The sequence below is a fragment of the Cynocephalus volans genome, chromosome 12 (genome assembly GCF_027409185.1).
Source record: "Cynocephalus volans isolate mCynVol1 chromosome 12, mCynVol1.pri, whole genome shotgun sequence".
In the NCBI taxonomy this organism is placed as follows: domain Eukaryota; kingdom Metazoa; phylum Chordata; class Mammalia; order Dermoptera; family Cynocephalidae; genus Cynocephalus; species Cynocephalus volans.
The window spans coordinates 107754912-107827000 of NC_084471.1; the positions used below are offsets into that span (position 1 = coordinate 107754912).

General features: G+C 40.9%; 2 pseudogenes; both read left to right on the forward strand.

Moving 5' to 3' along the window:
- The first annotated feature begins 21577 nt into the window (after positions 1 to 21577).
- Positions 21578 to 58212, forward strand: LOC134391864 (death-inducer obliterator 1-like; annotated as a pseudogene).
- Positions 58213 to 69048: 10836 nt separating this feature from the next.
- Positions 69049 to 70002, forward strand: LOC134391865 (melanocortin receptor 5-like; annotated as a pseudogene).
- Positions 70003 to 72089: the final 2087 nt, after the last annotated feature.

Sequence of the window (72089 nt, forward strand, 5' to 3'; positions counted from 1 at the left end):
AGTAGCAAACAGGTTTATGAAAAGGTTCTGCTTGGCATCACTAACCATCAGGGAAATGCAAATCAAACCACAGTGAGATATTGCCTCACACCCTTAAGATAGCTTTTATCATAAAGTCAAGATAACAAATGTTGTTGAGGGTGTGGAAAAAGAAACCCTCCTACACCACTGGTAGGGATGTAAATTGATCCAGTCAATATGAAAACAATATAGAGGCTTCTCAAAAAATTAAAAATTGAACTGCCTTCCAATCATTTAATTCCACATCTGGGCATATACACAAAGAAAATAAAATCAGTATGTCAAAGAAATATCTGTACCCCCTTGTTCACAGCACATTATTCATAATAGCCAAGATGTAAAAACAACCTAAAGGTCCATTGATGGAAGAATGGATAAATAATATGGGGTATATACGAGGATACATCAAGAAGGTCTTGGAAAAACAGAATGAAAATAATCTGACTCTTGCCATTAACTTTTTCAAGTACCTTTATACATATTATTCAACCATAAAGAAAAAGGTCATCCTCTCACTTGTGACATGGATGAACCTGATGGACATTATGGTATTTGAAATAAGCCAAAAAGTACAAATACTTTGATATGTTACATGTAAAATCTAAAAAAAAAAAAACAAGGTAAGAGTTAAAACAGAATGGTGGGTGCTAACAGGTAGGGGTAGTGAAATGGAAAGATGTGGATCAAAGGGTATAAACTTTCAGTTACAAGATAAATTTGGGGGATCTAATGTAGATGTTGTGACTCTAGTTAACTATGTATTGTACACTTGGGATTTTTTAAGAAAGCACATCGTGTTTTCACCACAAAAAAATATGGTAACTGTGTGAGATGATGTGTTAGTTAACATGATTATGCTGATTGTTACACAACGTATACTTACATCAAATCATCACGATGTACACCTTAAATATATACAATATATATTTGCAGAAAAAAATGCACATGTCACAAAGAAAGGTGGGGAAAGGAAGAAGAAAGGGAGGAGAAAGGCAAACAAGAAAGAACAAAGGACACATTCTCAGTAAGCTTCATACTAAATCAGACAAAATTATACACCAATAAGATATAAGGCAACAATCAGAACTTTACTATATGTTAGCCAATGTTCTAAGCTCCCATGGAGACTAGTTAAGAATTATCTATAGTAAGAAATACACTAAATTACTTCACAGTGGCAGAGTTTGTTTAAATTTCTCTTAGTTTAGGCTAGAGAAAAAGAAAACATTGAGGTGAAATATAGGGTTAGATTTTCCTCTATTTAGGGAGATGCTTTGTGCTAAGATGAAATTACTGAGTCTGAATTTCTGTAGAACTGCCTTTGAAACCTTCATAGGATTGGAAATATGCGACATCTGTCGACACTGTTACTAGGATTTTTGCACCAAATCCCAATATGTTCACCACACCTGTCACACACTTCTGCCATGTGACAAAAAAGAACTTAAAATGACTTAACGTAGAGGTCCTCAGACATAGGCTCAGATTTACCCAGGTCTGTCTGCATAATCAATAGAAGAGCAGTCAAGATTGTGAGACCACAAAGAAAGCTTTGGCCCTCACTATCAATTTGAAAGAAGATAACTGAAGGGGAAGGAAATTAACCAGAAAATGTAAGAGCACTAAATAGAAGATGTACCTCTGATGAGAAGAAGAGAAATAAACCTAAGCTTCCCCAAAATAATATTCACTGGAGCAGATCTTCCCAATTCACGCTTTAAGGTATGGTTTCTTCTTTGACCTTTGGACCTTGCCTGACCTGTGTTATCTGCTCATGTATTCTCACCTACCTGGGTGTTTGGCTACAGTCAATTTTTCTCTGTATATTCCTGGATTCTTTCCTTTGTTCCAAAAAGATGACCAGATCCGGCTTAAAGACAGGAAGACCTGTTTTATTAGGAAAAGTCACATGACTCTTGAGGAGAATTTTTTAATCCATCTAATTCTGTGCTCAGCAGAGAACAGGGAACACTTTGAAACAGATTGTAAGATACTGTATCCCAAAATACTTTCGTGGCACACCCATTAGAATATTTTGAAAGCATTTCAAATTTGTGGATCTTGACCTCCACTTCCAATTACTACTAAATCAAATACTAAATGGGGAAATGCATTTTAAGGTGTGGGCAACAATACTGTATGCCACTGAATTTCTAGAATTGTTACTAAATTAGAGTGAAGGATAAAGATCACCTCAAAAAGGGGAAGACTGATGTCAAGATGAAATATCGTGAAGGCTTTCTTTTCCACAAACAAACCCCAACTTTGTTTTTCTTGAAAACAGGAATCTAAAATGCATATATGAAAAGCACAATCTCTCAAGAGACATTCTACACAGAAAGGAAATGAAAACCTTGGCGTGTATAGGGAATTCCGAATGGGAGTTATCTTCACCCAGGGAGACCAGGTTTCTGTAGTTCTCTAACATCACATCTCTGTACAAAATTCCACTGAGCAGGGTCCAGGCATTCCCATTTCTCTGGAGATAATTCTACAGCCGCATCTCCAAACATTGACAGTCCCTGAAATGAAAGTAAATAAACAAATAACACAACGACCATGTGACCATGGGCAGAGTTCTTCATTTGACCCAAGGCAAAATTACAGAGTTAGGAAAACATGTTCTGACTCATAGGAGTGACCTGAATTATCCAATAAGATACTTGTCAACATCGTAATATTCTCTAATGTACGTTCTAACTCTGTGCAAAAATAATGATGTAAAATTTACTTAACCAGTGTAGACACTGTGGTTTCATGGGATATAAAACATAAAATCAAAACATCGGTATAGGAATATATATTTTGGAGTTTCGTATTTATATCATCTAGAATAAGTTGTGCATATTTCTTAGAAGAAAAAGTCATGGTGAATAAGAAGCATACTTCTCAAAATTTCACGTGCGCAACAATGAACTGGAAATCTTGTTAGAATGCAAATTCTGATTTAAAGAGGTCTGGGGCTGGGACTGAGTGTCAGCATTTCTAACAAGTTCAAGTGATACCAATGCCTTTAGTCCAAATGCCACACTTTTGAGTAGCACTGAGGTAGAATACTGAGGAAAGGATTCACAGATGACTTTGAATTGAATGGATTGCATGTGATATGCAGGCTTCAATATAATAGTAACAATAGCAACAACACTTCTCTTTGAACACTGACTATACACAGGATGTCATTCTAGCAGTTTTTAAAAAAAATGTTAATGCCTAAAACCACAAAAATAATCTGAGAGCAAATGCATAAATCTTGCTTTTTTTATGGAAATGTTTTGTCAAATATCCAGTAAACGATAGAGCATGGGTTTAATCCTAGTTAATATGTCCTAGAATTTATCTCAAAGTAACGTACATGCCAGTATGCAAGATGACCTTAAAGGAATGCTCAGAGCAGATTTCAAAACTGATAAGAGTAATAGAAATAAATTAAGAATAAATCGGCAACACAGAATTAATCAAATAACATTTCCATATTATGCATGCACGTACATACAAGTGGTAAGTATAGAGGCATCAATCATGATAAATCAGAAAAATTGTGTGTAAACAAAATACGAAAACATTCTTAATCCTTTTGCCACAGCTTCGTATGCTCTGTTATGGGAGGCCCAGGTGGCTGCACCACAGCCTCTGTTACCTGCAGGTATTGGGAAATCTGCATGGATGATTCAGGACACTCCAGCAGCTGGTAAATGATTCATCTATCACCCATGGAATGAGTGAATCGTTGAGTGTCCCTGCAGATGTGCAGGCAAAGACAGCAGGACAGCACCTGTGAATATTAACAGAATGGATGTCATACATTTGAAAGGAGATCCTGGGACCCCAGGATAGACAAAGCCTCTGAAGTCAGGGTTGAGATGTGTACATTGAAATTTGTAAAAACAAACAAATAACTGACCACACTCCAGATGAAGGGAAGAACCCCACCCCCACCCATGCAGGAAGCAGGAAAAGCATAGGTGCCATGACAGGGAGGCCCAAAGCAGGGAAATGCCCAACCCCAATCAACCCCTGCCCTCACAGAAGGCAAGAAGACCTTTGCCACAGGGACAGAGAGGACACATACCACTTCCGTGCACATGGACCACAACAGCAGCCACATCTTCCACCTCCGTAAAGGTGGCTTGCCACCGCAGATCAGCCATGATCATCGTTCAGGAGGCCCACCACGTATTCAAGTGCATCGACACAAGGAGAGTCACCAGAGGAGCCTGGAAAAGGAAGAGGGTGTCTTTCTCCTCAAAGTCCACTCTGGACTCCAGAGTAATAAAAGCAGCAAGTGATCTATCAGATGCCCAGAAATCAAGGTGAGAGACTAAACATATGTAAAAAACCAAAGAAACAAAAGGAAATATGACACTGAAAAAGGAATATAGTAATTCTCAAGTGCCAGACCCTATAGAACAGGAAACCCTTGAAATGACTGAAAAGGGATTCTGAGCAACAATCTTCAGGCAACTCAATGAGCTACAAGAAGACTCGATTAGACAACACACCAAAATGAGAAAAGGTATCCAGGATCTGGAGGAGAAAACATATAAAGAGATTAATGTCCTAAAAAAGGATTTAGCTGGGTTCATGGAACCGAAAGGTTCATTTGATGAAAGAAAAAACAAAACTGCGAGTTTATACAGTGAGCTAGAACAAGCAGAAAAAAGGAAGACGGTCTTCTCGAAATAACCCAGGTGGGCAAAAAAAGAAAAAAAGAATTTAAAAAATGAATAAAAATCTAAGAGGGCTACCAGACAACTTGAAGTGCACGAACGTCTGCATCATAGATGTTCCCGAAGGAAAGGAAAAAGGAAAAGGCATTAAAAACACATTCAATGAAATGGTAGTGAAAAACTTCCCAGGTATAGGGAAAGTCATACCTTCAGACCCAGGAGGCTCAAAGATCCCCAAGCAGATTCAATCCAAAAAGGTCCTCCGTGAGACACATTATGTTCAAATTGGCACAGCTCAAAAACAGAGAGAGAATTTTAAAAGCATCAAGAGAAAAGCATCAAGTCACCTATAAGGGAACGCCCATCAGACTAACATCAGGCTTCTCATCAGAAAAGCTAAAGGCCAGAAGAAAATGGAATGACATTATTAAAAATACTAAAAGAAAAAAAAATTGCCACCAAGAATACTTATACCCACCAAGGTGATCTTCTAGAAAAGAGGAAGAAATACTATATTTCCCAGGCAAACAAAAATTGTGAGAATTCACACCACACAACCAGATATAGGGATATATCCAGCAAGACATAAAAGTCATAAATAGATATGTACCCAACATCAGAGCACCCAGATATATAAAGCAAGCACTATTAGATCTAAAGAAAGTGATAAACCCAAATACCAGAATGGTGGAAGGCTCGAACCACCCTCTGTCAATATTGATCGGATCATCTAGGCAAAAAAAAAAAAAAAAAAAAAATCAATGGAGCAATTCAGGATTTAAACCACACTTTAGACCAATTGGATTTGGCAGATATCTGCAGAACATTTTATCCAACAACCACAGAATATACATTCTTCTCACCAGCACCTCGAACATCCTCCAGGATAGACCACATGTTCAGTCACAAATCAAATCTCAATAATTTTTTAAAAATTGAAATATTGGAAGTATCTTCCCAGACAACAACAGATTAACATTAGAAATAAATAATAAGTGAAACTCTGAAAATTATATGTGGAAACTAAACAACATGCTCCCAAACATATGGGTACAAGAAATTAAACAGGAAATCAAAAATTGACTTGGAACCAATAAAAATAAAGAAACATCATACCAAACCTGTGGGATACTGAAAAGGCACTATTGACAGAGAAGTGTGTCACAATAAATGCTTATATCAGAACAGAAAGACTTCAAATAACCTAACACTCAGTAGACACTCAAAGTGACACTGAGTAGACACTCAAAGAACTAGAAAAACAAGAATGATCCAATCCCAAAGTTAGCAGACGAAAATAAATATAAGATCAGAGAAGAACTTACTTAGAGACCCAAAATGAAACAAAAGATTGGATTTTTGGAAAGATTTAAACAAAATAGACAAAGTTTTAGCTAGACTAATTAAAAAAAAAGAAGAAACGGCTCACCAAAAATGAGAAATGAAGAAGATATTACAAATCATACCAAAGAAATACAAAGAATCATTAGAGACTATGAAATGGATACATTTCGGGACACATACAAGTGACCAAGACTGAACCAAGAAAACATAGACAACCTGAACAGTCCAATAACAAGCAACAAAATTGAAGCAGTGATCAGCAGTCTCTCAACAAAGAAAAGCCCAGGACCAGATGGCTTTACTAATGAAGTCCAGTAAACCTTTAAAAAGGAAATAACACCAATTCTCTTCAGACTATTCCAAAAACTGAAATGGAGGCTATTCTCAAAACCTCATTCTATGACTCCAGCATCACTTTGATACCAAAACCAGACAACGATACAACAACGACAAAAAGAAAATAACAGGCCAATATCTCTGAAGAACATAGCCTCAAAAATTCTCCACAAATTACTATCAATCAGAATACAGCAATGCATCAAAGAAAATTATATATCATGATCCAGTAGGATTCATCGCAGGGAGACAAGGATGGTTCAACATACACAAGTCAATAAATGTGATAAGCCACATCGACAAAAACAAGGACAAAAACTGTTAGACTGTATCAATAGACACAGAAAAAACATTTGACAAAATTCAACATCCCTTCATGGTAAAGTCTCTCGGTAAGTTACATATAGAAGAAAATATTCAATAGAACAATCCTACCACCCAAAAGTAATATATATACAAAAAATCCACTGGAACTAATATCATTCTGAACAGGGAAAAGCTGAAACATTTTCCCTTAAAAACAAAACAGGGACAAGAAAAGGATGCCCCCTCTCACCATTCCTATTTAGCAGAATATTGGAATTACTAACCAGGGCAATCAAGCAAGAGAAAGAAAGAAAGGGCAACCAAATTGGAAACTTTGAAGTCAAATTGTCCCTGTTTGCAGATGACATGATCCTATATACAGAAAAACCTAATTCCTTACCAAAAAACACTTGAAGCTGATTAACAATTTCAGTGATGTGGCAGGATACAAAATCAATACCGAAAACTCAGTAGCATTTTTATTCTCTAATAACGAACTAACAGAAAACTAAATCAAAGCAAGCCCATTCCCAATAGCCACCCAAAAAATAAAATAGCAAGGAATCAATTTTTTTTTTACTTTAAATTCTTTACTATGCAGATAATACATTGAATAATATTACATAGTTACATATGTAAATGTAATATACACATGTGATTATGTAATTATATAATATATATTACATTAGTGTAATGTATTACCTATTTTTATTTTTATTTATTTATTTTTTTAAAAAATTTATTTTGTCGATATACATTGTGGTTGATTATTGTAGCCACTTACCAAAACCTCCCGCCCTCCTCCCTCTCCTCCCTCCCCCACAACAATGTCCTTTCTGTTTGCTTGTCGTATCAAATTCAAGTAATTGTGGTTGTTATATCTTCTTCCCCCCCAGTTGTTTTTGTGTGTGTGTGTGTGTGTGAATTTATATATTAATTTTTAGCTCCCACCAATGAGAACATGTGGTATTTCTCTTTCTGTGCCTGACTCATTTCACTTAATATAATTCTCTCAAGGTCCATCCATGTTGTTGCAAATGGCAGTATTTCATTCGTTTTTATAGCTGAGTAGTATTCCATTGTGTAGATGTACCACATTTTCCGTATCCACTCATCTGATGATGGGCATTTGGGCTGGTTCCAACTCTTGGCTATTGTAAAGAGTGCTGCGATGAACATTGGGGAACAGGTATACCTTCGACTTGATGATTTCCATTCCTCTGGGTATATTCTCAGCAGAGGGATAGCTGGGTCATATGGTAGATCTATCTGCAATTGTTTGAGGAACCTCCATACCATTTTACATAGAGGCTGCACCACTTTGCAGTCCCACCAACAATGTATGAAAGTTCCTTTTTCTCTGCAACCTCGCCAGCATTTATCGTTCAGAGTCTTTTGGATTTTAGCCATCCTAACTGGGGTTAGATGGTATCTCAGTGTGGTTTTAATTTGCATTTCCCAGATGCTGAGTAATGTTGAGCATTTTTTCATATGTCTGTTGGCCATTTGTATATCTTCCTTAGAGAAATGCCTACTTAGCTATTTTGCCCATTTTTTAATTGGGTTGCTTGTTTTTTTCTTGTAAAGTTGTTTGAGTTCCTTATATATTCTGGATATTAATCCTTTGTCAGATGTATATTTTGCAAATATTTTCTCCCACTCTGTTGGTTGTCTTTTAACTCTGTTAATTGTTTCTTTTGCTGTGCAGAAGCTTTTTAGTTTGATATAATCCCATTTGTTTATTTTTCCTTTGGTTGCCTGTGCTTTTGACGTCGTATTCATGAAGACTGTGTCCAGTCCTATTTCCTGAAGTGTTTCTCCTATGTTTTCTTTAAGAAGTTTTATTGTTTCAGGATGTATATTAAAATCCTTAATCCATTTTGAGGTGATTTTAGTATATGGTGAGAGGTATGGGTCTAGTTTCATTCTCCTGCATATGGATATCCAGTTATCCCAGCATCATTTGCTGAAGAGGCAGTCCCTTCCCCAGTGAATGGGCTTGGTGCCTTTGTCCAAGATCAGATGGCAGTAAGTGTGTGGGTTGATTTCTGGATTCTCTATTCTATTCCATTGATCATGTGTCTGTTTTTATGCCAGTTCCATACTGTTTTGGTTATTATAGCTTTGTAGTATAGCTTAAAGTTGGGTAGTGTTATACCTCCAGCTTTATTTTTTTTTGCTCAGCATTGCTTTGGCTACACGTGGTCTTTTATGATTCCATATAAATGTCTGGATAGTTCTTTCCATTTCTGAGAAAAATGTCTTTGGAATTTTGATGGGGATTGCACTGAGTTTGCATATGATTTTGGGTAGTATGGACATTTTCACTATGTTGATTCTTCCAACCCAAGAGCATGGGATATCTTTCCATCTTCTTGTATCCTCTCTAATTTCTCTCAGCAGTGGTTTGTAGTTTTCCTTAAAAAGATTTTTCACCTCCTTGGTTAACTCAATTCCTAAGTATTTTATTTTTTTGGTGGCTATTGTAAATGGGCAGGCTTTCTTGATTTCCCTTTCTGCATGTTCACTATTGGAGAAAAGAAATGCTACTGATTTTTGTGTGTTGATTTTGTATCCTGCTACTGTGCTGAAATCATTTTTCAATTCCAAGAGTTTTTTTTGTAGAGGTTTTAGGCTGTTCGATATATAGGATCATGTCATCTGCAAACAGGGACAGTTTGACTTCATCTTTTCCAATCTGGATGCCCTTTATTTCCTTCTCTTCTCTGATTGCTCTGGCTAGTACTTCCAACACTATGTTGAATAGGAGTGGTGAGAGTGGGCATCCTTGTCTAGTTCCTGTTCTTAACAGAAAAGCTTTCAGCTTATCCCCATTCAGGATGATATTGGCAGTGGGTTTGTCATATATGGCTTTAATTAAGTTGAGATAATTTCCCTCTGTACCTAACTTATAGAGGGTCTTTGTCATGAATGAGTGCTGAACTTTATCAAATGCTTTTTCAGCATCTATAGAGATGATCATATGGTCCTTGTGTTTGACTTTATTAATATGGTGTATCACATTTACTGATTTGCGTATGTTGAACCAACCTTGCATCCCTGAGATGAATCCTACTTGATCGTGGTGAATAATTTTACAAATGTGTTGCTGTATTCTGTTTGCTAGTATTTTATTGAGGATTTTTGCATCTATATTCATCAAGGATATCAGCCTGTAGTTTTCTTTTTTGGGTATATCTTTACCTGGTTTTGGTATCAGGATGATGTTTGCTTCATAGAATGAGTTTGGGAGATTTGCGTCTGTTTCAATCTTTTGGAATAGTTTGTAAAGAATCAGTGTCAATTTCTCTTTGAATGTTTGGTAAAATTCTGCTGTGAATCCATCTGGTCCTGGGCTTTTCTTTGCTGGGAGCCTTCTGATAACAGCTTCAATCTCCTTTATTGTTCTTGGTCTGTTCAAATTTTCTATGTCTTCATGGTTCAGTTTTGGGAGCTTGTGTGTGTCCAGAAATTTATCCATTTCTTCCAGATTTTCAAACTTGATGGCGTATAGTTGTTCATAGTAGTCTCGAATGATTCCTTGTATTTCAGATGAATCAGTTGTAATATTGCCTTTTTCATTTCTAATTTTTGTTATTTGAATATTCTCTCATCTTTTTTTTTGTTAGCCATGCTAATGGTTTGTCAATTTTATTTATCTTTTCAAAAAACCAACTTTTTGATTCATTGATCTTTTGTATTGTTTTTTGGGTTTCAATTTCATTAATTTCTGCTCTGATCTTAATGATTTCTTTCCATCTGCTAAATTTAGGTTAGATTGTTCTTGTTTTTCTAGTTCTTTAAGGTGTAGTGTTAGGTTGTTCACTTGTCATCTTTCCATTCTTCTGAGGTGAGCATTTAATGCAATAAATTTCCCCTGGAATACTGCTTTTGCAGTATCCCACAGGTTTTGGTATGATGTATCATTGTTTTCATTAGTTTCAATAAATTTTTTGATTTCCTGCTTGATTTCTTCTTGGACCCATATGTCATTAAGTAGAATGCTTTTTAATTTCCATGTGTTTGTATAGTTTCCAGAGTTTCATTTGTTATTAATTTCCAGTTTTAGTCCATTGTGGTCTGAGAAAATACATGAGATAATTCCAATTTTTTTGAATTTGTTGAGACTTTATTTGTGACCTAATATGTGATCTATCCTGGAGAATGATCCATGTGCTGATGAGAAGAATGAATATTCTGAGGTTGTTGGATGGAATGTTCTGTAGATATCTGCCAAGTCCAATTGGTCTAGAGTCTTGTTTAGATCTTTTGTTTCTCTACTGATTCTTTGCCTAGATGATCTGTCTAATATAGACAGTGGGGTGTTCAGGTCCCCTGCTATTTCCTTCTTTAGGTCTAATAGAGTTTGTTTTATAAATCTGGCTGCTCCAACATTGGGTGCATAGATATTTATGATTGTTATTTCTTCTTGTTGGATCAGTCCTTTTATCATTAAGTAGTGTCCCTCATTGTCTCTTTTTATGGTTTTTGTTTAAAGCCTATTTTGTCAGATATAAGAATAGCTACTCCAGCTCATTTTTCCTTTCTGTTTGCATGGTAAATCTTTTCCCATCCTTTCACTCTTAGTCTATGTGAGTCTTTATGGGTGAGGTGCGTCTCTTGGAGGCAGCATATAGTTGGGTTCTCCTTTTTGATCCAGTCAGCAAGTCTGTGTCTTTTGATTGGGGAATTTAGGCCTTTTACATTAAGAGTTGTTATTGAAAGGTGTTGATTTATTCCTAGCATTTTATTGGTTGTTTGGTTGTCTTAGGTGTCTTTTGTTCCTTGCTTTCTGATTTACTGTTTGGTTTCTGTGTTTGTTGGTTTCTTAGGTTGTAGATAGCGTTTTTGTTTGCTTGTTTTCTCTTCATGAATGCCATTTTTATTATACTAGTGGGTTTTGATTTTTCTTGGGTTTTTATGGCAGTGGTAGTTATTTTTCCTTTCTAGCTTTTAGGGTTTGTGATGAAAAGTCTGATGTTAGCCTGATTGGGGCTCCCTTATAGGTGATTTGACACTTTTCTCTTGCAGATTTTAAGATTCTCTCTTTGTCTCTGAGTTTTGCAATTTGATTATAACTTATCTTGGAGAAGGCCTTTTTGGGTTGAATATGTTTGGAGATCGTTGAGCTTCCTGGATCTGAAGATCAGTGATTTTTCCTATACCTGGGAAGTTTTCTGCCACTATTTTGTTGAATATGTTTTCAATGCAATCTCCGTTTTCCTCCCCTTCTGGAATACCCATGACACGGATATTTGAGCGCTTAAGGTTGTCTGATATCTCTCTCAGATTTTCTTCAATATCTTTGATTCTTTTTTCTTTCTTTTTTTTGTCTGCTTTTGTTATTTCAAACAGCCCATCTTCAAGTTCAGAGGTTCTCTCTTCAACTTCGACAAGCCTGCTGGTTAAACTCTCCATTGTGTTTTTTATTTTGCTAAATAGCTTCTTCAGTTCGGCAAGTTCTGCTACATTTTTTTCCAGGACATTGATTTCCTTGTACATTTCCTCTTTCAGGTCCTGTATGCTTTTCCTCATTTCATCATGATGTCTAGCTGAGTTTTCTTGCATCTCATTCAGTTTCCTTAGAATTATCACTCGAAATTCCTTGTCAGTCATTTCAAGGGCTTCTTGTTCTATAGGATCTAGAGTTTTAGATTTATTAACTTTTGGTGGTGTACTTTCTTGATTTTTTGTATTTCTGGTATCTTTTTTTTGATGTTCATTCATTGTGGCAGGTGGTTTCACAGTCTACTGTTTTGACAATATTGACTAACTAAGATGTGCTGTGGTTGGCAATTTGGTATGGCTACCTCCGTGACTGCTCAGTTGGCCTCTAGTGCCTTGTGTGTGTGGTTGCCTCAGGTCTTGGGCCTCTCCGGGGAGCCACCTTTCTGGTCAGCTTGGACTCTGCTGAGCTGCTGGATCACAGGGCAGTACCACAGGGTGTTTGGTCTCTGCTCAGCTTCCACTTCCTGTGCAGGACTTCTCCCTGTTCCGTGTGCTCTGGCCCAGGCTGCTGGATCATGCAGTGGTGGCCCCACAGGGTGTGTGGTTTCTGTTGAGTCTCCGCCTCCCTAGCCAGATGTCTCCCCACTCTTTTCACACTGGGCTGGGCTGGGACATGTCTTCTGCAACACTCCTCTATCAGCTGGGCCTTCAAGACCCTGCTCAGCACTGCCTCGCCCAGGAATTCTACCAGGTTTCTGCTAGGCGCAGACGAGCGGTCACTCTGGGTGCCTTTGTAGCACTGTGTAGATCTCTTGGGACTTATCACCTTCCTCCTGGAATTGCGGTTACTTTTGTACTTGTCTTATCTCGCACACCAGAGCGTGAGCTCCTCGGGGGAAGAGCCCACAGCATATGGTTCACCTTTGAATCAAGGAATCAATTTCACTGAGGTAAAAGATCTCTAGAAAAATAACCACAAATGACTAGTGAAAGAAATTAAAGATGACACAAAGTTGTGGAAGGTCATTCCATGCTTAGATGGGAAGAATCAACATAGCAAAAATGTCCATACTACCCAAAGTGATCTTCAGATTCAGTGCAATCCCCATCAAAATATCAGTGACATTCTTCACAGAAATAGGAAAAACAAACAAACAAACAAAAAAACCCAACAACAAACCCTAAGTCGTATTAAACAATATAAAATCCCGAATAGCCAAAAGAATCATGAGCTTAATAAATAAATTATAAAGCCAAAAGCATAACATTACCTGACTTCAAATTACAACACCAATCCACAGTAGCCAGAACAGCACAGCACTGGCATAAAAGTAGACATTTGGACCAATGGAACAGAATGGAGAACCCAGAAATCAACCCACATGAATACAGTCAACTGATCTTTGACAAAGGCACTAAAAACATACATTAGGGAAAATAGTGCTTCTTCAATAAATGGTGCAGGGAAAACTGGACATCCACATGTAAATGAAAGAAACCAAACCTATAACTCTTGCCACATACCAAAATCAACTCAAAATTAAGGACTTAAATACCTGTCTTAAATATATATATCTACTATATTAGTCCATTTTGTGTTGTTATAAAAGAATACCTGAGATTGGGTAATTTATGAAAAACAGAGGTTTGTTTGGCTTACAATTCTGGGACAGCTGCATCTGGTCCAGCCTCAGGCTGCTACTACTCATGGTGGAAAGTAGCAGGCAGCCAGCACATAGAAGCAGATCACATGGTGAGAGGAAGCAAGAGAGCGAGAGAGACAGGAGGTGGCAGGGTCTATTTCAAAAAACCAGCTCTCCCTGGAAGTAATAAAGGGAGAACTCAATACATTAATCTATTCATGAGGAATCCACCCCCCATGACTCAAACAGCCCCGAATACTGCCACATTGGGGATCAAGTTTCCACATGATTTCTGAGAGGACAATACATCAAAACTCCATCAACTACTAAAAGAAAACAGGGCAAACCTTTCAAGAGGTAGGAGTGGGCAACCACTTTATGAATAAGACCCTGAAAGCACAAGCATCAAAAAAAAAAAATGTAAATTAATGGGATTCTACCTAAGAAACTTCTGCACAGCAAAGGAAACAATCAACAGAATCAAAAAACAACCTACAAAATGGGAGAAACAATTTGCAAACTATACCTCTGATAAGGTATTTACATCTAGAATATACAAGAAACTCAAACTAGTACACCCTACATAAAAACAAATAACCTGATTAAAAAATCAGCAAAGGAGCTGAAACGTTTTTCGAAGGAATACATACAAATGATCAACAGGTACTTCAAGCAATGCTCATCATCACTAATCATCTGGGAAATGCAAAGTAAAACCTTATGAGATATCATCTCACTTCAGTTAAATGAGTTGTAATAAAAAAGACAGAATATAAAATGCTGGGGAGGATGTGGAGAAATGAGTCCTCTTCTACCCTGTCGTGGGACTGTAAGTACAGCTTCTACAGAAAGCAATTTTAGAGGTTTATCCAACAATTACAGATAGATCTACCATAGGATCCAGAAATTCCACATCTGAGTATATACACAATGGAATGCAAGGCATCATGTTGCTCAGATACATGTACTTCCATATTCAATGCAGCTATACTTACAACAGCCAAGAAATGGAACTCACCGAAATGTTCAACAGGAACAGATGGATAAGGAAAATGCGGTATACATAAACAACATAAGAGCACTCAGCGATAAAATGGATAGATATTCTACCATTCACAACAAAATTGATGAGCTTGGAAAAAATTATATTAAGTGAAATAAGACAGGCACACAGGGAAAAATGCTGCATGTCCTCACTCATAAGTGGGAGCTAACAAAAAGAATAGAATGGTACATGGGACTTGCAGAGAGAGAGAACACATCTAGGGTTGCCTGGGGTGGAGACGGGAAGGTAGGCTAGGGAGAGGTTTGGTGGGAGACATGGAGAATAATTGCTGAGCACGGGGCAGGTGACAGTAAGGTGAGGGCTGCGATCCCTTTACTGGTCACAAAAAAAAAAAAGAGAAAAGGAAAAGAAAGAAATGGCGTCCTTGTGCCAAAAGTTGATATGAGATGTAGGTTATGAGTCAAACTTAATTTAGGGCATAAGTTGTTATATGAAGGTGAATAGGTAATTGTACATATTTTAATAAGAATTCCGTAGCCTTGACTATGAAACATAATCAGTAGGTGATTATCTTGCGTGTGATTTGTAAAGTAGATATTTCTCTCAGAGTATCAAACTTAGTGCTCTGTTTTTTTCATGTGCTAATGAAGACATTTAAGTGGTATTTAATATACGTTTATGAAAAAAACAATTTTTTTTTCCAAAATGAAGGTAGCTTTAGTGTGTTTAGGTTGTAAAGATAAAAATGTATGCTATATGTAAAAAAAAAGCAAAAACACCAAAAGGGGACACTGTCTGCACATCCCACATTACCATGTGCTGGTGAGCACGGATGTGTGCACGTGGCAGGGTGTGTAGAAAAGTGGCCGCCATGAGGGCTGTTTTGCTCTTTTCACTCACGTGTTGTCTAACTCTCTTCATGGCAGTGAGGGGAGGGATTTCATTTTAATTTTGGTCTTAAAGTTTAAAAATTACTTTTAAAAATTCCTAAATTTACCCCTAGAAACTTCTGAGAACTTGGGGTTTAATTTATTTAGGTTATATTTGTTGATATTCACCCCATTTAGGATTAAAAATGAGACAGAGTTTTTACTTATTCATTTTTAAATACCTTTATTTAAAATAATAATCCCTTACATAATAACCCAAATGACATTTTCTGGAAACTGTGTCCCCAAACTAACACCATTTAATGAAAAATGTGGCATTGTTTTAAAAATTTTTACAGATCTCCTTGGCTTACCTGGCAAGAGCTGGATTCTCAGATCTGCTGCCACATTCAAGCTAACACCACCATCATTTAGCTTCTAGAAAACTCTGTTATATACTCCTGAGAGGGGCACAAAGGCAGATAAAACTCTAGTGTTGTGAAAATAGCTTTGATCCTGGGGACCTCCTGAAAAAGTGGGGCCCTCTGGATGACCCTTGACCACCATTTGAGAACCTTTGCTGTCCATGATGATTACACACATTCTTATTGATGAGAAAGGAGAGTTTGTGGAACTACAAGTCTTTAAATGAGTATGCTTCAATTATTTACTTCAAGCAGGTTTTTGAGTATTAAAAGTTGAGCATTAATATTGATAATGGTTATAAAGTCATGTATTCTAATACTTAGAGTTTTTTTTTTTTTTTTAAGTAACAACATTTTGGGAGGCTTTTCTTTCTCTTTAGTTTTTAAGAAATTCAATTCTGGCAGCTTAACATTTTGGTGAGTTGGGACATCTAAAGGGAAAATCTAGAGGTTGTCGTAGGACACTCTTGTGGAAAAAAGTGTTTAAAGTTTCTTCTGATACCCAAAGCGTGGGTATGTACCACTCCTTTGCACATATCCGAGGTATTCTCAAACTAGTGGAAATGGCATGTTACAAAGCCTCTCCAAGTGTGTTCCAAGGACTTCTGGGTGTTCCCAAAACCCTTTCTGGGACTGAGAGGCCAAAACTAGCTGCACAGCAGCAGCTGGGCACTGTGAGCTGACAAGTGCACTGTGGTGCAGAGGCAGATCAGAGCACAGATGCATCACGCTCTTCCCTTCCACGCACTGGGTGGTTAAAATATGCCAGTTTCCCTTCTGGACATCCTTGATGAAGCAGTAAATATAAATTTTAGTAAGTCTCAACCCTCAGATAGATGTCTTTTCACCTGTTCCTGTGATGAAGGTACAAGCATACAGGACATCTGCTGCATCCGGGGGTGGCATTTCCACAAAGACTCTGGTGGGACTGGCTGAGTCCTGAGCTGCTCAGCTACATCTCAGGGAAGCCAGGCCTCCTGGGCATGACAGCAGACAGATGGCACTTTCCCAACTCTATTTGGTAAGCCTTTTCCCCAAAATGAATGATGCGAGTCTCAAGGAAAGCAATGGACAGTATTTGCTGCTAAGTATACAATTCAAGCTTTCATGCAAAAATTAGAATTCTGGAAAATTTCTATCTGCCATCATGACCTTGATGGTTTCCCAGTAATTAAAGACTTCCGAGGAGGATGGAAGTGACATTAACAAATGTATTTTTTTAATGTCATCTAATGAAATGTGTTGACATTTGGCATCTTTGCTGGAAACTCAAGGAACCAGTGTTTCCAGATGACCAACACACACGAGTAAAAGATATGTTTAAAGTGTGAAACAGACCAGTGGGTTTTAGTTTAAGAAAGCATGAAAAGTTCATTCATATGGTTTCAGATTCCATGTTGCAGCAAAATTTTATGAAACTACTACTTGTTAAGATTTGTTAGAGTATCAAAAAATGTCCATAATTATGTGAAAATATTGTAAAATGATCTTCCTTTTTTTAAAAAAGGATGACCGGTAAGGGGATCTTAACCCTTGACTTGGTGTTGTCAGCACCATGCTCTCCCAATGAGCTAACCAGTCATCCCTATATGGGATCTGAACCTATGGCCTTGGTGTTACCAGCACCACACTCTCCTGAGTGAGCCATGGGCCGGCCCCTCCTCCATTCTTAATGACATCTGTATGAGACAGGATTTTCTCTCATTTTTTCACCCACGGAATATGTGGAGTGACTGCAGGAGACATGAAGTCCCACTGTCTTCCATTAAGGCAGAGATTTGCAAAAATATAAAACAATGCCACTCTGGCTCTAATTATCTTAGAGATAACATTATTTTTTAATTTAAAAAGTGTGCATGTATAATGGATTTATTTTTTAATATTTAAAATTTTGGGAGTATCAATGAATGTGCGAGAGTGTTTTAAACAGTTCACGGAAAAATAGAATTAAAAGATAATGGCAATCTTTCCATCAGCGTTTTGAAGACCCCTTGTATTCCACAGAAACAAAAGCTCTCTGGGGTCCTCAACTTTTAAGAGTATAAAGGAGCCCTGAGAAAAGTTTGAGAGCTGAAGTGTGAAGGGCAGCCACATGTCCTATTCTCAAATTGTCACTTTTCAGCCTTTTTGCTGCAGGCTTTGTTGTTAACAGACCTATTGAGAAATGTTGGCATATATATGCACATACATATATGTACATATACATATACACACGCACACACATGCACAATATATATATATATATATATATATATATTTTAACCTAAGATTTCATAGCATTATCCTTACTTGTTGTAGTTAGTAGGAAATGGAGATTTCAGCTGAGAAAAAAATGTGTGCTTAGAAAGGTAACTTTAAGTTCAGCACATTCAGTGTTACCCTACAGTTTGTTTACTTTCCCACTTTCAGAGATACCCACCTTTCTCTTCCTTTCTGGAAAAAATTTTTTTTATTAATATGATGTGATTGACCACATTGCCCCTGTAATGTGCTGGGTAGTGGGTAGAGGAATATAGTAATTCTGAGTTGTGCTGGATATTTAACAAGTTTTTAAAAAACTTTTGCCTTGATATACATATGTTTTTATATTTCACAAGCCAACTGAAATTTCATATTCCGTTTTTTATGTTGAAGAAATTATAAAAAATCAATTTTGCATGTTTAAAATGATCTGTGCTATTCTAAGTACGTCCTTCATCTCATTCTACTTCACTGAAATAACTACATTTTTTCTGATTTATTATTCAGAACTCCAATCAAATCCAGAAACATGTTTATTTTTCAGATTAACCAATAAATTGAATTTTTAAAAACGGTTTTTCATTCCTGAGAACATATCAATTTATTTGCTTTTATAAATGTTCAGTATTGTGAAATATAAAAATGTATTTCCAAGTAGTTTCTGAATTCTTGAAGCAACCATTTTAAGGGTAGATTTACTTCATCAAAGAGATTATGTGACCATGATGATGTCATTGGACTAATTGGTGAACTCTGATGTCTAAATGTTCACCATCTCTTTAAAAGGATGAGGTGGAATGTTTCCCTCTGTTCTGAGGTCACCAGGGAGACCAGAGTTAGAGGATGCAGCTGGAGCAGGTGAGAAGGAAGTAGGAGGTGGTAAGCACTGCTCAGGAAGGCGTTCTGTGGGGCAGTTGTGCTAGAAAAGGATAGATATTCAGGTATTAGCTAGAAATAAAGGCCTCTCAATTGAGTGTTTAGGATGTGGCTATTGAGAGGATCTACAAGGAGAAATGTTTTTTAAGTACACGTGGGTGAACTGTGGAATGTTGGTGTTCTGCAATCATAAACTGGTCTTCTAGAACTTTTCTTAGGTTTTAATTAAAATGATAAAATAGCTACAATATTAAGAATTCTTGAATAATTAAATTCATATATAATTTTGTGCAGCCTTTTCACATTTTGTTTACATTTCTCTGCTCTGTGTTGGGTTTTAATGAGCTGGGTTCATCTCAAGAGCAGACTCATACCTGGAAAGAAGCTGATGCCTGATGGCTGATCTCTGAGCCCTTGTCTCCTGCACCTCTCCCAGCCTCCCCTGGGTGAGTCCAGGACTGGCCTCTTTTTCCTGGGCTGTCCCTAGAACCTTCTCTCAGAGGGTTGTGATAATATCTGCTTTTCTGTGTAAACATCCTTAAAGGAGAGGGTGTTGTATGCTTTTTTTATTCTAAGTCCCTGGGTGACATAATGTACAGTCAAATATAAGATCACTCAAATTTTGGTGACTTTTTATTTTAAAACTACTGACGTGGTTTTAGTTACAGGTATTTAAGAGGTATAATTTCCTGTTTTTTAGTTTTCTTTTCAGAACTTACTTCATGGGAGTAGTCTCTAGATATTTGAGTTGTTGAGAACATGAATCCTGTCACTTGTGAACAGTGACTGACAACAGTGATGTGAGGCCTGGTTGTCTACTTGGACCAAAGATTTCACCAGCCAGGTTTTTTGTTGTATTTCTGATTCCAAGAGAAAAATTATCCAAGTTTTCAGTGTTGGGCAGGTAAAGTACCAATAGTGTTAAACAGTAGCAATTAAGTTTTATCTTAATGTTTGTATTTAGCATTTCTAGAGTGGCAATATGGGTAAAGAAAGTGATTTAATGTACCATTCGGGTTTATTTGAAATATTCTAAACTTTAGCCTAAAGTTTTTAGTTGTGTTTAATTATTTTTAAGAATTAGATTCAGGTACTAACACCAAAGTCAAGGTTTTGGATCCCCTAATCGGCCAGACACCCAAAAAACTAAAACAAACAAACACATTTGATTCACAGTGTTCCTTTATTTTTCCTGCAGAAAGCCATCCCCACGGAGGCAGGTTGCAGCGGTGGGGGGACTGAATCCACATGCCTTGCTGGTGAAGGTCCCTCAGGCTGTGTCTTTAGTAGAAATTCAAAGTGTTGTATGAAAATTGGAACGACCCACTTTCAAGATGTCTATCAAATTTGCTGCAAATTTGATGATTTGTGGAAGCAGAAAAAATGTTTTCCAAAAAGTAAAATTTATAGAGAATGAGTAAGCGATTATAATTTAGTATATGATTGTAATTATAATTTAGTAAATGATTCTATTGTAATAATAACAATATTATAATATAATAACTGCTCTGCTGTATATATTTATAAAGAGCAGGTCTCTGCATTTCATGTTATTTCTCACATTTAAGACCCACAACCTTTTGAGGTCAGCGTTGCCTCCTGGATGAGAGCAGCTCAGTGTGACTTGCTTGGGGTCCCCAGCTGGCATGGGAAGACCTCCTTTGTGTTTGCCACCATCACAGAGCCTTGTGGAATCCGGGTGGTCCTCCTCCCACTTGGCATCCAGGAGGGTCACGGAGAACTTAGCTAGAGTCAGGGCTGCAGTGGAGGGTCCACGGTGGTGTCCCTCCTGGGCCTGAGTGGCGGTGGCTGAAAGCTGGGCTCAGCTGGGCCCTTCCCCTCCATGTGGTCTCCAGCAGGGTGGTCGGCAGCCTAGGGCTCCAGAGCCCAGGGTGGACATGGCCAGACTCCTTGCGGGTTGTCAACCTCGCCCTTGTGATCGTGTCCTTACCCCACTCATGCTGGTGCTTACTTCCTATGTTCCCTGCTCCATGTTTTGTAAAGCCTTGTCCTAAGCAGGTAAATGGCAGTAGGACGCATTTGACTTGCTGACTGTTTTTTCCTACTAAACATTAGATACGTAACTAACTAAAGTTACCTTAATGAGTCCCTTGAAATCGTCTCATGTGCCACACTTCATGAAACACTGGTCAACAGGACTTGTTTGTGCACTGCTCCACGTCTTGTAGGTAGAAGATGGTTCCGTTTCATCCTGTTTTTATTTACATGTAGGCAGGTTGTGCTCCCTCTTGTGCGTGGTTGAGGTTGTGTGATCTTTTCACTCAGTGACTTACATGTAGGCAGGTTGTGCTCCCTCTTGTGCGTGGTTGAGGTTGTGTGATCTTTTCACTCAGTGGCTTGCTGATCATGATGTGCTGACATTTTCTCATTAGGTATGGAAGATAAAGATGACCCGAGCAGTGAGGAGGCACCTGAGACTATCAAACCCACAAGCAAAGACTTCAGCCAAACCCGGGGATTTGGAAGAACCACTGTTGCTAAGCGAGAGGGTGCGGGAGATGTGGAGGCAGGGTCGCTAGAGCTGCAGCCCCCACGGCAGCACAGCCTGGCCCTGGGATGCAGTGGAAGGCAGCCACAGCGCACCAAGTGGGTGGAGGAATTCCTTACAGCAGCTCAGCACCAAGTAAGACAGAATGATCCTGTCTCCGCTGAGGATTCCAGTGAGCCCACATATTGTCCAGTCACAGATGTTGCAACCACCTTGGAAGGGAGCGTAGGAAATACCTCTGAGATGAAAAGTGGCCCCCACTCTGGTTCCATGAGTGTACAGGAGTGACCTGCCTCTTTTGGAAAGGCCACAGGAGGAGAGGGCAAAGAGGACACCTCTGACAGTGACAGTTGAAAGGACAAGTCGACACCAATTGACGATCCACCGGAGAGAGCTCGTTTATTAGGCAGCACACACACATATATATAGGGCTTTACGGGAAAGCTGATTGGTTTAAAATACAATCCCTATTTAGCGTACCACACGGGGCTTGGGGGGGAGCTGATTGGCGTGCGATTCGCGCCAGCGGGAAGGAGAATGCGGAAGAGAAGGGCAACCAGCGCCATGATGGGGTGCGGCTGAGAAGGGCTTATGTGATCAGGGTGTGATCCCTTGGGGCATTTGGGTTCTTACATTAGTGATGGCCTGACTTTGAAGGAGCTTCAGAATGACCTTCAGAGAAAGCAAGAGCAAGAGCCACCTGACAGGCCCCTGAAAGGCTTCCAGAATCACCTAAGGAAGAAGCGTCGGGAGGCGAATCCCACAGAAACTGTGCATGTTGAGGCAGGCCCTACTGTCGAGAATGCTCTTCCCAGTAAGCAAAAGCCTGAGACTGTCCAGAGGGTTGTGTCCCAGGCAGTGAATGATGACAAAGAGAGTAAGGTGGAGAAGACAGCAGCTCAGCAGGTTAAAGATGAAGAGAGCAAGGACTCAGGCAAGCCTAAGCCTGAATGTGAGGTGCACGACCCCAACACCCCGGACCGCATGTGTCTCCAGCCTCGTAAAAACAGGTAGGTCATGGGAGGACAGGGATTGGCTGCTCCAGCTTTAAAAGAAATCCAGGTGATGAAAATAGTGTCTATATTTGTTTTGATTTTCAGTGTTACAAAGCTAGGCTGGATGAATACTTTGTTCATTCAAAAATGGTGAACACATCATTATCAAAAAAGGTCTGCCTAGAGCTACCCCTCCCGTGTGGTAGCCACTGGACACATGGCTGTTTACACTCAAGTGGTGAGCGTGGGAGGAGGTGAAAAGTTCCCTGCCCCCCACCCAGCCATGTGCAACCAGTGGTTGCTGAGTAGACCACACATGGTCTCAGGAATCTGTCAGAGATTGCTCCCCTAGACTGTTCCTTGGGAGACAGCAGAGGGCCAGGTGCAGACTGGTTGAACCCAAGTGTGGACATGGGGGGCAGCTCAGAATCTTCGCTAGACTTTGGTGTTAAGGAATCTCTATTGGCTTGTTGGTGGGACAAAGGCATCACTGCTGTTTTGAGCAGATGTATGCTGAAGTAGTTAGGGTACAATGCCTTGAAAGCCTATAGTTCACGCCAGCCAAAAAAAGATAAACAAATTTAGATGAATGTTAGTAAAATCAAGAGAAGGGCATATGTGTTCTTTGTTCTATTCTCTGTACTTTTCTGTATATTTGCATTTTGTAAGTAATAGAATATTAAAACCAATTTGACTTCTTAATTTGTTTAAAAGTTAGTGTTTGTCCCTCACGTCCCATTCCTAATATCGCTATTTTATGATTTTGGATTTATGATTTGCTGTGACTGATGCGAAGGATGGTTTCGTGGCGATTGTGGGGGCACTTCTCAGGCTCAAGGAAGGCTTTTGGAAAGGAGCAGGGAAGGTTCTATCTGCCCAAACTGCACCGTTCTGCAAGTGCAGGATGAGACTGATACGGAAACTGCAGATCATCAGGAAACTAAATTTAGACCTGGAGATGCTGATGACACAGATTTTAGAAGTATAGGAACAGTGGAGCAAAAATCTAGTGAAGAACGAGGGATAAAGAGGAAAATTGAGAAAGCTGCAGAAAGAAAAAACTCAAGCTTTACCAGCCATGAGTATTTTGCCTATCGAGGTAAATATTAGGGGGTTGACCTTATGGATTCCAGACTTGCTATTGGTAGAAATATCAAGGCTAGGAAAGTTTCTGTCTTGGAATTAGCTAATTTCTACCAAGACGGGTGGTGCTTCTGGGGTGGGGCCTCCTGAGCTCTGCTCCCATCTCCTGCCCACACCATCTGGACAAGCATTTCTACCTACCTCATTTGCTGTTGTGGACTTAATTCTTAACAATTCACTTTTATTTCCATGTTCTTGATGCTACTTATATATTTTCTGTGTATCAGCAATGCTGTTTTTCAATTGCTGAAGTGCATGTGCCTTCCTGTTCCCCCACACATACCGTCTCGAGCTGCCTCTTGCTTTCTTGTGCCATCTCAGGTGCCATCTCAGTATGAGAAACCCTGAGTGGTGGAGACGCCTGCATCAGTCCGACCCTCACAATTCTTGTGCTCAGTGTATCATTTCTCTGCCTTGCAGCTCTTTCCTTGATTCTCCTTTCCACCTGTTTTTTATGCTCTTCTGGGGCTGTGACTCTTCATCGTATTCTGATGTTGAGGAGAGCTGTCACGTGCTGTCATAATCTCCATTCCAAAGCATGTTTCACCCTAGGTCTTTCTGAGTCCCTGGCCCACCCCTACCCTGGCAGCTTGTCCTCTAACAGGGGCCAACCGAACAGGAAACTTTGAGGTTGCTATGTCTCAAAGTATCTCTGCCTCATGAACACTCTTGCACTGTCTTAGCTGCAAGGTGGAAATGTGCAAGGACTGAGCCATTTGAATAAGTGTGCCATGAAAGTATTAAGAGGGACTAAATAGAAATATGATGTTCCTGTTAATATCACAGTCATTAAGAAGAATTAATAGGAGGGAAAATAACTATGTTAATTATTTAATTTGAGATATAAGTTTTCACTTAAGTACACTTGAGGGATGCGTTCACATGTATTTAGTCTTCACCATCAAAACAGAAGCAACCAAGTGTACTTCTTGTGCTGTATTAAGTTTCGGATACTGTATAACACACTGCCACAAACTTAGCTTAGAACAACACATATTTATGGTCTCAGTTTCTGTAGTTCTCAAGCCTGAGCATGGCTTAGCTGGGCCCTCTGCTCAGGGTCTTAATAGGACTGCAGTCACTCATCAGAGGCTCAGCAGGGGTAAGATCCCCTTCCAGAAACCCAGAAGCCTTCACGTTGTTCAGCATATAAGTATGTCTGATGCAATTTTTGTGGCATATTTATATAATACTTTTTGTTGTTCTGAAATTCAGATTTAGTTGTGTGTCCTGTATATTATCTGGCAGACTTATTCAGATCCTAACCTTGGTTGGCCCTCTCAGAACAGGGCAGCTTATTTCACAATCAGCAATGGAGTCTCTTCTCTTTGGGAAAGGCTAGTTTCTTTTAAGGGTTTTTGCCTGATGAAGTCAGGCCCTTTCTGGTTGTCTCATTTGGGGCCTTGATTACATCTCTGCACATTGGCCCTATAGCAGAACCTCATTGTGGATATGAAATCTCATCATGTCCATGGACCTGGCTCACACTCAAGGGGGAGGGAATCATACGGAGCTTATGTACCAGGGGCAGGAGTCCTGAGGGTCACCTTAGAGTTCTGTCCACCACAGATGGTGTGAAGGACAGTTAAAATGTGAATGCCGTGCCTCAGGGAAATACATTCATGTAGTCTGAATAAATAAAGATAAGATTTTATTCATATTAAAAATACTGTTGGTATCTTCATTAAAAACAATGAGCTTGGTACTATACATAGTGATTTTACTCAGCACTTTAATGCTAAAATTGGCAAGCATGCTGTCTGAAGCTCCCTGTTTTGCTCTGCAGGTGGTAGAGGATCCAGGCACCTCCAGGTGTACCAGCCCTGGGCACTCCAGTGTGGTGCAGCCTGATCTGTCTTACTGCAGCAAAGACAGTATTCTTAAACTTGCTGCAGCTACTATGAAATGTCTAAGTTCAGGCAAAGAACAGAAGCCAAAATCTAAGGAAAAGATCAAGATGAAGCCAGAAAAGCTCCATCTTCCACAGTATAGCGTTCAGGTAAGCTAAGACCAGCAGTTTGAACAATTGGAGCAAAATTTGTATGAAAGTGTTTCCCCCACCCCACGACTTGGTTTTTTTTTTTAAAAAAAATTTATTTGTAGAATGGAAGGGATGGCAGGTCAGATGTACTGCAGATAATATCACCTTTGCCTTTGTCTTCCACCTTTTCCACCTATTTTTTTTCATTACCCATTAGCTGAAATTCAGTCACGTAAATGCAGTAAAGCAAAGGCAGGCAACTCGCTGCTGCATGGAGAACATAAGACTTCAGGACACTGGTAGCAGTCTTGACAAAAAAGTTGGTAGCATCCGATGGAGTTTGTATAGAAAGTAGGCACACAGGGCAGTTGGGAAGGAGGTGAGCTCTGGACAGGGCTATATTCTTCATTTAGAGCAGTTCCAGGTTCACAGCTAAATTGAGCAGGAAGTAGAGAGATTTCCCATGTATATCCCTGACCCACACATATATAGCCTGTCAAAATTGCCCAACAAAGTGGTACATTTGTTACAGTTAATGAAACAGATTTACAAATCATTATTATCCAAAGATCATAGTTGACATTAGAGTTCACACATTTTTGTGTATTCTGTGGGTTTGGACAGATGTTTAATGATACATATCTACCATGGTACCGTTGCAGACTTTCATTGCCCGGAAATCCTCTCTGCCCTGCCCACTCATCCATTCCTCCTCCATAACCTCTTGTAACCTCTGATCTTTTTACTGTCTCCATAGTTTACCTGTTTTTGTTTATTTACTTATTTTTTATTTTAATTTTTGCTAAAAGAGAATATTTAATACAAATGCATATATCAGTATAAAAGAAAGATCCCAAATCAACAGTTATCTTTGCACCTTAGGAAACTAGAAAATGAAGAGCAAACTAAGCCCAGACCTAGCAAAGAATGTAAATAATAAAAATGAGAGCATAGGTAAAAGAAACAGACAATAGAAAAAATGTGGGAAAAATCAATGAAACTAAACGTTGGTACTTTGATGAAATCCACAAAATTGGCAAACCGTGATCTAGATGGACAAAGAAAAAAGAGAGAAGACTCAAATAACTAAAATCAGAAGTGAAAGAAGGGTCGTTACAACCAAATTTACAGAAATCCAAAGGGTTATAAGAGAAGACTATGAATAATTGTTGGTCAACAAATTAGATCATCTAGATGAAATGAAGAAATTCCTAGAAACACGCCACCTACTAAAAGTGAATTTTGAAAAAAACAGTTTGAACAGAACTATAGGTGGTAAGATGAGCGATTACCATTTTTTGGATTGCTGGTGTAGGACTCCCTTGAGGATTTCTCACAGGGCTGGTGATGTGGTGGTAAACTCCCACAATTTTTGTCTAGAAAATACACGATTTTTCTCTCAATTCTGAGAGATAGCATTGCTGGGTATGGTATTCTTGGCTGGCAGTTTCTTTCTTTTAGTATTTTCAATGTGTCATCCCACTTCCTTCTGGCCTGCAGAGTTACCGTTGAAAAGTCTGCTGTTAGTCTGATAAGGGCTGTCTTATAGGTGACGTGATGCTTTTCTCTTGTTTCATTTAAAATATTCTCTTTGTTTTTGAGCTTTGCCAGTTTGGCTATTGTGTGTCTTGGAGAGGATTATTAGGGTGAATCTGTGTGGGGTCTTTGAGCTTCCCGGGCCTGAAGGTCCATGTCTCTCCCTGTTCCTGGGACGTTTACCAATATTATTTCACTGGATAGGTTTTCCATGCCTTTTCATTTCTCCTCCTCTTCTCGAACACCCTTGATTTGAATTTTTGTGTGCTTAAGGTTGCCTGCTAGGTCTCTTAGATTTTCCTCATTTTTAAAAATTTTCTTTACTTCTCATTTTTTTTTCTTTTTTTCTTATCTTTTTTTTTTTTTTTTTGCTTGTTTGTTTGCCCGGGTAATTTTGAAAAGTCTATCTTCAAGATCAGAAATTATTTCTTCTGCTTGTTCTACCCTGCTCCTTAAGGCTATTCGTTGTGTTATTTTGTTGAGTGAATCTTTTAGTTCCATGAATTCTGGTCATTCTTTTGTAAGGTATTAATCCCTTTATAAATTTCCTCTCTTATATCACAGATTTTTTCTCATTTTATTTTGTTGTCTGAGTCTTCTCTTATCTCAGTGAGTTCCTTTAAGATGGTTGCTTGGAATTCCCTTTCAGTCCTTGCAAGGGTTTCTTGTTATCTATAGGATCTGGTATTTAAGAATTACTGTATTATTTTGGTGGTGTCATTTTCTTGGATTTTGTTATTTCTAGTGTCTCTATGTTGATGTCCGGTCATCTGGTAGAGAATAGTTCCTTCTTCTATTACTCTGGAGTGGGCTTTGAAGAGAGGGATGTACTCTTCTTTCTCCAGACTCCACTGGTGGCTTTCCTTGTGTCAAAGCAGTCAAGTGTCTGGTGGGCTGCCTGCATGAGAGCTGTGCTACTGTGGTGGTCTTGAGCTGCTCTTGCAGCAGCCATGGCTGTGGTGGTGACTGTGGTGGCCTGTAGAGGATTCATAAAGCAAATGTACCTCACAGGGCCTGGTTTTCCAAAGCCTTGCAGTTTCAAATATTGACCTTCCAAGGACAGGAAATTTCCCCCAGGGCATTGAGTATCTGTTGCAGGATAAGAATCATAACACAGCAAGGCTTCTGGTTCTAAGACAGACAAGTTACTAATTGATATGTAAAGTTACCAAAAACTGCTAGAGGGAAAAGGAATTTTGGGTAAATCAAGGCTTTGTTAGTGGATCACTTAATTGCCTAACAGAATGTCATCTGACTTGTTTTGACTGAATGTTACCAGCTTCTATTGTAAAACTTGTAAAACTGAATTTAGCAAAACCCCACCTATGTCTCTTCCTGTAACTTCTTGGTCTGGAGAATAAATGCAGGAAGAGAACCCCTATTCGTGGTTTATTTCCTAAGTGGAAGGATGCCTTGTGCTTGAGGGTCCTGGAATATTAACCCCTTTCTGGGGCTTCTCACTGCTCAAAAGAGATGGGCTTTGAGTAATCTTTGGTGGCTCCATCACCCAGGGGAAAAGGGGGGACAGATCTGTGGGAGGCAAAGCAACAGTGGCCACCCACATGGAAGTGGTGTTTCGGTGTGCTTCATGACTGCTTCCAGGCAGGAGATGCTGCCCTCGGTTCATGCCAAGGACTCCAGGCATGGCCTGCTTCAGGGTAGAGGAGGCTGCCCTTGGCTCCTGCCAAGATTGTCCTGTTTTGGTACTCTGTGGAATTTGGGGAGAATTCAGGCCTGGCTGGAAATCACAGGTTCTTGTCTCTGGCCTGTCCTGGGGCTCAGATTCATGTTACATTTATGACAAGCAAAGTGTAACCAGCAGTGTTTGGAGAGTTTTCTTGAGTATTTTCAAATACTTATGTAACTTTGAGGTGACTTAATTTTTAAGGTTGGCAGTGTTGGATCATAGAACTGACGAAGAAGCGTTTGCTGCTGCACCCAGGAGGAGAATGGCAGCACCAAGCGTGCCCTGGACTTGGTAGAGAATAAAGAAACATCATTTGTGCTCTTCTTGCATCCTGTGTCACTGCTCTCATACCTCAGCAAGGATCCCTCTGTGTCAGGGATCTTCTTGTCGCTCAAAAAGTTGGAATCCTGAATAAGAGGAAGGAGTGCTAAGGGTTTGCTGGATGTGCAAGGGTAGCCAGACTGCTGCTGAGCAAATGTGGTGGGCAGACTCAGGGTGGATGACCCAAGAAGAGATAGGATCATGACCTTTCTTTTTCAGTGAAATGAAGTGGACGTGTACTTTCTGGCCTTCTTAATGCTTGGGGTTTTACTGACGATCCGGGGAGGTGTTAAAAGCTCTTCTCTGCAGAAGAGACAAACTCCAGGAAAAAAAAAAAAAAAAAAGAAGGCACAGTGAAGAAGGCGGTGGTGGCTTTTTCTAGGAGCAAATCCCTCAGGAAGGAGACAACTTGTGAAAGCAGCATGCTGTCCTGAGCAAGTGACCACAATTACAGTGCAGAACAGCTGGAAAAGACTTCCAGTGGCTCGCCGTCACTGTTGTGCAAACGTATGTATCACCTGGGGGCTGGCCTCCTCGACCCCTCCCACTCTTTCCAGATAGCCGCTTCCTGAGCCTGTCCAGGACTGGGGGTTGCAGTTGTGTTTTAAATCTTATCATCGACACTGGCTGCACCATCAGTGCTGGAAGCTAATGCCCATGATGCCTCCTGACACTGGTCTATCTCTAGCTGGTTGGGACTTCCAGTCAGTGTTTTCTGAAAAGCTGTACAAACCTCATTACTAAATGCTTCACCTTGATGATTAAGATTTTTAATCTGTTTTTATTATCAGGCTCTTATAAGTATTTGCATTGTCTTCAGCGGAATCTGAGTATAGAGACTGTCCAGCATTTAAAATTCCTCATTTTCCAGACCTCAGTTAGTCTTCTTACAGCCCCGTATAAAACATTAGTTTTCACACATGATCTGCTATCAACACATAACATCAGCCCTTTTGTTCCTATGTTGTGGGAACCTCTGCAAATTAGTGTTGCATCTGATGTTCAACTAAGGTGTGCTTCTCAGGAGTTAAATTTCTCTTGGACTGGACAGGTGGGAGTTTTTTCATGTCCTACCCCTATACCGCACACCCACATAACACGCATTTGAGTTTTGAAGGGCATGTACAGCTGCTCTGTAGATCCCGCAGTGAGCGAGGGGTGTGCTTGCACACGTGGAACCACAGGGTGTGCTCACTAGAGGAAAGTGCATAGAATTCTAAGCGTGACTGACTTCCTGGCTCATCTCTTGAGCGGTTATTAAAGATCAGACTATTAGAGGTCATACCCTGGCCTCCATTTCAAATTAATCAAATGAAGGTATTTCAAACAGATCCATGAATTCCCAGATTAGATCATGCAGCTTTAGATCTTGTATCTCAGACTAATGCGGCACAGTTAGATTTTAGAAATTTGAATTAGATCCATCAGGTACATTTTATCTACTATAAAACTATGCTCAAATCAGTTCTTATTTATGCTGCTCATAGTACATTTTTTTGCCTTTAAAATAAAGCAGCAAAAAGTTAAAGTAGCCGTAGATTTTCAGGATTATAAATGTGTTCTGTGTTTTCCTTTTTTTTGGCCTTTAAACACATCACTTGGCAGGGGGGTACTTGTGCAGGTAGGTGCTAGATCAAGTGTGGTATACACACACACACATGCGCACAGACATAGACACACACAGACACACAGACACACAGACACACACACACACACACACACACACACACACACACACACACACACACACACACACACAAAGTAACTCCTTTTGGTTATGTAAACAGCCCAAGACCTAAGAAATGGAGTCCCAAGTAAACTGAGTTAACCAATTACTGTGTTATAATGAATCTCCATACACCTTAGCTTGTTTGAGCTGAGAATTTCTTGCTAGCAAATAGCATGTCTCATGTGTTCATCAAATTACAGCACCTCCACGAAACAGCACTTTGACAGAGCTGATAAGCAGATGTAAACATAAGCATCACCTATCTGAATGGGTTGGGAGCAGTCACTCTTTAGTACTCTGCTAAAATGATTGAAGTTGATTATAGGCACTTAACAGTAAAGGAAAGAAAACCCAGGAAGGTATAAATAAGCACAGCAGAGATAATTCGGTGGATTCGTTTTGGTTCCGTTGGTTTTCCTCTGTGTTGACCAGTATTGGAGAGCTGACCCTGAGACTCCAAGTGTGGGGGTTGAGGAGACTGTGCATTGGTGAAAGGAAAAGATGGGGAAATAATTTGCCCTAATCTCAATCTTATCATCTCCTACCTCACTCAACTTTTGAGGACGGACAGGGATATATGGAAGCAGAGAAGATAAGATTAGCCGAAGGCTAATTTCTCTACTCATGGGTTTTCTCCTTTGGCCTTTCGCACTTCTTCCATCAGCTCTTCACTGACACTGATAGGGCCAATTAACCTTCCCAGCACTTCTCTATATCTCAAAATTGAAATTGATGGATATCCGAAATTTACAAGGGACATACATTTGAGCTACTTGCTTCTGATCACCTTCTGTTTCCCCAGAAATGTCATCTTTCCCAAAGAGGGTTGGGAGGAGAGAAGGGTCATGGGTAAAATGATCCAAATTCAATGTGCCTCTTCCGCTCTGCCCCCATCAATCATCTCTTCGGCTTTGTGGTAGCAGGGCACATCCTCTGGGTCCCGACGGGTACAGTGGGAAGGGGCAGCATGAAGACAGATTCATTGTAACTGTGCACGCCATGAAGACCCTTCCTTTGCCTCCCTGGCTGGCTGTGGAGATGTTTTCGGGTGGTGGAGGTCTTGAGGCTGATGTGGGGTCCACTTGCAGTCTGTGCGACTGTGTCCATTGTCAGAAGTCCTGTGGTGTAGAGCCGAGCGTTGCTGCCGCTTGTGGAGGTGACCGGGACAACCTCCTCTGCACCCACGTGGCTGGTGCTGCCCTCTGGGTGTGGGCACAGGTCCAGCTGCTCAGTGAACTGGGCCTTGCTGTGCATGAAGCTCTCTGCTGCTGCTTTAAGGAGGTGTGCTGCCTGTACAAAAGTATCCTTCGTGTTCTCAAGGTGATGCGATGAACATGGGATTGTTCGTCTGATTTTTAGTCAATTGTTTTTCTGGGATTTCTGTATAATTTCTTTCGTTTACAGACACAATTTGCATTTTAGTTCTCCCCAAGAGCATGATGTCTCCCTTGTGCTTTTATATCTGTTTGCTTCCATGTTGCCTCTCTTGGTTTCCACTGTTTACCCACCATTACTCAAGGCATGAAGTGGGCTGAAAAGTTTTTTCTAAAGTATTCCTGGTTTAAGACAATTTTGAAATGGAATTTTCTGGTGTCTATATTTACAGGCACACTTCCCGGTATTTCGGACTACCAAAGAAAGGCTTGTTAAGTAACTTAAAACACTTGAGATGTGAACAGATTTTAACTAGAAAACAGATTTCTACACTTTCATTCTAGCTGTGGAAGTTGAAATGGAAAACCTTAATAACCTGCAGACCTAAACCCAGATAATTGCTTGTGCATGTTCCCCATCTCAAAGCCTTGTCCCCCTGCTCCTATGTGTGTGTGCCACACAGGTGGCCAGACACAGGGTGAAATGGATCCAGGGGAACAGGGGTCCTCAGAGATAAATCATGGCATGGGATCCAGAAGCACATTGCAGTGAAATCCTAAGGAGCAAATTTCCTGTAAGAGAACAAACATGTGCAAGAATACTAGAACCCAAGGACGTTTTGTAGAAATTGAAAGTTGGTGGTGGAGGGCGTGTCTGTATTTTAAAAGTTGCATAAGCCGTTTTTTTCCCCATCTGTCCCAGGGTCGTCAGTGACAAATAGATGAGGCTGGGAGTAACCAGACACTGTACATCTACACCAACATTCTCCTCCCAATTTGAAGAAATATCAAAATTTGTACTGATAAAGGATTTAGCTTGACAGCTGGTTTTTAATGTTATCCACATAGCTGGAATTTTCTGGAATGTCAATAATGGCATTCTTTTTGTGTTTTAAAGTGTCTTACTTTTAAAATATTTATTAGCATATTCATTATTACAAATCATGATTTTTCTTTATGCCCTTTGCCTGACCCATCACGCCCCCAACTCCCTCCCTCCATCCATCCCCCCATCTCTAGTAACCGTTGGTTTCTTCTCTCCTTCTGAAAGTTCAAGGAACTGTTGTGGTCCTTTGGTTCCTTCCTTCCTTCCTTCCTTCCTTCCTTCCTTCCTTCCTTCCTTCCTTCCTTCCTTCCTTCCTTCCTTCCTTCTTTCCTTCCTTCCTTCCTTCCTTCCTTTCTTTCTTTCTACCTAGTTATAAGTGAGAGCATGTGATATTTATCTTTCCTTATCTGGCTTATTTCACACAACATAATTTTCTCCAGACTCATCCAGGTTGTTACCGATGGCAGAATTTCATTCTTTTTCTTTATCGCTGAGTATTATTCCATGGTGTACATGTATCACATTTTTCTTATCCCGTCATCTGTCGAAGGGCACTGAGGTTGGTTCTATATTTTGGCTATTGTAAGTAGAGCTGCAGTGAACATGGGAGTGCAGGTGTCCCTTCCATATGATTTCCATTTCTTTGGATATATACCCAGTAGTGGAACTGCTGGATCATATGGTAGTACTATCTGTATTTGAGGAAACTTCTTTACTGTTTTCCATAGTGGCTGTGCTAATTTACAGTCCCACCAACATTGGAGAAGAGTTCTCCTTTCCCCATATCCTAAGTAGCATTTCTTATTAATGGTCTTTTTAACAATGGCCAGTCTAACTGGGTTGACATGATATCTCACTGTGGTTTTGATTTGCATTTCTCTGATGACTAGTGATGCTGAGCATTTTTTCATGTACCGTTGGCCATTTGTATGTCTTTGAAAAATGTCTATTCATCTCGTTTGCCCAGTTTTAAATCGGATTACTTGTTTTCATACTTTACAGCTGTTTGAGTTCTTTGTATGTTCTGGATATTAAGCCCTTGGCAGACGTATAGTTTACACATATTTTCTCCGATTTTTTAGGTTGCCTTTCTGCTCTGTTGATTGTTTCCTTTGCTCTGCAGAAGCTTCTTAGTTTGACATTAGCTCACTTGTTAAGTTTTCATATTGTTGCTTGTGGGTTTTCGGGTCTTATTCATAAAACCTTTGCCCCCACCTACTTCCTGGAGTGTTTCCCCTCTGTTTTCCTTCAGTCATGTAATGGTTTGGGGTCTTATATTCTGGTCTTTAATCCATTTCGAGTCGATTTTGGCATATGGTGAGATGCTGGTCCAGTTTCATTCTTCTGCATGTGGATTGTCCAATTTTGCGGGCACCGTTTATTTCCTGAAGAGGCTGTTTTTTCCACAACGTATGTTCTGGTTGGCTTTGTCAAAAATCGGTTGGCTGTAAGTATGCAAATTGATTATTCCTGGGTTTTCTATCCTGTTCCATTGATCTGAGTGTCTGTTTCTATGCCATTACCATGCTTTTTTGAGGCTTGTAATATAATTTGAAATTGGGTAGTGTTATGCCTCTAGCTTTTCTGTTTTTTGGGTTCTTTTAAGCTCAAAATTGCTTTGGCTATTCAGGATCTTTTCGTATTCCATATGAATGTTAGCACTGCTTTTTCTATTTCTGTGAAGAAAGTTCTTGATATTTTGATGGAGATTGGGTTGAATTTGTAGATTGCTTTGGATAGAAAGGACATTTTCACGATGTTATTTCTTCCCATACCAGAGCCTGGTATGTCATTCCACTATCTTTGGGTGCTCTTTAATTTCTTTCAGTAGTGTTTTGTAGTTCTCATTGTAGAGATCTGCATTAACCTCCTTGGTTCAATTGGTTCCTAGGTATTTTATCTTGGGGGTGACTATTGTAAATGGGCTTGCTTTCTTGATTTCTTTTTCTGCTAGTTCATTATCGGAGTATAAAAATGCTCCTAATCTGTGGGTGTTGATTTTGTACCCTGCAAAATTATTAAAATTGTTGGTCAGCCGTAAGGGCATTCTGGTAGTCTTTAGGTTTTCTATCTATAAGATCATGTCATCTGCAAACAGGGACAAGTTGACTTTGTCCTTCCCAATCTGAATGCCCTTTATTTCTTTGTCTTGCTTGATTGCTCTGTTTAGGGCTTTCAATACTATGTTGAATGAGTGTGGTGAGAGTGGGCAAACCTAATGGTTTGTCTATTTTATTTATCTTCTCAAAAAACAACTTTGTGTTTCGCTGATCCTTTGTATCGTTTTTGGGGTCTCCATTTCATTTAACTCTGCCATGATGGTAATTATTTCTTTCTCTCTAGTACTTTTATGATTGCATTGTTGTTGTTCTGGTTCTTTGAGGTGTACAGTTAGGTCATTTACGTGAAGAAGTTTCTCCATTCTTTTGATGTGAGCATTTATTGCAATATATTGCCTTGTCAGTATTGCTTTTACAGTATCCCACAGGTTTTGGTAGGATGCATCTTTTTTCATTAGTTTCAAGAACGTTTTTGATTTTCTTTTTAATTTCTTCTTGGACCCATAGGTCATTCAGGAGTCTGTTGTTTAGTTTTCATGCACTGGAGTAGTATCCAGAAATTCGCTTGTAATTGATTTCCAGTTTTACTCAATTGTGGTCAGAAAAGATACTAGGAATCATGTCAGTTTTGAAAAATTTGCTGAAACCTGTTATGTGACCTAACATGTGGTCTGTCCTGGAGAATGTTCCATGTGCTGATGAGAAAAAATGTGTATTCTCTAGTTGTTGCATGAAATGTTCTGTAGATGTCTGCCAGGTCCAATTGGACCTGCACAAGCTACAGATAAATTTGTATAAAGGTGTAAACTATTTAGTATTTGTTTGTTATACATGAACACTAACGTAGTTATAGTCTTAGCTTTTGGGACTTAGAGAAGTAAATTTAGGAAATCAGTACGGGTTTTTGCAGCTTTTATCTACTTAAATGAAAGTTGAGGCAACTTTTACTTGATGCAAACCTGGAAGTGTTCAGTGAGAAGAACACATGGTAATTGGCCACATATAATGCACTGTGCTTTGCACAGTGCCTTCAGCTCTGCAGATATGCGCATGTGACCATCTGGGAGAAGGGGAGTGTAAATGGACTGTTTTCACATGCTTCTGTCTTGCTGGGGTATGTAATCAACAATTTAGACACCAAAAAATGAAGTCGGTTTAAACTTAACATTATTAAAGTGAACAGTGCTTGTTTCTGGCTTGGAAAATCTGGAAAAGCAGCAGCTCTGCTCCCAAATGAGCAGAGCTTGGCCCCAGACACATCACCACACAGCTGGGAGGTGACCCACAACAGCTGGGAGGTGACCCACATTCCAGTTGGTGGCAATCCCCATCTCCCTGCGTGACATGAATTTCACTTGAAAATGTTGAAGCATACAGAGGGGAGCAAAAGCAAAACATTTTCTTTTGCTACTGACACCTTGATTTTTCACACCAAAAGAAATCTTGACAGTGAAGAAACAGTTGAGATGAGAAACTACATTGTGCATGTGCCTCACTGAGGTCAAAAAATAGAGCAGAAATTCCTCACGAGCTTTCTCGGTTCAATCCAGTTTAATCCAGTTCATTCCAGTTTAATCCGGTTTAATCCGGTTTAAACCAGTTTAAGCTGGTTCAATCTAGTGTAATCCGGTTTAAGCCTGTTCAAGCCGGTTCAAACCGGTTTAATCTGGTATAAACCAGTTCAAATAGGTTCAAGCAGATTTAATCCGGTTTAAACCAGTTTAAGCCGATTCAATCCGGTATAATCCGGTTTATACTGGTTCAATCCAGTTTAATCTGCTTTAATAAGGTTCAATCCGGTTTAAGCCGGTTCAAGCCAGTTCAAACCAGTTAAATCCAGTTTAAACCGGTTTAAGCCAGTTCCATGCGATTTAATCTGGTTTAATCCAGTTTCATTTGGCTTAATCCGGTTTAATACAGTTTTATCCAGTTTTAAACCGGTTTAAACCAGTTCAATCCAGTTTAATCCGTTTTAATCCAGTTTAATCAGGTTTAAGACAGCTTAGACAGGTTTAGTCTGATTTAATCCATTTTAAACCTGTTTAAGCCGGTTCAATCTGGTTTAATCCAGTTTAAACCGGATTAGGCCGGTTCAAACCGGTTTAATCTGGTTTAAGACGGTTTAAGCTGGTTCAAGCCGGTTTAATTTGTTTCAAACTGGTTTAATCCGGTTTAATCCGGTTTAAACTGGTTTAGGCTGGTTCTGTCCAGTTTAATCTAGTTTAAAACGGTTTAAACCAGTTTAGGCTGGTTCTGTCTGTTTTAATCCAGTTTAAAATGGTTTAAACAAAATCAATCTGGTCTAATCCAGATGTATCCAGTTTAAACTAGTTTAATCCGGTTTAATCCAGTTTTATCCTGTTTAAATCAGTTCAATCCGGTTTAATCCAGTTTTATCCAGTTTTAAACCGGTTTAAACCGGTTCTAGCCGGTTCAAACTGGTTTAATTCGGTTTAAAACAGTTTAAGCCGGTTCAATCCAGTTTAATCCGGCTTAAACTGGTTCAAACCGGTTTAAGCTGGTTTAAGCCAGTACAAACCGGTTTAATACGGTATAAACCAGTTTAAGATAGTTCAATCCGGTTTAATTCATTTTAATCTGGTTTTATCCGGTTGTAAAACGGTTTAAACAGGTTCTAGCTGGTTCAAACTTGTTTAATCCGGTTTAAAACAGTTTAAGCTGGTTCAATCCAGTTTAATCCGGTTTAAACTGGTTCAATCCGGTTTTATCCGGTTTAAACCGGTGTAAAACGGTTCAATCCGATTTTATCCATTTTAAACTGGTTTAAACTGGTTCAATCCGGTTTTATCCGGTTTTTTCCAGTTTAAACTGGTTCAATAAGGTTTTATCCGGTTTAAACCGGTTCAATCCAGTTTTATCCAGTTTAAACTGGTTTAATCCGGTTTTATCCGGTTTAAAACGGTTCAATCCGTTTTTATCAGGTTTAATCGTTTAAACTGGTTTGAACAGGAAAAAACCAGTTTTATCCAGTTTAAACCGGTTTAAACCAGTTTGATCCTGTTTCAACCGGTGCAAACCAGTTGTATCCCATTTAAACCAGTTTAAACTGGCTCAATTTGGTTTTATCTGGTTTAAACCATTTTAAACTGGTTCAATCCGCTTTTACCGGTTTTATCCATTTTAAACCGGTTCAATCCGGTTTAAACAGGTTCAATCCGGTTTTATCCAGTTTAAACCGGTTTAAACAGGTTCAATCCAGTTTTATCCGATTTTTTTCCGGTTTAAACCAGTTTTATCCAGTTTTTTCCAGTTTAAACCAGTTTAAACTGGTTCAATCAGGTATTATCCGGTTTCTTGTGGTTTAAAGTGGTTTTATCTGGTTTAAATTGGTTCAATCCAGTTTTATCCGATTTTTTACAGTTTAAACCCGTTTAATCCAGTTTTATCCTGTTTTATTTGGTTTAATCCATTTTAAACTGGTTCAATCAGGTTTTAATCATTTTTTTCCGGTTTGAACCCGTTTTATCTAGTTTAAATCGGTTCAATCCAGTCTTATCCAGTTTTATTCAGTTTAAACTGGTTCAATCCGGTTTTAAACCGGTTCAATCCGGTTTTATCCGGTTTTATCCTGTTTAAATCTGTTTTATCCGGTTTAAACAGGTTCAATCCGGTTTTGTCTGTTTTTTTCCCATTTAAACCGTTTTTATCCAGTTTAAACCGGTTCAATCTGGTTTTATCCGGTTTAAACCGGTTCAATCCGGTTTTATCTGGTTTATACCAGTATAAACCGGTTCAATCTGGTTTTATCCAGGTTAAACCTGTTCAAACCGGTTTTATCTGATTTAAACCGGTTCAATCCGGTTTTATCCAGTTTAATCCAGTTTAAACTGGTTCAATCAGGTTTTAATCAGTTTTTTCCAGTTTGAACCCGTTTTATCTAGTTTAAATCGGTTCAATCCGGTTTTTTATCCGGTTTTTTCCTGTTTAAACCTGTTTTTTCTGGTTTAAACCGGTTCAATCCGGTTTTATCCAGTTTATACCGGTTCAATCCGGTTTTATGTGGTTTAAACCAGTTTAATCCAGTTTCATCCGGTTTAAACCGGTTTAATCCGGTTTTATCCTGTTTAATCCAGTTTAAACCGGTTCACTCCGGTTTATTCCAGTTTAAATCTGTTTAAACTGGTTTACTCCGGTTTTATCCGGTTTAAACCGGTTTAAACCGGTTCAATCCAGTTTAATCCAGTGTAAACCAGTTTAAACTGGTTCAATCCATTTTTATCTGGTTTAAACCAGTTCAATCCGGTTTTATCTGTTTTTTTCCGGTTTAAACCAGTTAAATCCCATTTTATCCAGTTTAAAACGGTTCAATCCGGTATTATCCGTTTTAATCCAGTTTAAACCGGTTCATTCCGTTTTTATTTGGTTTAAACCAGTTTAAACCGGTTCAATCTGGTATTATCCGGTTTAAACCAGTTTAAACTGGTTCAATCCGGTTTTATCTGGTTTAAAAAAGTTTAATCCAGTTAAACCAGGAGACCGGAGCCAGAAGCACATAGTCTGGAGGCCGGAGCACAGAGCATGGAGCTGGGAGCCTGGAGCCCGGAGCCAGGAGCACAGAGCATGGAGCATGGAGCATGGAGTCTGGAGCCACGAACATTGAGCCCAGAGCCTGGAGTAGGGTGAAAGGAGCCCAGAGCACACAGTCCAGAGCACGGAGCATGCAACATGGACCCCGGAGCACTGAGCGCAGAGCACAGAGCATGGAGTACTGATCCTGGAGCATGGAGCACAGAGCATGCAGCACGGAGCACTGAGCCCAGAGTACAGAGCCCGGAGCCCAGAGTATGGATTCTGGAGCACGGAGCATGCAGCACAGAGCACGGAGCATGGAGCCCGGAGCCCAGACCCTGGAGCCGGGAACACAGAGCCCAGAGCCCGGAGCACAGAGCATGGAGCCTGGAGCACAATTGTGGAGCCTGGAGCACAGAGCCTGGAGCCCGGAGCCTGGAGCCTGGAGTCTGGATCACGGAGCACGCAGCATGCAGCATGGACCACGGAGCATGGATCACAGAGCCCAGAGCCCGGATCACAGAGCCCGGAGCCCGGAGCACAGAGTATGTAGCTGGGAGCATGGAGCCCAGAGCCAGGAGCATGGAGCACTGAACCCAGAGTACCGAGCCCAGAGCCTGGAGCACAGAGCCCGGAGACCAAAGCATGAAGCCCCGAGCTGGGAGGATGGAGCATGGAGCCCAGAGTGTGGAGCACGGTGTCTGGAGCCCTGAGCTGGGAGCACAGAGTCTGGGGCCCAGAGCATGCAGCAAAGATGCCTGGAGCATGGAGCACAAAGCCAATAGCCCAGACCCCGGAGCACGGAGCCCGGAGTATGGAGCACTGAACCTGGAGCAGAGCCCAGAGCCTGGAGTCCAGAGCCAGGAACATGGAGCCCGAGCACGGAGCCCAGAGTGTGGAACACAGAGCACAGTGCCTGGAGCATGGAGCATGGAGCTTGGAGCTCAGAGCACAGAGCATGAAGAAGCACAAAGCATGGAGCCTGGAGCACAGAGCACAGATCCTGGAGCCAGGAACATGGAGCATGGAGCCCAGAGTCCGGAGCCCGGAGCCCAGAGCCTGGAGCATGGAGCCCAGAGTATGGAGCCTGGAGCCTGGAGCACGGAGCATGGAGCCCAAAGCACAGAGCCTGGAGCACGTAGCACAGATCATGGAGTCTGGAGCCCAGAGCCCAGAGTACGGAGCCAGGATCTTGGAGCCCAGAGCCCGGAGCACTGAACCCAGAGCACAGAGCCCGGAGCCCAGAGCCAGGAGCATGGAGCCCGGAGCATGGAGCCTGGTGCTCAGAGCACGAAGCACGGAGTTCGGAGCCGGGAGTACAGAGCATGGAGCTAGGAGCACAGAGCCCGGAGCCAGGACTCCGAAGCACAGAGCATGGAGCACAGAGTCTGGAGTCAGGAACACGGATCCCGGATCCCAGAGCCTGGAGCCCGGAGCACAGAGTGCAGAGTCCAGAGCCAGGAACATGGAGCCTGGAGCCCAGAGCCTGGAGCCCAGAGCAGTGAACCCAGAGCATGGAGCATGGAGTCCAGAGCCCAGAGCCCAGAGCCCGGTGTCTGGAGCCAGGAACACAGAGACTGGAGCCCAGAGCCTGGAGCCTGGAGCGCGGAGCACAGAGAAGCACGGAGCCCAGAGCGTGGAGCACAGGAGCACGGCCTCTGCCGCTGGCCAAGTGGCTCCCCTTAGGGCCAAGCACAGACAGGACCAGTGGGAGATCTACATTAACAGATTCATTGCAAGAAATTGGTTTATGCCCATGTGGGGCTGGGTAGTCATACCCCAAATCTCGCAGGCAGGCAGGCCGTCAAGAAGGGTGGGGACGGTAGGGCACCAGCCAATTCCCATATTGTTTAAATTATCCTAAAATAAAGAAAAAGGAAACTACAGTCCAATAGTCTGTTAATAGAGAGGTGAACGTTATGAACAGAATATCAGCAAACCAAATTCAGCAGTGTATTAAAGGAAAAAATAATAAATACTTATGTAAACTTGATTTAATTTTAGACACTTATGAGACTTTTTAAATAAGCAAATTCACAAATACAAGAGAGCTTTATTAAAACACACGTTACCTTCTGGTGTACAAGTAGGAAAGCTTTGGGCCTGAGAGTCTTATTAGCCCCAAACTTCACAGTGTGAAATTACTAATGAAGCCTTATTTCCTCAGGCTTCTGCTACAGATATTAGCCAAGGCTGAATTACAGAATATGGGGCTTACACTTTTCAATTTTCCTGCAATGTCAGTACAGTTTACTCCTGAACAACATGGGGTTAGGGGTGCCAAACCCCTGCACAGTCGAAAATTTGTGTTTGACTTTTGACTCCCCCAAAACTTAACTACTGATTCTGTACTGTTGACTGGAAGCCTTACCAATAAAATAAATTGTCAATTAACAAATATTTTCTGTGTTATATATATTATAAACTGCATTGTTACAATAAAGTAAGCTACAGAAAAGAAAATGTTATTAAGAAAATCATAAGGAAGAGAAAATACATTTACAGAACTGTACGTATGTTTATTGGAAAAAATCTGCGTGTGAGTGGACCTGTGGAGTTCAAACTCATGCTGTTGAAGGGTTAACTGTATTATTATTTAGCTCTTGGGAACTATCAGGAGCTCAGATGAGCTGGAATAGAGAGCTAGGCTGCCAGGTGTTGGAGTAGCCAATTAAAGCAACAAGCCAAAGATGATAGAGTTAAGCCTTTAATCACTCGCTGCAATAATATAAGCAAGAGCCTAAAACTGGAGAAAGTGCGGCTGCCCCGTTCCATTTTTCCCATGGCACGGCACGCAGGAAGAACGTCAGGTGGATCAGCACAGGTGTAGGGGGCACCTCAAACAAAAGAATCCCAAAGAATTAGGGACCTTGGCGTGGCGGTGGGGGTGAGGAGAAAGGCGCTTTCATGTCATTCCTTGGGGAGTGGAAAAGTCCTGGGTACTGAGGTGAAGTGGGGAAAGGTGTTTTCAAGGCTTCCTGTCCTGAGGCACCTGAGGAAGGCCTCTGTCGAAGGCCTCAAACAGAGACCTAGGGACGAAGCCACCAGGGCTAACAATGCAAAGGTACAGATGGCATGGCTCTGAGGGACCTGCTGTCTTGCTCGGCTTCCTTCAGAGGCTACCATGCCCAGTAGCGCCCCAGGCTGGCTTGGGAGGGCAGCGCCCCTGAGAGGCTTGCAGGTAAAAGGCCTCTGTAAATGCCTGAGGCTGCGCCTCAAAAATCACACAGAGGTTTTTGGCCTGGAGCCAGATTCCTCAGAAGCTTGTCGATCCCTGTTTTACCCTACCCTCAGCTTTACCTCAGCCTTGGAAAGAGGGGAGAAGAGTCAACTCCCCAGACCTGAGCTTTTGAAGGATCCCAAGAGTCTGGGAGATGGGAAGAGAATCTCTGTATCTTCCAGACTGCAGTTTGTCCCTTCCTGCTCAACCCTGCCCCTAGCCGGGTGAATTTACTCCAAGGTCCCATGTACTGGAAAATGGGCATGTATCTCAGGATGTATACACACAGTGCAACTTTTTATTCATTCATTCATTTGTTTGTTCATTCATTCACCAGCTAAGGCTGCAAATACAATATTATAAGCCTGGCTGCAATGTTTAAGGGTCTTCCATTCTGGCTACTGTGTCAATTAGAATAGTTGATGTACTGCATAGCTATACATGTGGGCACCTTACAACCTCTGCTTGTAAATACTCCTCAGTGTAGAGGTTCTCTAATTTTGATCAATAAATGCTCTCTCAAAAAAAAAAATACTGAAGGGCCGAGCCCGTGGCCCACTCGGGAGAGTGCGGCGCTGGGAGCACGGCGACGCTCCCGCCGCGGGTTCTGATCCTATATAGGAATGGCCGGTGCACTCACTGGCTGAGTGCCGTTCACGAAAAAGACAAAAAAAAAAAAAATACTGAAATACTTCCTAGGCCTCATTCTTGACAACATTGAGCCAAAATGTATTATAGTAGGTCTCCGTATAAACTAAAATTTGAAAAACACTGCTCTAATTTTTCATGCCCTGGCAAATAAAAGAGAAGGTTTTCCTTTACAGGATTTAATTTAGACAGGGATTATCTAATCTGTTAAAAATACAGATCCACTAAATTAGCAGTTTGCAGGCTACTAAAGTTTTTTCAGTTATTAAATTCTCTGATGTTTCAACACAATTAATTAGATTATCGTGAACAATCCCTGGCAGTTGTTGAAGGCCTTTCATTATGTGGGTGTTTTTCAGGTACATATATGTATGTGTGTGTTCTTTGTCACTAGTTCTAAGTGATTTGATTATAGTTTTTCTTCATGTTCCTTGTGCTTTAAGTTCATTGTCCATCTTGGATGTGTGAGTTTATTATCTTATCAAATTTAGAAAATTTTTGTCCATTATTTCTTCAATTAGTTTTTCAGTCTCCCCACTTTCTCTTCTCTTTTGGGGACTCGGGGTATACATATATTAGATGGTTTGGCGTTGTCCTACAGCTCAATGATGTTGTTTGTTTGTTTTCAGTCTTTTCCCTGTGTTCCATTTTGAATAGTTTCTATAGCCATGTCTTCAAGTTCACTAATCTTTTCTTCCATGATGTCTAATCTGCCATTAATTTCATCCAGTATATTTCTCATTTTTAGTCATTTTAGTTCTCATCTCCAGAAGTTCAGTTTTCTTCTCTCTCTCTCTCTCTCTCTCTCTCTCTCTCTGTCTCTCTCTGTGTCACACACAAACACACACACACACACCCCTTCCAAGTCTCCACTTAAGGTGTTTGCTTTGGCCTCTAGCTTCTGAACATAAGGATTATGGTTATAATAACTGTTTTAATATCTTTGGCTACTAATTCTATGAACTGTGTCATTTCTGGATCAGTTTCTATTGATTTTTTTCCTACTTCATTGCATGCCTCATAATTCTTTAATGCCAGACATTGTGAATTTTACTTTGTTGGGTGCTAGATATTTTTGTATTCCTATTTATATCTGAAATATTTTGAGCTGTGTGCTTGCACTTGGTTAAGTTGCTTAGGAAAGGTTGATCTTTCATGCCTTGCTTTTAAGGTTCTTTACCTGCCATCGAGTCATTTCCTGTCACATGAACATATCTCAGCTGCAGATCAAGGGGATTCCTCTGCAGATACCAGAGTTCTCTGTCTGTGCAGCAGTCTGCTCTCTGGTACTCTGCCTGGAAAACCCTAGCTGCTCTGACTGCTAGCTCTGCCTGACTTCTGGCTGGCTGACTAGCTTGATTAGCTGCCTGACTCCACACTCCTTCCTCCGGCCCTCAGCTCAGGGAGGCTGTCTGTGTCCCCTGACTCTGAGCAACAGCTTGGGAACTCTCTTTTGGCAGTGACCTGGGGCAATCATAGGACTCACCTTATTTTTTTCTCAATTCTCAAGATTCTTTGTTCTTCATCGCCAGATGTCCAAAGTCTTGAAAATCATTGTTTTATATGTTTTACCTTATTTTAGCTATTTCAGGAAGAAGAGCAAATCTGGTCCCTGTTTTGGCTGGAAGGAAAAGCCATGTCTGGGTGGTACTTGAAAGTGCTTAGTAACTAACAATGGCTGAAGCACAGAAGCCTGCAAGTGATTAATCTGTTAAAAAATTAGGCAGGCTTTGGGCCGGATGGTTAGCGCAATTGATTAGAGCTCAGCCTTACAGCCCCAAGGTCACGGGTTGGAATCCCCATACTGGCCAGCTACAAAAAAAAAAAAAAAAAAAAAGAATTAGGCTTCAAGGTTACCCATAGACTAGAGCAACGTCATTCCCATTCATAATCATCATGAAGTGGGAGGGACTGGGAGAGTTTGTGTACTCTGTGCATTGCACCTAAATGCAATATACCTTATTATGTACCTGTGAAGTACATCCCTCAGAGAAACAGCACCCACTGAGTGCATGTCTCGCTGGTATTCACGTCTCTGGGCCTGACTCTCAACTTGTAGCTTCAGATTCCTGCTTCCTTCAAGGCATATTTATGTCTGTTTATTGGAGAAAATAAAAATTTGCCCAACGTGGACATGAGTTCTGATTCTTCACTTACAACCTCTGTGCCCTTTGGTAATTAAAGTAACTAAAGCATGCCAATTCCTTAACCATATATTTTTTACTGTGAAATCATAATAATATTTTAACAATCTCATGAGATTGTATAATAATAAAAAAAAAAGATTAATGAAAGAGTGCTTTGAAATCTAGGAAGAATATAACCATTTAAATACTTTGTTTTTGTTCTTTTGCAAAATAAAACTATCTCCACTGTCATAGATCTATATGCCAAGATTTCAAACATTATGGGGTGTGACAAACACTGGGAACCAATTATCCTTGTGTGATCTGCATGAAGTAGATACTTTCCTGTGCTTCTTTCATATTTTGTTAACAAACTGGTGTTAGGAAATTTCTTTTGAGCAGATGGTATGTGGTGGAGAGGGCAATATCAGCCTTAAGACATACTGGATCAAGAGAAGAAATTTATTAACATGTTAGATATAAAAATATGTGGTAGGGGAAGCATGTGTATCAGAATCAAGGAGACTGGTTAAGAATGCTGCCTCACCTCTTACTAGCTGTTACCTTGGTCAACTTCCTTATTTCTTTGAGATTTAACTTCTCCCTTATAGAATAGAGCTAATAATGCATACAGAATTGAACTGATGTAAGCAGTAAATGAGAATCTACCTACCTACCTACCTACCTACCTTCTATCCATCCATCCATCTGTCCTTCCATCCATCATCTATTCTTATTTCTCTCTGCATAGACCAAGTTAACAACATACAGTGGATTTTCAATAATGTTTATTCCATTCTCTCTTTGGTAGTTAGCAGCTAATATTAAATTGAAAAGTTTTCACATGTCATTCTTTTGTACAACAGATTTTTTTGAAGTATAATTTACATACTATGAATTCACCCCTTTAAAGTTTACAGTGCAGTGTTTTTCAGTGTGTTCACAGAGTTGTGCAACCATGAACACCAATTTTAGAACATTTTCATCACCCCAAGAGGGAACTCTATTCCCACCAGCAACTCTCCCTGACCCCCTCCCCCCAGCACCTGGCAACCACTAATCAACCTTTTTTCTCTATGGATTTGCCTATGCTGGACATTTCATGTAATCGGAGTTATACACTGTGTGGCCTTTTGTGACTGGCTGGGATTTTAAGAGGACTTGCGCTGAGTCTGCAGATCAATTTGAAGAGGATTGCTGTCTTAATATTCCATGTTCTACGACTTGCACATGGATGGCTTTCAACAATATTTTGTAGTAATCAGTGTATGAGTTTTGCATTTTTTGTTAAATTTGTTCCTAAGTATTTTATTCTTTTTTATTTTATTGTGAATGGAATTGTTTTCTTAATTCAATTTTCAATTACTCAATTCTAGTGTATAGAAATTCAATTGATTTTTGTATATTATCTTACATCCTGCAATTTTGCTGAACTTATATTTTGACTCTAATAGCTTTTTAGTGAATTCTTTAGGATTTTCCATACACAAGATCGTGTTATCTGTAGACAGAGATAGAGTTGCTTCTTCCTTTCCAATGTAGATGCCTTTTGTTTCTTTCACTTGCCTAATTGTCTTTGCTAGAACCTCCAGCACAGTTTTGAATAGACATGGGAAGAGTGGACATTCTTGTCTTGTTTCTGATCTTTGGGGGAAAGCACTCAGTCTTTCATCAAATATGATGTTAGCTATGTGTACTTCATAGGTGTTGATAGAGTTTGGACGTGTTGTCTCCGCCAAAACTCATGTGGAAATTTGGTCTCCAGTGTGGCAGTGTTGGAAACTGATTGAGTCATGGGGGCGGATCCCTCATGAATGGATTAGTGCTCTCCCTGGGGGAGGAGGGGAAGTGAGTGAGTTCTCGCTCTGTTAGTTCCCGCGAGAGCTCGTTGCTTACAAGGACCCTGGCACCTTCTTCTCTCTCTCTTGCTTCCTCTCCATGTGATCTGCTTGTACCCACCGGCTGCTGCCACTTTCCACCATGAGTAGAAGCAGCCTGAGGACCATGCCAGATGCAGCTGTCCCAGAATCAGAAGCCAAATAAACCTCTCTTCTTTATAAATTACCCAGTCTCAGGTATTTCTGTTATAGCAACACAAAACGGACTAATACATGTGTCCTTAATGAGTTTGAGGACATTCCCTCTTATTTCTATTTGTTAAGTGTATTTTTTTTAATCATGAAAGGATGTTAAATTTTGTCAAATGGTTTTTCTGCATCTGTTGAGATGGTCATTTGAATTTTTTCCCTTGTCGTATTAATATGGTGCATTACATTGATTTTCATATTTTGAACCCTTGCATTTTGGAATAAACACCTCTTGGTAATAGTGTATAATTCTGTTAAAAAAAAAAAAAACCTGCCGAATTTTGTTTGCTATTATTTTGTTGACTTTTTTTGTTACAAGTTTTTCTATTCTCTAGTTCATTTATTTTCATTCTAGCCTTTTTTATTACTTTATTATTTCCTTTTTTTTGCCTTGCTTTGGGTTTTGTTTGCTCTTCTTTTTTTCTAGCTCTTTAAGGTGTAAAGTTAGATTATTGATTTGAGATCTTTCTTTTTTATTTTATTTTATTTAGGTTTTTGGTCACTGGTACAGGGATTTGAACCCATGACGTTGATGTTAGAGATCTTTCTTTTTTAATGCAGGCATTTATAGCTATAACTTTTCTTATTCTGAGCACTGCTTTTGCTGCATCCCATAAACTTTGGTGTGTGGTGTTTTTGTTTTCATTCATTTAAAAGTATTTTCTGGTATCCCTTTTGATTTGTTCTTGTACTTATTGCCTATTTAAGAGTATGTCATTTAATTTCCACATGTTTGTGAATTTTCCAAATATTCTTCTGTTACCAATATCTAATTTCATTCCATTGTAGTTGGGCCATATACTTTGTATAATTGAAATCCTTTTCAATTTTACTGAGGCTTGTTTTATGTCATGACATATGGTCTGTCCTGGAAAATGTTTCATGTGCACCTGGAAGACTATAATTGTCCTATTCATTATTGAAATCAAAGTATGGGAGTCTCAGACTGTTATTGTTGAGCAGCTGATTTACCTCTTCATTTCTGTCAGTGTAGCTATGTGTATTTGGGGGCTCTGTTGTTAGTGTGCATGTGTTATAATTATTATGCCATTCTGTTAGATTAACACTAAAACCTTTATCATTGTAAAATGTCCTTTGTCTCCAGTAACAATTTTTTTCTTAAATATTGTTTTGACTGATATTAGTACAGCCACTCAAATTCTCTCTTTTTTATAACAGCTTTATTGAGATGTAACTCACATATCATACAATTCACCCATTTAAAGTATAAAATTCAATGGTTTTTGGTTGAGTCTGTGCATACAGACTTGAGCAGTCTTTACTACAGTACATTTCAGGGCACTTGCATAACTCCAGAGAGAAAACCCACCCTCGTTAGCAATCCCTTCCCACTTCCGTTCAGTGCCCCAGCCCTGTGCGAACACTCATGTACTTTCTGTCTGTGCAGATTTTTTTATTCTGGACATTTACTCAAACAAAATCGTATAATATGTAGTCTTTTTTTGGGAGGGGGGGTCTGGCTTTTTTCACTTAGCCTAATGTTTTCAAGTTTTGTTCATGTTGTAGTATCAATACTTCATTCCTTTTATTATTATTTTCAATTGTGGTAAAAAATATATAGCATCAAATTTACCTTCTTAATTATTTTTAAGTGTTATCTATATTTAGATGATTGCACAACAGATCCTTTTTCATCCTGCAAAACAAAGACAAAAACTCTACACTCATTGAACAACACCCCCTTATCATTCTCCCAGGCCCTGGCAACCACCAGTCCACTTTGTTTCTTTCTTTTCTTTTTTTTTTAAAGATGACCGGTAAGGGGATCTTATCTCTTGACTTGGTGTTGTCAGCACCACGCTCTCCCGAGTGAGCCACGGGCTGGTCCTTTCACTTTGTTTCTAAGTATGTGACTACTTTTGATACCTCACATAAGTGGAATCATGCAGTATTAATCTTTTTGTGACTGGCTTATTTCACTTAGCACAATGTCCTCAGGGACACATGAAAGGATTTCCTTCTTTTTTAAGGCTGAATAATATTCCATTGCATGTATATACCACATTTTTTTCTATCCATTCACCCATTAATAGACACACGTTGTTTCTACATCTTGGGTATTATGAATATGCTGCAATGAACATGGGTGTGCTAATATTTCTTTAAGATTCTATTTTTCAATTCTTTTAAATATATACCCAGTAGTGGGGTTTCTGAATCATATGGTAGTTCTATTTTTAATTTTTTGAAGAATCTCCGTACTGCTTTCTATACTGGCTACACCATTGTACATTCCTACCAGCAATGCACAAGGGTTCCAATTTCTCTACATCCTCACCAACACTTGTTGTCTTTCAACATTTTGGTATTAGCCATCCTAACAGTTGTGAGATGATATCTCATTATAGTTTTGATTTGTATTTCCCTGATGATCAGGGATGTTGAGCTTTTTTTCTTGTGCTCATTGGCCATTTGTGTGTCTTCTTTGGAGAAACGTCTGCTGAAGTCTTTTGCCCATTTTTTAATCAGCTTGTTTGTTTTATTGTTGTTGTTGTTACTATTGTAGTTCTTTATACATTTTGGATATTAACAATATATCAGATATATGTTTGCAAATATTTTCTCCCAGTCTGTAAGTTGCCTTTTCATTCTGTTGATTGTTTCCTTTGCTGTTCAGAATTTTTTTAAGTTCGATATAGTCCCATTTGTCTATTTTTGCTTTTGTTGCCTGTGCTTTTGGTGTTGTATCCAAAAAACTCCATTGCCAAAGTCAATGTCTTGAAGCTTTTCCCCTGTTTTCTTCAAGGAGTTCTGTAGTTTCAGGTCTTGTGTTTAGGTCTTTAATCCATTTTTATCTCCCAGTCTGTAAGTTGCCTTTTCATTCTGTTGATTGTTTCCTTTGCTGTTCAGAATTTTTTTAAGTTCGATGTAGTCCCATTTGTCTATTTTTGCTTTTGTTGCCTGTGCTTTTGGTGTTGTATCCAGAAAAATCCATTGCCAAAGTCAATGTCTTGAAGCTTTTCCCCTGTTTTCTTCAAGGAGTTCTGCAGTTTCAGGTCTTGTGTTTAAGTCTTTAATCCATTTTAAATTAATCTTTGTATAAGAGGTAAGGTAAGGGTCCAACTTTATTTTTTGCATGTGAATATTCAGTTTTTCCAACATCATTTGTTGAAGAGATTTGTACTTCATTTCTTTTTATTGTCAAATAATATTTCCTTGTATGGATATGTCACATTTTATTTACCCATTCATCAGTTGAAGAACAGTTGGGTTATTTCCACATTTTAGCTATTATGAATTATGCTTCTATGAATATTTGTATGCAAGTGTGGACATATGTTTTCATTTCTTTTGATTCTGTACTAGGAGTTGAATTGCTGGGTCATATGGTAACTCTATGTTTAACTTTTTTTGGGGGGGGGGGGAGCTGGCCTGTAAGGGTATCTGAACCCTTGACCTTGGTGTTATCAGCAAGCATCATGCTCTCCCAAGTGAGCTATCTGGCCACCAGCCCCATGTTTAACTTTTGAGTGACTGTAAAACTGCTTTTCAAGTGGCTGCACCATTTTACATTCCCACTAGCAATGTGTGAAAGTTTTAGTTTATCCACATCCTCACCAACTCTTATTTCACTTTTTTTGTTTGCTTGTTTGTAGTCATCCTAGTGGGTGTGAAGTGGTGGTTCTGGCTTGCAATTCCTTGATGACTGATGATATTGAGCATTTTTTCAGGTGCCTATTGTCCACTCGTATATCTTTTTTAGAGATATTTCTATTCAAATCCTTTGCCCATTTTTCAGTTGGATTATTTGTCTTCTTGTAGCATTGCAAGAGTCTTTATGTGTTTTAGATAGTAGATACTTATCAGATAAATGAATTGCAAATACTTTTTCCAACTGTGCAGGTTGTCTTTTAAAACATAGAGAAGGGGGAAATATTTACAAGAAAAATGCATTTGTGCTGCATTTTGTATTTACCTATGTAGTTACCTTCACCAGTACTCTCTATTTTTTCACGTGGATTTGAATTACTTTTAGTAATCCATCCTTCTTTCCTTCCCTTCTCCACCCATCCCTCCCTCCTACCTCCCTATCTTCCTTCGTTTGGATTTGAATTACTCGTGCCCTTTCATTTCAGCCTGAAGGAATCCCTTTGGTGTTTTTTATAGAGTAGGTCTGCTAGTAATGAATTCACTTATTTTTTGTTTTCCTAGGAATGTCTTAATTTCTCCTTTGTTTTTGAAGAATAGTTCTGCTGGGTAGAGAAGTATTTGTTGACAGTCTTTTATACTCAGCGTTTTGAATATGTCATTCCACTGCCTTCTGGACTCCATGGCTTCTGATGAGCAATCCATTGTTAATCTTGTGAAGATCCATTGCAAATGATGAATCACTTTTCCCTTACCGCTTTCAAGAGTCTCCTTTTCTTTTGTCTTTCAACACTTTGACTTTAATATTTCTAAGTTTGAATGTTTTTTTTTTGTTGTTGTTGTTTTGGCAGCTGGCTAGTATAGGGCTCTGAACCCTTGACCTTGGTGTTATCAGCACCATGCTCTAAACAAGTGAGCTGACTGGCCGGCCCATAGGTGTAAATCTTACTGAGTTTATCCTATTTGGAGTTTGTTGAGCTTTTTCAATATCTAGATTAACATTAGGTCATCAGATTTGTGAATTTGTTCAGCCACTATTTTTTCAAATATTCTTTCTGCTCTTTCTTTCTCCTCTTTTCTTCTTTCCCATTGTGCCTATATTGGTATATTTGATGGTGTCCCACAGATCTTTGAAGCTCTCTTTATTCTCCATCTTTGGTTAATTTCTGTTTATCTTTTTATTTTCTTCTTTATTTATATGTTATTTTACCAGACTGGATAATCTCAACTAGCCTGTTTTCAAGTTTTCTGATTCTCTTTACATCAGCTTAAATCGACTGTTGAACTCCTTTAGTGAATTTTTAATTTCAGTTATTGTACTTTTAAATACAGAATTTATATTTGGTTCTCTTGGGGGCTTGCCCATTAGCTCAGTTGGTTAGAGCACAGCCTTATAACACAAAGGCCGTGGGTTCGGGTCACTGTAGTGCCTGTACTGCTCAGCTGCCAAAAAGAAAAAAGGAAAGACAAGAAAGAGAAAAGAAAATATTTGTTTCTCTTTTTGTAATTTCTTTTTTTATTATTGAATCATAATTGATTATACATATTTTTGGGATTCAATGTTGACATATGTTGATCAAATCAATATTACTAATATGTATATTGTTACAAATTGTACTTATTCTTTGTGCCCCTTGTCCATTCTCTCCCTGTCCCTCTCTCCCTCCCCCCTCCCCCCTCTAATTACCCTAGATTTCTTCTCTCCTTCTGAAAGAGTAATGGTTACTCTTCATTTGTTGCCTAGATGATCTGTCCAATGTGGAGTGGTGTGATCAGGTCCCCCAATATTATCATAGAACAGATGCTTCTTCTGTCACTCTGGAATGGGCTTTGTGAGAGAGACGTCCTCTTCTTTTCTTTGGTCTCTGCTGGTGACTCTCCTTGTGTCACTGCACTCCAGTGACTGGCAGACCATCTGCGTGGTGGTTGTGACATCCAGCCACTTTTGTGGCATCTGTGCTTACTGTGGTGGCTGTGATGGGCCATCCACATGGAGGTGATGTTTTTGGCATGCTCCTAGGTGCTGGCGGTGTGCCTGGTTGTGGGCAGGGTTCTGGTCCCTGGCTTCATGCCCCGGGTCCCTGGGCAGGGCTGTCCAAGATGCTGGCTGTGTGCCTGGATATGGGAGTGGGTTCCAGTCCCTGGCTCGAAGCCACAGGTTCCCTGGAGGGTCTGGAGGCACTGGTGGTGTGCCGGTGATGGAACTAATTTTTTGTCCTTTGCTTGCTTCTCAAAAGAGGGAACTTCCTGTGGTAACCAGTACTTGAACTGTGTGGGTGAGCTAAATTCCTGCTTTGCTGCTGTTTCCCTAGGGAAGGCTTTTTGTGCAGCTCAGTGTTTAATGGTTGACCTTATAGGTACTTCCGGCTCTCCAGAGACCCAGTGCACCTGGGTTGTGTAGAAACTCTGATCTGGGCCTGAGTTTTTTCATCAAACTACACCCCATGTAATTCTGCATTCCTGACCAGTCCCCTCTGAGTGCTCCTGTGCTGATGGGGGCAAGGATTGGCTGTCCTTGCTGTGTCCCAGTGTTCTCCCAGTGGGCCTGTCTCCCCCACCGCCCGTACTTGAAACACTTCCCATGGGATGGGCCCTGCCCTTGTCCCTTGCAATGACTCACCGGCCTCTGAATGGCTCCCCTTTTTCAACTGTTCTGGGTCCTTGTTCCTGCCTGGGTCCACAGGAACCCTATTAGTGGTCTTGCTATCCTGGGGACCACCAAGGCCCTCTTCTCCCCTGCCACCTCCAAGCAACTCCATCCGAAGGGCACAGCTGCAGCTTCTGCTGGCTCCTGCTGGCTTCTGCTTCATGTGCTCAGCAGTTCCATCCTTAAAGCAGCCACAGCCCAAAATGCTCCGAGCAGCTTTTTCATTCTCTCATTGTGGTTTCTCCCCCTTCGTGAACCCCGTAGGTCCTCCTCCTCTTCCACTGAGCTCTAACAGCCCCAGCTTGGCTGATGTTATATTTTTATAGTTGTAAATTGGTTGATTTGTTGGAGAGAGTGACTCTGGGGACTGGCTGTTCCACCATCTTGACCGGAACTCACTTGAGCTATTTTATATCAGCATTTTGTAGATGAGAACCATTTCATAATTTTTAGATACATGTTTAATCATAACAGAATTTTTCCATGGTTATTAATAGATTTAAATATATTCAGGTTTGCTATACCATGTAAAAACAAGATGTTGAAATATATACACTAATCCTATGTTTAGCAGTTAATATTTCAGTCTTTTAACTTACTTAGAAATGACTCAGACATTTAACGAGTGTCTATTACTTAATTTAGCACAACTTCAAGTTTTAAAGTTACTGAAAAAGAATTTTGAAACTGTGACAAGTTCATGAATAAACTTTTATCCCATAACAAGGTGTTAAGTCAAGGGACCCTCTCTATTGATTGACCTTGTCTAATTTCACCCTAAGTGATTGTTCACTAGTTTCCTCATTATAATTTTTGCCTTCTGACTTTTTAAATTTCTCCAAACTGGGGTAAATAGAGCAGACTGGCGTGGGGGCCTGCAATGTTGGGGGACCAGCAGGGGTCCCTCTGTCCTATCTAACCTTTGGCAGATTTAGTCTTTGTTCTAACCCCATCACTGTCTGCTTTACTTATCCCATTTTTAATGACCATCTAAATTTTTTTACCCTACATTTTCATTTCCAAAGGAATGGCTTAGGTGATACAAGGGAGAAAATTTACATATGAAAAGCACAGAGCTGAGACTTCAGGCCTAAATGCCATCATAAATCACATTTGCCCAAAAAAGGGAAGGAGGGTGTAAGTGAACACCCAGCAAGACAGGATGGCCGAAAAGCTCCTTAAACAAGGACTTGTAACGTAAATCTAAACCAATGCCTTTTCCACAGTAGAGTTTCTAGTGACTCGGTTCTCCCTCTTCCTGGTTCAGGGAAGCAGACACCCTAAAAATGGGAATTTCCCCTATAGATGGAAATTTCTTTTTCAACACTGTTTCAAAATAGCCAGGTAAACGACAGAAAGGTGTTTTTTGGAGGCTGATTTAGTCCAACAGGCAGTCTTTTTAACTTAGCTTCTGTTTCTTAGCTAAAATTGCCGAGTTAAGGATGGATGAATGAAAGGGCAAAGAAAGCCTTCTCTATGCCTGGACTCAGCACGGAAGGCTCTGAAAAGCAGCAGCACACTTTACCCACGGGCCTTCACCCAACTTTCTTTTCGCCTTCAGGGCGAGATAGCAGCCAAGCCTCAAGGTCAGAAGATTCCATTTTTCTTATCATTTAGTTTGCTAAGCATCTTATTTGCCTTTTGTAAAGAGCCTTTTAAAAGCGGCAATACTTTTTTGAGATCTTTTTAGAAAGTCTACACATCAGTAGCCATCCTTGGATAAGTCCAGTTCAGAAGCCTCATTTTCAAGTGCACTGTTGTTCATTTGGAATGCCTCACCATAGTTTTAAATAATCTTTAGTAAGATTTTGCCATATTTGTAGGCATTTGCAGCTTCTGGGGCCTAATACTTACGCACATAAGGGCAGGTGTAGATGAAAAGTGGATTACTCAGTTCTTCAGAAGTTAAGGATCCCATTTTTATGTGAAATCTGGGTTTTGACTCAGATCTCCTTGATCAACTTAGTCAAAATTTTTCTCCCTACCTAAGTGAGCAAGAAAAAGAAACGAAGAGTGTGAGAAATGCCGTCACCTGTCCAACACCAAAGGATGGACACAGAGACATGAGGTTCAGCAAAGCGAGACTTTAATTATGGCCTTATAAGTTTTGAGTGTCCGAAGGGCAGGCACACGGAAAAAGCATGTGGCAAGTAATTTATTCCCTAGTATGCAAGTCCCTCCCCCCACTTCCTCATTGGCTGAGTGCTACCGGGTACACAATTTTCCTGAATGACAGCTAAAATTTATTACCTCCTTGCAAGGAATTCCTTTGTCTGGGGACTCAGGACAAGCCCATGAAAAAGGCCTGCTTAAGCCCTGTGAAGGGAGAAACACCAGGCAATGAAGAAAACAATGGGGGCTAGTAACTAATTACCATCTCAAGGAGAGCTCTGTCTGTTCAGAGACCCTCTGGGAATGGGCTGGACCAGTCAAACAACTTTTGAACTGGAACTGAATCGATTAAAACACCCTCAGGTAAGTCTTTTCTGAAAATGAATCCCTTATACTACTTTCTTAAAAGAAGATAGAGCACAAGATCGCTGTGAGTTTCTGAAAGCCAGAGTTTGTACCCCTTGCAGTAATCACTCTTTATTGCCAGATATCTGCGGCCTCTAACTGAATCCAATCCAGTTTGTTACTGGATCCATTCAAATCCTGGGCCCAGTCCAGTTTCTGTTGTGACTTTTTAACCCAGTCCAGATAAACATTTTCTCAGACAAAACTTGGATGGCTCACAACACAAATCTGTGGAGCTTTAGAATCCAAGAGAGAACTTACCCACAATCCCCAGATGCTGGAGGTTGCTGGAAGCTCTACTTCAGATCCCATCTGTTAAAAAGAAAAACTTTAGATAAGTTAAACTGAACAGAATTTAACTGAGCAAAAAACAATTCATGAATCAGGCAGCTATCAGAACCAGAATATCAGAGCAACTCCAGGGCTGCTGCATGGTCAGCTATTATAGACAGAAAAAGAAAAGCAATTTACGGAAAATGAAAGTGAGGTTCAGAAACAGCTGGATTGGGAACAGCTGAGCATTTGCCTCGTTTGAACAAGGTTTGAACACTTGGCTGACTGTGATTGGCTGAGATTCAGATATTGTTGCAAGAGTGGTTGCAGTCTGTTTGCATATCAAGTTAAGTTACAGCTCACTATGTCTGAAGAAACCTTTAGGCCAAACTTAATTTAACCCATCATATGGGATTGGATCTAGGAGTGCCATGAGCCATGCTGAGCACTGTACTCAGACAGCTCTTCCTTTGCAGTGGTCTTGAGCAGGACAGAGTGGGGACGTGCCCCAGGGAGGCTGCTCAGAAATATTCAGACTGGATCAAAGTTGAGAGGGAGACCAGAAACTTCAGTAACTCAGGGACACATGACAAGAGGCTGATGCAACCTCTCATTGGCCTATAAGGCCTTAGTTACTTTAGATTCCCCCCGCCCATGGCCAAATATTCCTCCCCTTAGTTAAGATTTGGAAATGCTCCCCTCCCAGAACAACACACAAATCCTCCTCCTAAGATTCTGGGGGTGCGTGCATTTCTCTTGTGCAGAGATGTCCAAGCACTATTTCTGTGTGTACCTTTGCTTGTAATAAAGCCCTATTATGTTCAATTTCTCTGTCCTTCTTTTCCTTTCCTTTCAATGGTCCTGTGAAAGATTTTTCTTTCGTGGGTAGACAAAGTACCTGGAACTGCCACCTGGTAACAGTCTTGTATTTCAGAGACTCCAGGAGATTCTAGATGTTGGAACAGATTTCTGGGATTCTTGGTGACAAGTGCCTCAAGATATCTGCAACAAATGCTATCCTAGTTTTGTAGGTAAGTGGGCACTTGGAGCACCGAGCAGAACTAACAGCTGACCTGTTCTGGTGTGAGTCAGCTCTGCCCGTGGGCTTTTGCAGGGCCCTGTTGTCATTCAGAGTGGCAGCCTCTTTGCACTATCTCAAGCATCCGATGAGCACAGCACCATCAACAACTTGAGAACAGAGCTGTGCCATTAAGGATGAAGCCCACTGCACCCTGACTCAGAGTAGCTTAAGAATAAGAAACGAATTCTCTCCTATGCTGAGTGTTTTGGTGATAAAATGGGCCTGCACTGATTGTTTCAGAGGCAAATCAAATTTCCAGATTATTTCCAGCTCTCTGCTGTCACAGACTGTCCCATCAAGAAGCTGGATTCAGCAGTCCCTGGAGTTTAATGCACACATAATGACCCCTAAAGGAGAAGAGGACTCTTTGTAACTCTCTGAGAAAAAAGCCATTTCCTGAAGCCCTTCAGCAGATCCCCCTCCCATGTTATTGACTAGAATTAGCTAAAGCAGTTAGGCCCATTCTTGCAGCTGGGTATGTGAGGTAGGGTAGGATTCCTCTGTGGTGTGTGGTGTGTGGTGGGGAGGGGGATGGATGCACGAACATAATCCACAATCTGTAAGGAAGGAAGAGGGGAGGAATCCCCAAAAAGCCCTATAAGGGCAAAGTGAGATGCTGCTGTGGAAGATTCCTATCCCAAAGCTAATGGGATTGTTGGATTTGATTTCCATCTCATTCTCACAGCCTTTTTTAAACACCACCAAAAAGACTAGACAAGACAAAGCCCGTGAAGACCGTCAAAGGACAAAATTACGACAAATTTAGTTAAAGATCTCAATTGGCTTTATTGAGATTCTAGGATCAGGCAAGATGTCATTCCATACAATAGAATAAGTGTTCCAATGAGCTGAGCTGAGGGGGTTGGCTTTATAGACAGAAAAGGCTGAAGAGAGCAGAAACAAAGAACAAAACATGGATTGGTCATTTCTAAGTGACTTCAGGTGACTTCAGGCTATCTCTTTTGTGTAAGGATTAAAGCAGAGGAGACTTCATTATTATACCTGTTGAAGATTTAAACTGGCCTGTTCAGCAAAATTGGCTGTTTGTCTCTCTCGCTGCTTCTCGGAAGGCCAGACCGCAGCCCGTGACTGGAGCTCGGCAAGCTGGCTCCGTTTTGGTTTTCACTCTGGTCTTTTGGGACCTAGTGCAGGAACTTAGTCCAAAACAATGGCCTCCCATGGTTTTTATTTAATATTAGTCACATAGATCTCTAGAGATGCAGCTTTTTATGTTTAAAAGTAACCTTTATAGTTTATAATTACAATATAAAATATATTCATTGGAGAAGGTCTAGAAATTACAGAAAAGTGCACAGAAGAAATTAAAACTCATTTGTAATTGTACCAACCAGGGGTAATAATTTTGGTATAAATTCTAACAGTCATATCTGCCTATTGATCATCTTTCTACCTAAACACAATTGGAGTAATATATGTAGCCATATGCCACCAATATTTTTCCCTGCCATTATATACTTTTCTAAAACATTAGAAAACTTCCCGCATAGCATTCCATCATATGAGTGTACCATTAAGCATTTTGAATACCTTGTCCAGTCTTAGAGGGGGCAGGGTCATCCTGGAACTTTGCACCGACTGATGTCAAACTTCATTATGCTGCAGATCAGGCATTATAAAATTAATAAGTTCAAAGTTTGGGAAAATAGGGAAAAACTAATGACCTCTGAGCCCAGTACCCTAATTCATTTTTATTTTTGTTAATTTCTCACTAGTCTTTGTCCAAATGCATAAATATTCTAACATGATTACAATCATAATGTCCATTTGCATCTTATTATATCATAAACATTTGTAACCTGACTAATGCTTTTCATAATTTTTAATGACTGGGCAATATTCCTCTCAGTGGATGCATAATGATTTAATTTGTCATTATCTTATTGTTGCTTTTTTTTGCGATTATGAATAATTTTGCAATGAACATTTTTATGATTACAGCTTTGTCCCTCATTTGCATATTTCCCTAGATAAAGTCTTACAAGGGGGTAAGAGGGTCTGCTCACATTCTAGCAGTAACGTAAATATGAATTGCTTACCTTAGTTTTTGAGAGTGGATTTACATTGGTTCTGTTATTGAGTATTTTTTAAATGGAATTTCATTCTTATTGCTAGGAAACACGTTCAGTTGGATAGTAGCACAATTTAGACAAGAAATAGACAGATTTTATTTTAAGTGAGACAGTGCTTGATTTTTGCAGAGGTAATTTTGAGTAGATGCTCCTTCCATACCTCATCTGTGTGCAGCTGCAGGCTCTCTGGAGGACTGGGAAGCATTCGTAAAAACTAATTAACAACATACGTGGCAAGCCTCTTCACATTAGTGGATTTTCATGGATATGTAAGTTTTTAAAGACCAGTATCTATTGCATGTGTTCATTAGATTACACGTGATAATAAGGAAATGCGAGAAGTAAATGGAAGGACCGTGAAATTCTTCTGTTTCTGGTGTCTCTACTTAGTTTAGATTCAGTACAGCACTTAGTTCATGGTGCATGGTGGCAGGGAGATAAAAGCTAAGAGTTTAACAATTTTTTTCCAGTAAGGGTTCGAACAAGAGTGGAGGGCACGTCCACAGAGGACCTGGAGTGGCACATGACCGTTAGTTCCACGCTGCTTCACAATAGCGACTGTGAAAGAGCTAAAACTGTTCACATTTATAATTACAGAGTTCCCAAAAATACGAAATAAGTAAAAGCAAACAGCAATAGTTAAAACCCTAATATCAATGATCACCTGCTGTGGAGACTGATGAAATACATTCTCCATTACTCCACACAGTCATGTCTAATTTATTAGCAGGGAGCTACAAGTACTCACTGTGACTGTCATTACACTGAAGACTTTACGACCCACTGTAAATATTTATAAGAAATATATCCTGAGTGACTGATCTTTTTTTCTTTCTCATCATTTACCTCCTCTCCACACCTAAAAATCCAGACTGGGAAGAAAGAAAACTAGATGTGAAATCCTATTTAATTTGTCTTATATTTATTCCTCAAATCATTGGTTCCTTTGAAATAAAACATATTTTTTACAATTGTAGTTTTTTTGACTGTTCTTTTAAATCTCTTCTTGAAATGGATCCTGGAGACAGCAGGCCATTCAAGCTACACCTGACGCCATTCTTACCCTTGTCACTGCGTGGCTCTCAAAGGCCAGCAGAACCTTTACATCCACCCAGATGCCAGGGGTCAAAGTTCAGAAGGAGCACTTTCTGGCCGCTGCCACACACACATCTTCTTTTCAGAGTTGGAAGCCCTAGCAGAAGATGTGGGTCCCTGTTGCCAAGCTAAGCAATGTGAAGACCCTACCTGGCCAAGGCTGAGCACCCTGCCAGGATTGTGAGTGCCAGGGCCAAGCAGGCCTCTCCTGACAGCCTGTGCACAGAGGCCAACCCTGTTTCCCTCCCTGTGTGGCTGGAGTCCTTCACTGGCCCTTGACGCTGGGCTGGCCTTGCCTCTTGCTTTGGCGAAATGGTAGTAGGTGGGTCCCAATCACAGGCCTCAGGTATTGTATTAGTCCATCTGTGTTGCTATATCAGAAATATCTGGGACTGGGTAATTTATAAAGAACAGTGGTTTATTTGGCTTATGATTCTGGGACAGCTGCATCTGACAAGGGCCTCAGGCTGCTTCTACTCATGGTGGAAAGTGGCAGGCAGCCAGCAGGTACAAGCAGATCACATGGTGAGAGGAAGCAAGAGAGAGAGAGAGGAGGTGCCAGGGTCTTTTAAACAACCAGCTCTCATGGGAACTAGTCAAGCAAGAACTCACTCATTACTCCCCCCTCCCCCAGGGAGAGCATTAATTCATCCATGAGGGATCTGCCCCCATGACTCAATCAGTTTCCAACACTGCCACATTGGGGATCAAATTTCCACATGAGTTTTGGGGAGACAACACATCCAAACTCCATCAGGTATGTTGCATTGCTCGACTTGGCTCTTGTGCTCTGGGGGTCTGACAGAAGAATATGGCCCAGGTCACCACTGTCCCTTCATCTGAAAACCCAGAGTGAAGTACAGAGTTGCTCCTTATGGCCACTGCAGCAGGGCCTGAGCAGACCTGAACAACCTTCAGGCTGAAGGCTTGGGCCCAGAGTCTAGCATGGCCCATCTCACTTGCAGTTGAATTGAGCATGAAAATTCCTTGAGGTTAGTTTTGTATTTTTACAGGATAATTCTGTACATGGCATTATTGAGGCAATGGCTGACTAATGGACTAGCAGTTGTTTGGTTGTGGATCCTGGAGACAGCAGGCCATTCAAGCTTGGGCTTGGGTGGCCATTTGGGGGCCCTATAAGCTAGTGAACAAGCAGAGAGAACTGCAGGTATCACCTGCTCGTTTTCTCACTTGTTTTGGGGGGACCAATTTTTAAGTGGTCTAGGGAGAAGTAACTGGCTCCTAGTCAAGTACGTGGCATGTATTTTTTCCCAATATCTTGTGACATTATTTTTTGCAGCCTGGAATTTTGTAATAAGGAAGACCCATATGTTGATTAAAATGTGTTGATAAATTTGGGGAAAGACTGTCTAGTGACAGAATGAAAAGTGGCACTGGATCTAAATGTTCATAGTAAATTCAAATTGGCATCCTTACTATGTTGTCACTAGATAAAATGAGAACTCAGGGAGAGCTCTTCAACTTGAGCATTGAAGCATTGTTAAATGCTCAGAGAATATTGTCAAAAATGCAGAGTGTGTCCCTGACTGCAGGTGTAGAAATGGACTTTCTGGAAGTTCATGACAATGGAAGAGAGTCTGCATTGACCAGTGGGCCTGTTGGTTTAATTGAAAGGAAACGAGCTAGATGAAATCCCAAAGTCTTCTTGATGTGTGGAAGAGGTTCTTTCATAAAACAGTTTCTACCGTTCTACTGGTGAACCACTCAGTGTATTTCTATTTTCTATGAAATGCCAAACAGTGACATCTGTGTGATGGTATGTAAGAATCTGGATGTTCTTAGAGGCTGGTTCAATAGGATAATCAAGAGAAACAAGAATGTGTGGAATTTGGGACAGTAGGATCCTCTTAGCTGTAAGCATAAGAAAATCAAACTACACTTGTTTAAGTGATAACGTGAACATATTAACTCAGGTAATTGAAAAGTGTCACCTCTCCCCCATGGTGATGGAGATGGAAAGGATTACTCAAAGCCCATTTCTTCTGAGCAGTGAGAAACCCCAAAGGGGTTAATTTCCTGGAACCCTTGAGAGAGGCATTCCTCCTCAGGAAATTAACCACCAAAGGAGAGTTTTCTCCCCGTATTTATTATCCAAGCAGGAAAGTTACAGAAAAGGAATATAGGTGGAGTTATGGCTAAGTATAGTTTAACAATAGAGGCTGGTAACATCAGTGAAACGACAAAGTGACATTCCATACTGTAATTAGTAAAAAGTTAAGTCCACCCACCAACAAATGCTTGTTCTTAGCAAACACCTTCCTTCCCTACAGCAATTTTCCCAGTATGTTTACAGAACAATCAAGTAACTTTCTTAACATATCAATCAGTAGGTTAATCTGCATCAAGGGCATCTGTCCTTCAGCCAGCAGTTTTGCTGTGTTACAATTCTTCACGCACAACAGAGACTTTAGCTTGGGGGAAAGTTCCATGTCCTTTGCAAGCTCAACGTTTCTATACGTAATTTTATACCTGAAACTACAGGGCTTTGGAAGCTAGGCCCTGTGAAATACATTTGCTTTATAAATGTTAGTATACTCCACAGAAAACTCCAGAAAATGTCAGGCTTGCAGAAGCACTGGGCCTGGTGGGTTGGCACAAGCTAAGGCTGGCTGTCCTGGGTGGATGTGGCAGTTGGCAGCAACTAGGGCCACATAGAGCTTTAGCCAGGAGTGGTGGGGGAGACAGCACACCTCTGCAGTAGCTGCCACCAAAGACAAAACTCCTTCTGAGTAGTTTCTAAAAACTGTCTGCTTTCATCTCACTTGCCCAGATTAGGACATGTGTCCACCTTTGATCTGGTCCTTGTGGCTGAAGGACTGTGAACACCATACTGAGTCCACCGTATTTAAAGCATCAGGCCCATGTGGTCACCGGGGCCATGGGAGTCCTCTGCCCAGCAAGGGCTCACCATCTGCTGGTGACGGTTTCAGACTGACAAATGATTACACACAGTGAGACAAGAGCTAGGACCCTTGAGTGGAAGGGGGCGGCCACTCAGGCAGATGGGGACATCCTCAGAAGACTCCCAGCAGGAGGTGCTGGCCTAGATCTAAAGAATGAATAGGAGTTTATCAGACAAAGGAGACGGAGGGGAGGAAAGAACTTGGGGTAGAAAGAATATCACATTATAAAAAGCAATTTTGTTGGGAAACCTGAAGTAACAACTGGTATATTGCCAAAAGCCAGGCTCTTGGTCTCATATAAAAATCGTCAAGGTAAGCAGAAGAAGTATAAGGAAAAATTTAAATGCTGGCAAAGAGAACTTCCTGGCCAGATGTGGGTGATTTCCCAATGATTATCCAACTGTTGGGCTGAGGAATCACAGAGTGTTCCTCTAGTGGCAATATTATGCCCTTTAAAGGAACACAGGAAGTTAAAGTTATTTGTTAGGATTTTTGTCCTTCTAGAACAGGACTCTCTCTCTTCAGTTTTCTCTCCAACATTCTTAGCTTTATACTAAGTACAGACGATGCTTACTGAATTCTGTTCACAGATGAGAGGTACATGGGCTTTTAAAAATAACCCTCCCCAAGGACTTCGAGAATCTCAACCTACACAGCTGGATGTGTCATGACATTACAGAGATCGTGTCTTTCTGGTGGTCAAACAAACAAACAAACAAACAAACCAAAAACAAACAAACAAAACCCCCAAAACCAAAACCAAAAAATCAAAACATGAAACAAATGAAAAACAAAATAAAAAATTGAAAAGCCCCTGTGGGGAAAATAGAATAATTTAGTAAGGCTCCCTCGGCTCAGGTCTGGCTGGGGGTCAAGCAGCACATTCCTTGTAAACAAGTCGTGTGTGGGTGGAGATAGTGCGCATGTGCACCCACGTATCTTTCTAGTTAACTGCTTTTGTGTGTTCTGCAGCTTGTGAAGCAGGGTGGTGCAGAGAGCGCACTTCTAACAATAGAGCATGTTTACTCTGCTGGCAGCTGCTCAGTTTCAGTTTTTCTTTGGACTTTGCTGGTAGCAGTTGAGTTTCTGAGTTTCTCTGTGCCCTGCTTAGCCCATAGTGTTGTGTGCTGAATAAAGACTCTTCCTACTTCATCCAAGGCTCCAAGGGCCGCTTTGTCCGGTTACCTAGCTCAGAGACCTGCCTGTGAGCTCCAGGCCCAGCCCTAGCTCCACAATAGGCCCAGTCGGCAGGATTACCGGCAGGTAAAAGAGCCCAACAACTAGCACGGTCACCTGGCTCAACAGTCCCCAAATCCGCATAGCAAGTCCCCAGACTCCGATTGCTCCCTTTGCCACCTGAGGGGGCGCGGGAGCTGGTGTGGCGAGGGTCTCGCCCTGCAGCACCTCCTGGTTCGGGGCCATGCTTTGTGTTGTCTGGACACCCGGGTCTGATGCTGCGAACCTGACAGCCTCCCACTGGGCCTGGGACCCCGCCGGGCTTCCCCTGCTCTTCCAGTCCCTCTCTTTTCATAAGTAAGATCGGAAACTTGGTGCACATTTAGGACTCTTGTCTAATGTTCATGGGTCGTGGTGGGTGTGTCTACATAAGCGTGGGCTTTGGGAAGGGAAGATCTGGGTTCAACAGCTGGTGTCACTGCTTATCACCCAAGTGGTGTCAGAAACTCCACTCAGCTTTGCTGAGCCTCAGCAGTCTGCATCTGTGAAAATGGCAACAACGTTAACACCTCCCAGCTATCCTGGATCAAATAAGGTAATACACGAACGTATTCTGTAATCCCTGCAGTTTTAAAATAACTAAAATTTAACTTTTTGTAATCGTGTCTTGCCCTCTCAGTGTCTCACCCAGGTAAGTTTTGCCTCTGCTAAGGACTCACAGTCCTCTCGGCCTGACCCTCAGTGGTGTTTAACATGGGTTTTGGCACAGAGATGACATGAAATAAGAGTTTGCTGATGTCGTGAGCAGTAGATAAAGAGATGTGCCACCCAGACCCCCTTCAAGAGAGGACTTGCTGCCCAGCTGCAGGGGTGGCCAGCAGCCTCCTCCAGCTTCGGCTCTCTTGGGGTCGGTCTTCGCCATGTCCTGGCAGACCTCACATCTTCCCCGGGGCAGCTTGCTTCTGGTGACCAAGCCAGGCAGGGTGCAAGGGCTGAGCCTGCTGGCCTGCCTGGCAGCTCTGCTTCTCCCGCTCCCTTCCCACCCCCAGCCCCACTCTCGGCAGGTCTGATCCCCAGGGGGCTTCTACATAACATCCTGCACAGTGAACTCCTCTCAGAGTGCGTCTCAGAGAACCCAGCCCGTGACATGAGATGACCAAGTGGATTTCACCCTCAGGAGCCTTCACAGACATGATGACTCCACGTATTTTCTCCATGCACTTGAACTGAGGGTCATCTCTGTTGTCACTGCTCAAGACATAAAACAAAATAAACGGCTGGGTTTGTTGCATGGTTACTCCGGCCTTTCACTGGGAGAGGAGCAGTTCATGTGGAATTCAGTGGCTAATAGAAAGCCATGTTACCGTGTGTGAAAAGTAAAGTTATTAGGACACTATTTGGGAGACAGAAAGTATCCAATGACAGGGACACTTCAAGAGCTTAGCCTATGTTCTCGTAGCTCTGTTGACCTTGCTTCAGTTGTTTTCCTGAGAGAAACAGATAATTCCTACTCTACTGAAACTGTTTCAGAATAGAAAGATAATTGAAATCTCTCCTTCATTTTTTAAAACCAAAGTGAGGGTAACCTAAATAACAAAATCTAATAACGAGTATAAAAGCAAGAAAACTGTAATCAAATCCAGCAGCATTTTAGAATAATGCCTGCTGGCCACCAGGGCTCCTTGGAACAGCAGTGTTGTGCCAGGTGAAGAGCTGGCTTTCCAGCCAGGCTGCCAGGTGCAAGTCCCAGCTCTGCCGCTTTCAGCCTTGGGAACGTGGGTTTGCTGAATAACCTCCTTTGTGAGATGGGAATGATAATAGTACCCACCTCCTAGGGTTTTTGTAAATATTAAGAGAGGAAATTCATGCTCAGCACTCACTACAGCACTTACACACGGAGCTTAGAAATGCGCAACCGCAGCCAGTGTGAGGCAGCCGGCCACGCGGCCCAGGCAACCACATTTATTAGAAGTCTCCACTTTGAGCAACTGTTAGGAAACCAGGACCTTTTGCCGACCTTGAATATGAGGAACAAATAGGGGAATGCTTGAATCTGTTCTCAGCATAAGACTGTCTTCACAGAGTTCTGTCCTGTGGCTCTCAGCATGGCACTAGGCCTCCCTGTGGTGTAAGACCACCCATATTGTGCTTGCATTTGTTGGAAAGGTGGTCTGATCGAGCCCAAAGAAAGCCCAGTAGTCAAGCCGCCCCATGCATTGCCCTGGGCCACTTACGTATCTGCCCATCACTTGTAAAATAAAGATCCTTCGTGGGTCGAAGGTCAGTGTTTTAGGTATCAGAGAAATGAGAGGTCCAGAAAGTAGTGTCAAAAGCCAGACTCTTGGCCAGAGTATACGCTCTTTTCCTTTTTTGCTTTAGTAGCAAAAGCACGTTTTATTTACAGACCGGGCACAGCAGAGGCAGTTCTTGAGGAGGAGTTTAAGTCATGGGACGTGAGCAGGGGGTGGCAGAGGCGGCGCGGCTTGGGCAGGGTTGCAGCATGAAGGTGGGGCGGTGGCTGCAGCGCCCGTGCAGCTCGGGGAGGCCGCCGGGGAGGCCCGGCACAGCCGTGGACACGGGAGCCCAGGCCGGGCCCAGGAGAGCCCCGGTAAACAGCCACACGCTAGTTCCTAGAAATCGCCTGGAAACGAATGCAAAACCATGCTGACCCTGCATGTGGAGGGAGGTGACAGCCAGCTCGTCCATGCTTTTCTTAAATAATCACATAACTTGTTGACATCTCTGAGATAGAACTGGACATAAATACATAGCAAGTGATTGCACTTCAGCAAATGCTTCTGATGATTGGTATTAATGGTGAAGATGAGGACAGAAGTTCTCTCTCCCCAGGTGCCATGAGTCTGGAGGGCAAGGGGATTTTGGAATATAAATCATGGAGAAATTGTGAGGACAAACGAGTGAAGTGTCTTGCTCTTGAACTTACTAGATTTAAATCGCCTGTTTCTTCATACTTTGCTCATGCGGAACTTATAAAACTGTCTATTAATCAGACTTCATGCCATTTCAGATAATGCAGAAGTCAGGGGGAAAGATTTATTAAGGGAAAATGTCATGCTGCTTTCCTCAATTTTCACATGTACATGCAACTTAGCTTACAAATTAAAGGGAGTGACTAATTTATATGTGATTATGCACAAGGTGACAGACCACTGTGGTTGCAGTCATAGCAAACATTAAGGTTGCCCCTACCTGCGTCTCTTCAGAAAACATGGGTCCGTATAGTTTTCAGAAATCTGAGCTCAGTTGAAGCAAATGTAGCCTTAGGAATGTGAAAACTGGGAGACTAGCCAGGATTCTGTAGGTCATGAATTGGGGACACTTTTGAGAGTCAACTCAGGTGCTAGGACAAAAGGCATAAAAAGTGAAGCTGTCCTGGGCACATAGAGATGAATGTCACTCTATTCAAAGGTACATTAAAGAATAGCAGCTGAAAGGAGGAACTGGAGAGGGTGAAAACTTGGAGCCTGCACGTGGGAGGGAGAGGATTCCCGGCATCAGGAGCACGTATCAGATGGGGCAGGTCAAGCCATTCCTCAGACGTGTTGTGTTCAGCCCTCCCTTTCTTAGGCTGTGCTTGCTTTTTGTGTGCTGTTGCATTTCTTTGGTAGACTGTTAACTTCTCTGGATTGTGAATTAAAAAACTGTTTTACATTAGATTTGCTGCCAGGAAGAGTAGGCATTTATCTAAAGCAATGAATTCCTCATTTTACCTGCATTTCTTGGACCTCAACCTGAATGCCACACATGGCAACCTTTCAGGACCGAATGTCAAAAACAAGTCTTCACCACGTGAAGACATGGGCATTGCCACGGAGGTGTTTCTGACTCTGGGTTTCATCAGCCTCTTGGAGAACATCCTGGTCATAGGTGCCATCATGAACAGCAAGAGCTTGCATTCTCCTGTGTACTTCGTGTGCAGCTGAGCGGTGGCTGACATGTTGGTGAGCATGTCCAATGCCTGGGTGACTGTCACCATATACTTAATAAGTAACAAGCACCTGGTGATGGCAGACGCTTTTGTGCATCACATTGACAACGTGTTTGGCTCCATGATCTGCATTTCTGTCGTCGCCTCGATGTGCAGTCTGCTGGCCTTTGCAGTGGATAGGTATGTCACCATCTTCTGTGCCCTGTGCTACCACCACATAATGATGGCCAGGCACTCTGGGGTGATCATGGTGTGCATCTGGGTGTTTTGCACAGGCTGTGGCATTGTTTTCATTATTAACTATGAATCCACTTACATCTCCATGTTCCTCACTATGCTGTTCCTCGCGCTGTCTCTGCATACACACATGTTCCTCCTGGCACGGACCCATGTCAGGCGGATGGCAGTTCTGCCCGGGTACAGCGCCATGCGGCAGAGTAACAGCACGTGGGGGGCTGTCACCCTCGCCATGCTGCTGGGCGTCTTGATCCTGTGTTGGGCTCCTTTCTTCCTCCATCTCATGCTGATGATGTTGTGCCCTCAGAACCTCTACTGCTCTTGCTTCATGTCCCACTTCAATATGTACCTTGTGCTTATCATGTGTAACTCTGTGATTGACCCTCTGATGTGTGATTGACCCTTCTGCAGCCAAGAAATGTGGATGACCTTGAAAGAGACTATTTGCTGACATGTGTGCCCCCACAGTGATTAGGCTCAGAGATGTCCTCTCTTCTGGAGATCAGCTCCGCAGGATTCGTTGGACCTGAACCAGGTGAGGTGGCATCAGCGAGGAAAGAAAGAGACGGACCACAGATGTCTAGGGCAAGTGTGGACAACAACCACAAAAATCTTGCTTTATTTATATTTTTTACTTTACCTTTTACATGATGATTTATCTTTTATTCAAAACATTTATCATTTCATCTCTATAGAAAAAGAAAAATCAAAATGTTCCAAAGCACTCATGCTGTGACAAAAGCACCCTCTTATGCATCAATAATTCCTCTGGCTTGTGGCCAGGAAACTATACAACAGCATCATGCTTGGCATTAAAACGTCAGACTTTGGGTCTGAATCACAATTCTTAACCTTTTAAACTTACACATAAACTTATATTCTAAATTCCTATTAAATCTTACTTATACTTATATTTAACAATTTAATGTTTTATATTAATTATTTTAATTCTTAACCAAAATCACAATATCTGTAATGTGATTTTATATAATGAAAATTAATTATGATCTATTATATTTTGTACTACTATTAAAAGCAATTACACTTTAAACTAATCTAGACAAAATCTATTAATATCAAAACCTTTTTGTATATCTCTACTATTTTACCTATTTATCTTTATAGTAAAACTTTCTATTTCCTTGTCAATTGACTCTTGGAACAGTACAAGGAACAAAGTGAAAAATTAAATGATCCTACTCAAGCTAACAAAAACACACTATATCATTCTTATTATTACTAAGGAAAGAACATGTTCTTGGTAAATCAAGTGAAACTATGGGAGTGGCGAGAAACAAAGAAATCTGTAACTGGTTGGTGATCAATTAGTTATAAACATTACTGCACTCGGACCCACCGTGTCCCTGAGGGAATGTGGATAGAAATCCAACATACTAACTTCATTGCACACATACAAGAGCATGACCACAGTCACAATGGGTCCATGCACACATCACTAACAAGGAAGATTAATAACAAAATTAAATGGAGCCAACCCATACTGGGGACATGCATCAAAAACGCCTTTAGTACTGACAATGCCTTTTTAAATAAACTAATTAATTTTGATGTATTATTAACATGTCCCTCGAGAAACCCCAGGGCCCTTGGAATCCTACGAAGGACAGGTTAGCATGGCTTTGAGAAACTCCAGGGCCCTTGGAGTCCCCCAAAGCCACACTAAGCCAAAAGTGAGGCTGTTTAATTCTGGGAAGCCTTGTCAAGCAACCAAAGGTGAACACACAAGAACTTCCCATGGGACGGTGCTGCACATATGAGACCCTCCTGCAGCCTGCTGAACAAGGGGCCTCACTCTCAGGCTTCCATGCTGTTCCCTATGGCAGGATGGCTCATGGCACCTCTCAGAGGCTATCTTCGCCTTTGTCTATTTAGCTATGACAAAGTCAGCTGCAGGCAGGGGCAGTCACAGCCGCATGCTCCCTTTGTGTCTTTACCAGCTCACGCTTGGGCGTAAGGTATACTCCTTTTTTCCTGTGGGGTTTGTTGTGTCAAACAGGCACATGCTGCTTAACCATTTGGAGAAGGTTCTGTGACAATTTCTTACTATCCCTTTTCATCCTACTCTTTCTGCTATTCCCGCATTTCTGGGGTCCCATGGATATGTCCCATGTACATATCCAGTGTGTACCCAGGGAATGTACAACATCCTGAGTGCAAGTCTAAGCACGATGAAGAACTGGCATGATTGGAAGAAAACAGTATCTGTATCAGGTATGGTTGCTTTTTCTCCCTAGAAGCAGGTCTGTACTGTGCTTAATGCGCCCACGAGTTGTGCGTGCTTTTCAGGGAAGAACCAAGTGGTCAGATACTTTCCATTGAAAATATCCTGTCCATTTGTTATGAGGTGTCTCCACGGCTCTCCTTTCCTGAACTGTGGTTTTACGAATTGTGTTCATACTTGTCGGAGAATGGGATTTTCTTAATTATATTTCTATCATGGTTTTGCACTTATCCAGACATAAAACTTTATGCTACAACCTTGCTAATGTGAAAATCTCTGTGACTCTTTCTCACTGT